The 68,878-nt window shown below is 35.9% G+C and overlaps 10 protein-coding genes across 17 annotated transcripts; 3 read left to right on the forward strand and 7 right to left on the reverse strand.

The window, feature by feature from the left end:
- Nucleotides 1-776: 776 nt before the first annotated feature.
- Nucleotides 777-5,696, reverse strand: LOC112294526 (protein CNGC15b). 3 transcript variants are annotated; one of them, XM_090243904.1, is made up of 9 exons: nt 5,204-5,692; nt 4,825-4,935; nt 3,744-4,595; nt 3,411-3,629; nt 2,950-3,275; nt 2,576-2,687; nt 2,180-2,416; nt 1,651-2,045; nt 777-1,523 (listed from the first exon to the last, which is right to left on the reverse strand). In XM_090243904.1, the coding sequence occupies exons 3-9, from the start codon at nt 4,359-4,361 to the stop codon at nt 1,232-1,234; spliced, it is 2,199 nt and encodes a 732-aa protein (XP_090100030.1). In that variant the 5' UTR covers nt 4,362-4,595; nt 4,825-4,935; nt 5,204-5,692; the 3' UTR covers nt 777-1,231. The 3 variants fall into 3 exon arrangements, with proteins under 3 accessions (XP_090100030.1, XP_090100031.1, XP_024400828.1); XM_090243905.1 differs by having other exon boundaries at nt 4,825-4,923; nt 5,204-5,620; XM_024545060.3 differs by lacking the exon at nt 4,825-4,935 and having other exon boundaries at nt 5,204-5,696.
- Nucleotides 5,697-8,258: 2,562 nt separating this feature from the next.
- LOC112294678 (protein DETOXIFICATION 16) lies at nt 8,259-11,376 on the reverse strand. Of its 2 annotated transcripts, none has more exons than XM_024545403.3 (2): nt 11,010-11,376; nt 8,259-10,633 (listed from the first exon to the last, which is right to left on the reverse strand). In XM_024545403.3, exon 2 carries the CDS (start codon nt 10,585-10,587, stop codon nt 8,986-8,988), a length of 1,602 nt encoding a protein of 533 aa, XP_024401171.1. In that variant the 5' UTR covers nt 10,588-10,633; nt 11,010-11,376; the 3' UTR covers nt 8,259-8,985. The 2 variants fall into 2 exon arrangements, with proteins under 2 accessions (XP_024401171.1, XP_024401173.1); XM_024545405.3 differs by lacking the exon at nt 11,010-11,376 and adding an exon at nt 10,779-10,944.
- Nucleotides 11,377-13,934: 2,558 nt separating this feature from the next.
- LOC112294682 (uncharacterized) lies at nt 13,935-16,849 on the forward strand. Of its 4 annotated transcripts, none has more exons than XM_024545412.3 (2): nt 13,935-14,095; nt 14,405-16,849. In XM_024545412.3, exon 2 carries the CDS (start codon nt 14,477-14,479, stop codon nt 16,085-16,087), a length of 1,611 nt encoding a protein of 536 aa, XP_024401180.1. In that variant the 5' UTR covers nt 13,935-14,095; nt 14,405-14,476; the 3' UTR covers nt 16,088-16,849. The 4 variants fall into 4 exon arrangements, with proteins under 4 accessions (XP_024401180.1, XP_024401182.1, XP_024401183.1 ...); XM_024545414.3 differs by having other exon boundaries at nt 13,937-14,095; nt 14,388-16,849; XM_024545415.3 differs by having other exon boundaries at nt 13,940-14,217.
- Nucleotides 16,850-21,505: 4,656 nt separating this feature from the next.
- Nucleotides 21,506-25,466, forward strand: LOC112294498 (uncharacterized). The gene is made up of 6 exons (XM_024544993.3): nt 21,506-22,816; nt 23,031-23,269; nt 23,461-23,756; nt 23,989-24,121; nt 24,281-24,457; nt 24,579-25,466. The coding sequence occupies exons 1-6, from the start codon at nt 22,297-22,299 to the stop codon at nt 25,413-25,415; spliced, it is 2,202 nt and encodes a 733-aa protein (XP_024400761.1). The 5' UTR covers nt 21,506-22,296; the 3' UTR covers nt 25,416-25,466.
- Nucleotides 25,467-26,191: 725 nt separating this feature from the next.
- On the reverse strand, nt 26,192-27,329 carry LOC112294499 (protein PLANT CADMIUM RESISTANCE 7). The gene is made up of 2 exons (XM_024544994.3): nt 26,705-27,329; nt 26,192-26,464 (listed from the first exon to the last, which is right to left on the reverse strand). The coding sequence occupies exons 1-2, from the start codon at nt 27,152-27,154 to the stop codon at nt 26,372-26,374; spliced, it is 543 nt and encodes a 180-aa protein (XP_024400762.1). The 5' UTR covers nt 27,155-27,329; the 3' UTR covers nt 26,192-26,371.
- Nucleotides 27,330-29,499: 2,170 nt separating this feature from the next.
- LOC112294245 (uncharacterized) lies at nt 29,500-30,548 on the reverse strand. The gene is made up of 2 exons (XM_024544520.3): nt 30,099-30,548; nt 29,500-29,763 (listed from the first exon to the last, which is right to left on the reverse strand). Exons 1-2 carry the CDS (start codon nt 30,411-30,413, stop codon nt 29,617-29,619), a joined length of 462 nt encoding a protein of 153 aa, XP_024400288.1. The 5' UTR covers nt 30,414-30,548; the 3' UTR covers nt 29,500-29,616.
- Nucleotides 30,549-34,503: 3,955 nt separating this feature from the next.
- Nucleotides 34,504-36,645, reverse strand: LOC112294242 (uncharacterized). 2 transcript variants are annotated; one of them, XM_024544516.3, is made up of 4 exons: nt 36,315-36,645; nt 35,854-36,033; nt 35,638-35,711; nt 34,504-35,425 (listed from the first exon to the last, which is right to left on the reverse strand). In XM_024544516.3, the coding sequence occupies exons 2-4, from the start codon at nt 36,028-36,030 to the stop codon at nt 35,365-35,367; spliced, it is 312 nt and encodes a 103-aa protein (XP_024400284.1). In that variant the 5' UTR covers nt 36,031-36,033; nt 36,315-36,645; the 3' UTR covers nt 34,504-35,364. The 2 variants fall into 2 exon arrangements, with proteins under 2 accessions (XP_024400284.1, XP_024400285.1); XM_024544517.3 differs by having other exon boundaries at nt 36,407-36,588.
- Nucleotides 36,646-57,052: 20,407 nt separating this feature from the next.
- Nucleotides 57,053-59,099, reverse strand: LOC112294884 (large ribosomal subunit protein eL15z). Its single transcript, XM_024545857.3, has 4 exons — nt 59,063-59,099; nt 58,567-58,733; nt 57,802-57,999; nt 57,053-57,434 (listed from the first exon to the last, which is right to left on the reverse strand). Exons 1-4 carry the CDS (start codon nt 59,064-59,066, stop codon nt 57,189-57,191), a joined length of 615 nt encoding a protein of 204 aa, XP_024401625.1. The 5' UTR covers nt 59,067-59,099; the 3' UTR covers nt 57,053-57,188.
- Nucleotides 59,100-60,220: 1,121 nt separating this feature from the next.
- LOC112294446 (large ribosomal subunit protein P1) lies at nt 60,221-61,599 on the forward strand. The gene is made up of 4 exons (XM_024544862.3): nt 60,221-60,363; nt 60,870-60,993; nt 61,157-61,239; nt 61,413-61,599. The coding sequence occupies exons 1-4, from the start codon at nt 60,295-60,297 to the stop codon at nt 61,464-61,466; spliced, it is 330 nt and encodes a 109-aa protein (XP_024400630.1). The 5' UTR covers nt 60,221-60,294; the 3' UTR covers nt 61,467-61,599.
- Nucleotides 61,600-62,683: 1,084 nt separating this feature from the next.
- LOC112294445 (glutamate decarboxylase 2) lies at nt 62,684-65,659 on the reverse strand. The gene is made up of 5 exons (XM_024544861.3): nt 65,370-65,659; nt 64,789-64,993; nt 64,356-64,556; nt 64,005-64,219; nt 62,684-63,894 (listed from the first exon to the last, which is right to left on the reverse strand). The coding sequence occupies exons 1-5, from the start codon at nt 65,465-65,467 to the stop codon at nt 63,033-63,035; spliced, it is 1,581 nt and encodes a 526-aa protein (XP_024400629.1). The 5' UTR covers nt 65,468-65,659; the 3' UTR covers nt 62,684-63,032.
- Nucleotides 65,660-68,878: the final 3,219 nt, after the last annotated feature.

Consider the following 68,878-nt stretch of genomic DNA (forward strand, 5'->3'; position numbering starts at 1 on the left):
TCAAAAAAAAATCATACTTCTGTCTTTAAAAAAATATATAATGTTTAATCTAAGATTTTTTTTAAATCACAACCACTATAATAAAGAAGAAAATAAAGTATAATTTTACAAAACATACATATGTGTGTATATATATTTTCGTATAAATAAAAAGTTAGTACTCCCCTGATACAAAAACTCAAACGGTAAAGCAAATTTAGAAATAAATGGCAAAACAATGAATATATTATAATAGACATTTTTTTCACACAAGTTTAAGAACATATCTCGTGTTTTCATGTCCAATATGTGTTCAAAAAAACCAAATGATGAAAGACCCTACCAATCATCAAGATATGACAGTGTCTGTTTAGGTACATAATTGTGGTTATTTCTAAAGGGAAACATTAAAATTTCATTTACTAGTTAGAAAGCCATACAGACGTTCATTGGTCAAATGATAGACCTTAGCAACTGTGTAAAGTATGAATACAACTGCGCGGTTTTAAGAATTGGACGAGTGAACTGCAAGTGACACCAACCTTTTGCTACATTGGCCTTGTCGGTAGAGGCACTTGACCGACAAAAACAGCCCGAGACGGTGTTCCTCGTCATTTCTGGACTTTATCCCGAACAAGGTTGTGCCAAAGATGAGGTTTTTCAGAGAGTAGTTAAGCCACATTTCCCCATGTACACTAGTCGATAACCCACGAGCCGCTGTCGGTTGCGGGAACACCAATGACCCATCTCACCGAAACAATCAAGAACTATTCTAAAGGAAGCAGAAGCTCGGCGAATCTCCAAAAGAATTGCCACGCCTCGCTTCGAGGACCGGCACTGTGGGGATGGTGATAGTAATAAAAGAAAATGGCGGGCGCCAGCCCTATACAATTTCTAGATAAGCTTTGTTCTAGTTTATACGGAGTAAGCATTCTCTCCCTGGCATTGCTATTGGTACACACAAGGCAACTCCCTTGGTCTTCTGGCCAACTAGAAACAGTGACGAGCCTTGCAGGACACAAAGAAAAACGACATCTAGACTTCAATTCCACGCATAACCGTGAGCTCAGAGAATCACAAGATTGATGAGATGAAACCTTCGCCACACACACAATCTCGGAGGCCTGATACAACTGACATTGATCGAGTGTAGCTTTTGTTCAAGGGACTAGCAGAAGAGGATCCTGTGGAGCCAGAGAGCCACGCAGAATCGGGTGCTGTAAGAACAGTGACAATACGCAAATCAAGCCGTTCAATTGTCTTGGGAAAAGTCTGGCTCCGAAGGCTTGGGGATGTTGGAGATTCGCGCAAGCTCTGCAGCGTGCATGCTTCGAAGCCGTTGCACTCCGCGCATGGCATTCTTCGCGAACCTCCCGGCGAGGATCGTCGCCCCCAGACTGATCCTGTCTGTGGGTTCCCCTTGCAGGGACAAGTATTGATCCTCCTCTTTGCGACGAAGCTCCGCCAACCGTCGCCGTTGGTATCTTCGCCACGCCGCTTGGATGAAGCAGGCTCCCCATGTACGCCAGTGATTAGAATAATACCTGAAAAAGGCACAATTGAAAGACTTACTGTCGAGTATTTAAGCAACATGTGTCAACATCGGGCAGCCACATCAATGTTAGCATGTTACGGTCAAAGGTGGTACGGTTTAGGGTGCGAAACACAAACCTGAAAGTGTGTTGCAGTTGTTTGCTGTGAAGTCGTCGGAACTGGCTGGCAATAAACTTCAAGTCATCTGAAGACAAAGAGAAAGCTTCTACCTCCTTCAATGCCTTCACGCTGGACGTGGAGGTTGGGAGATGACTTTGGGGTTTGGGATCCAAAGCCCAGGTGAGTAGCTCTTCACCACAGAAATCTCCACTAGAGAGGACTGCTTTGTTGTAAAATCCAGTTCGGCCTCCGTTCGTAGTCTCACTTTTCAGTTCACCACGAATAACGAAAAACATTTCGTTGACTGGATCGCCCTCTCGGAGGATGTGTGTGCCCTCGGTACAAAGTGCGGGCCTCAGGCGCTCGCACATAGCGTCGAGCAAACTCTCGTCCATCTGATCACAGAATGGCACCTACAACACGAGGGGAAAAGAAGCCTTCGGATTAATAACAAACAGATATCCACAGCTTCAAACGACAAGACAGTTTTTCGTATACACTCATACGAGATGGAAATCGACAACCAGAGCAACTTAATCCAACTTACATTGCGAACAAGTCGCAAACAGAGATGACGTTTGATGTCTCGACGTAAGTCAGAGGGGAGACTCTGCACAAGCGTTTCTTCGTCCACTCCCCGAGTGGCCACCCACTTGTACTGATCATAGCGACGGACCCTCTGCACTATATCATGGGGAAGATTGCGATGACGCATCCATTGCTCAGTATCTCGACGTTTCACTCGCATTTCCTCCAGCCTAAGTGTCAACGATTGCAAGTATGTCTGAAAATTCCGACACCATTTTTATAGTTACACTCTGATGCCCGAAGCTCAAAATTGGTTGAAATTGGTCCACAAAATGAAGTGAAATCTGTCCTCAAGAAGAAATAATAACATGATGAACACTCTACATGCTCCAAAAGGATAGAGAGAGGAACTCACCTGCATGTTGCCGATCAAGAAGGCAAATAGGAACAAGCCGACGATGATAATTATTATGGTAAAGATGATTTCCCCTACAAATGTACTCACGTTCAAGGTCTGGGACAACGAACTGCAAAGAAAATATCGTCCCACGCGTCACCCCATGCGTCATCCCACATGAATAATAACGTACTAACCTAGATTTTCGAATCAACACGAAGGGGTCCTTGCAAGTTTTGCTTGCTGTGAGCTAAAACTACTGACCTAGAGAAAATGGAGTGAACTAATTCAATCTTGCTAAGCAGGAGACTCTTCGAAGCATGCTGTCTGTTTGATTGGTTTCGAAATAAGCTGAGCAGGGAAAGCCAAATCAAGGAAAAGAATGAACATACCTAAGAGCTAGCAAGCCCTGCCACAAGCAGAAGAAATAGGTCTGGGAAAAAGCAAGGTCGCTTGACGAGATAGTATTGCTTATGGCATTGTTGTAGATCCCATAATTGAACGTGTCTGCACCCATAGGCACTGCAATGTAATTGCAAAATACGTTCGAATCAGTGGTGAAGTTTCCATACCAAGCATTCACTGCCGCGCCTTGCCAGGCGCAATCAAAAATTTCTCTGCGACACAAAGCCTTGTCGGGCGCATTGCGAAGGCACACATCAGTCCAACAGGTATCTTGCCGCTCCACGGATAGCAGGTACCAAGTTGCTCCTAGGATCTACAAAATTCAAGGGCCCACAGATGCCAGGGATTAGTAATGTTGCAGTGAATTCAAACATTTTTTGCCGCCGGCGACATTACATGGCAGGAAACACGCGCTGATGCATCAAGGTTCCTATGGTAAGGATTTTACGTGGCTTGCGAGCATGTACAAAATCAAGTTGAATGCCGCCCCAGCCCACGCAGTCTCCAGAAGCACGCCAGTGGAGTTGATCATTTTCGACAGAAGAGGGAAGATACGCAACATACGAGGCACGTACTGAAACACCACAATGTACCGCAAAGCATCTTTTGTATTTATGTTCAGCGAAGTAACACCATCCACGTGTGGAACCACGAGCCAAATAACAACCTGCGATAGCACCATCACACTGGTCAATGACCCACTGTCGCAAATGGTAAAACTCAGTTACGGGTGAAAATTAAAAGTGGCACATGTAAACCAGAGAAAGTACAGGAGACTGACCTGAGGAATTGGCAACACTGCAACAAAGTCGATCCAAAAATCGAATTTCAAATACCGGATGGCAATTTCCCGGGGATCGGTCACAAGTTCCCCACGTCCAAACACGCGAGTTGAGGGTCGAACAAACGCCGTTCGGAAACGGAGCACCATATGAACCACGTAGAAAAAATCTGAGATGGTTCGGAAGACAGTTACCGACGCTTGCAGGTCTCTAGATATCCTGATGCAACTATTACTGTAGTCCACCTTGGGGAGGTAAAAGAAGAGAGGATCAACGAAGATGGCCACCAAACAAGAGACAAGGAAGAACGTGTTCCATTTGTATAACGAAGGGCTTGAAGGGTCCAAGGTTTTCCACTGCAAATCTTTGGGCATGTCCTCATCATATTCCTGAGACGAGCTCTTGAACTTCAAAGACTGGCCTAGCTTGAAGAATCCCTTCGAGCTTCGCTGCCAACCTCGTCGCCCTGTCGCCACACCGGAGCTGTCAACGCTAAACGATGATCGAAGTGGCGTCTTGGGATCCGAACCCATAGATACTTGAGATTCTAATGGCCGAAACCTCACGAACTTCTTAGCCTCCCCGTTCATGGCGACTACCTTAGAGCTGCCAAGCATGAACACCCTTGCAGTGCAAAAGTTCCAGCTTGAAGCCGCGGTATCCTGGTTAAGCTGCAAAGACACTACCTCCGCTGTACTTCCATAGCATCTGACCCGTTAACCCCCATGAATCCCAGGTTGACATAGCTCTCAACCGACCAAATACGCTATTGCTCTTCCGCAACCCAGTTTTCAGGCCTCCCTAGAAGCGCATACGCCTTGAAAAGTACACGGAATGTTCAGATACAAGCTCTGCGTACACGAAACGAATAACAGGCAACAGCCTGCATCAGTCAAATATTGAATCGTTCAAAACACGGGACAGCATTGAAATCCATTCTATTCCCAGAACTGCTCCTGACACACAAGGGGGAAGATAGCAAGTCCAAAGTCTTGGATTGAACTCGGATTCACATTCCCTACTCCCAACCTAGAACGCTCACTGTAGACGACAAAAAAGTCGGCACTGGTAGTGGCATACAAAAAATCTTTAACCGAAGTCGCACGCTCGAACCGCAAACCGCAGAAAGAGGTCTAGATTCTTATAATCCCACGAGAGAAATCCATTCCAAGCTCGAAACTGTAGGGCACCCTGACAACAGCCACGAACTTAGCAAGATGTGCGCTTTCTCGTCACGCAGAGAGGTCCACAGTCCAACAAACCGAAGCACCAGACATGGAAGGGATCCGCTAATTGCACAACCATTCTAAACACCCACCACAACCAAGCGGTGAAACGAATCCCGTGGGATCCATTGCGCGCACCATCAAAGCAACGCGCAATCCCGTCGGATAAACCCCTAAGGCACAGCGCAACAGAAACCAAAAACCCAGCCGAAATCTCCCACCCACTTCATTACCTGCACTAACACCGCGACCGCAACTCCACTCCAATCCCCACTTCCCCGCCAGATCGCCGAAAAACAAGCATAACACACTCGGTGACGAATTCCCCGTCGACGCTCCTCCCATCCACCCCACCCCACTCCAAGGGGGTTCTCGATCCTCAAAAGCCTGCCTAACCCTGCTGGCTGCCTGCCTGCCTGGCTGGTCACAATCTCCGTATCCACGCGGACACTGACCTGACAAGCCGGCGGAAACAAGCGACCATCCACGACAACGATGACGACGGCGACTAGAAGAAAAGGCTGGCAACAACCACCATAGCCAGGGGGGGAGGGGTGCAGAACGGAATGAGCGTGGCTCCGAAGCTGCTCCTGCTGCTGCTGTTGATGATGATGATGGCGAGGAGGACGAAGAGGAGGAGAGGCAACGCAACGCCGCAAGGTGACGCCGAGGAGGAGGGAGGGAGGTGTAAGAGGGGGCGTGCGAAATCATTAACGGAGGAAACCAACTTGTCTCCCTCCCTCCCTCTCCCGTCGCTACCTTGCTTTGCCATGCCTGGCCGGCCCCCGGCATCCTCCCCACCCACGCGCTAAATCGGTATTTGGATGAATGAATGAAAGGATGAATGTTGTGGGGTGGTGGATGGGGTGTGGGGGTGGGGCAGTCGCGCGGCCTATTTCTGTTGTGTTGTGTGGGGGGGGGGGGAGATAGTTTCTACGACTTACATCGACTTTCATTCACGTTCATCTTATGTCTGACGTGGTTGAGTTGGTCCATGGAATGGCGCGTCCGTGCTTGAATTAATGGTACATGTTGGAATGGCCTATCACACACCAAGTGTGAATGCGTCCTCGTCGCTTGGTTGCTTGATTGGCTTTGTTTGTTTGTTCGTTTGTGTTCTTTCTGGATCTTTTTCTTTTTCTTTTTCCCTTGACTTTCGGGTGCCCACTCGGAAATGGAATATTCGTTTTACCAGCACGTTGAGATTCTTTGCTGCTGAGGTCTGGAGTGGGCTGCGGACTGGGTGGGTGCTGCTGCGAGGAAGGAGCCGAGATTCATTAGTCTACCCTTTAAAGGCCCCAATCCTGCCTTGAAAAAGTTAAAAGTGATGCAGCAGACTTGGACCACTCAGTTTCATTCATTCTCTACGAGGGGACGATGGACTTCCCGGAATGCAGCAATTTTGGTTGCTTGATAACTTTAAATATATATATATATATATATATATATATGTGTGTGTGTGTGTGTGTGTTTGTTGACAAGCTTAAATTCAGAAGAATAGTTTGTCATCTCTCATGAAGAATTGGTCTTTTCAGATAATTTGGACTTTTATATATATATATTTATAGAAAATAAATAATCAATCAGACAACAACTTGAACAAAACATTGTATACCATATATCATCTTGGTCTAAAGATAGTCTATATTTTCTCCCACTAGCACAAGAAGTAAGCTGAAGACGATAAAAATACATGAAAAATATTGTAAAAAAGCTTTGATTGTTGGTAAGGCATGCGGGATCATAATTTGCCATTAAGCCTTTAAAATTAAACTAGATAGAATCCAGTCAATCTATTGTGGCGTCTTAATAGCTGTTCAATGTATAACAGCAAATAAAACCCCCAATTTATTAACATGTATGTGCCAAATGAGTTGGATGAACAGCACACTTTCAAGACTTGCCTGTGTTCATAAATTAAATCATATCTGAATATTGGATGATGTAAATATAAGTAGCAAACAAATTATATACATACATACATATATAAATATATATAGACGTATATTACTTTTCTCGTGTAGTTATGTCAAACTTGTTGTCAAAGAAGGAATGTTCGACTTGTTATAAGCTTCAAAATGTCTATAATATTAGTCTCAATGATAACTCTTTCAAAACTTCATCATATTCTACTCATAGAACATATGTATTTAAAAGAAATAAAAGTAAGTTTTCACACAAAACAACTCCAATGATACAATTATATTTAAACAGGAGTAAAATGGAAAAGATAAATATTCACATTATCTAACTCATTAAATCGTCCAATTTAGTTTATTGAAATATATATATATATATATATATATATACAGAGAGAGAGAGAGAGACATAGATTTGGAGATAATACAACAAAGAAGTTTACCATAACTAATAGAAACCATCGTTTTTGAATGTAGCCCATAACCCAAAAACTTACACACATTAGATTAATTAACAACCTGTGTAAGGTAAGCATGATTTTTTAAAGTAGACATGAAATTTGTTTAAATGAGATACAAAAAAGTTATCAGTTATACTTCAAAATATGCTATTCATTTGTTGTTAAAATAGGCTTAGTATACTTTTAGGTGTAATAGAAACAATATTAAAAAAATAACTACATCTTTCTCTCTCTCTCGATATATATATATATATACATACATACATATTGGTTTTTGGTTTTACAATGATATATCCTGTCATTGATTTTGGGCTTTATTCAATTGTTCAAAAATAAAGTTATAAAGTGTATAAATAATCATTAACTCATTACTTTGTTAATATCACAACCATCAGCATGCATTATAAAGTCATACTCAATTTCTGTTTCAACAAAATAAAACCTTCGGCAAGTAAGTATTGTTGTCAAATGATAACAATAATAATAATAAAATAATGATTATATTAATAATAATACAAATAATAAAATATCAAGATTTTTCGAATAATTTATTTTAGCTACAAAAAAGACAAGAAAAAAAGAGCTATGAATGAGTTCAGAATTTCTATTTCTCCTTGTTTAAGATCAATTCAACAGCTAAAATATTTGTTTTTTAAAAAATTGTCAACTAAGTTTCAGATGGGCTGTATGTAAATAAACATATAAATACAGTTTACATAGTAAGAATGTAGATGGTGCGAGCATCACTTTACATGCTAATGTCAGATAAACAAAATAACTTATCATGTTTTGTACATTTATAAATAAAGGTTCTTCTTGTAACCATGAATTTAAATTAAGGCAGATTCTTTTTATTATTATTCTCTTCATCCACACCATCCATTAGAAAATAAACCAGAAGACCTCTATATCAGCAAAACCATTCTATTCATTCATAAATGTGTATACATCATTAACAGTAAAATTCCAACACTAACAATATCAGATGAAGACTTCCTCATCCGCAAGTTCCAATAGTGACTTGAATAAGTGCACACATGTATGTGTGTATGTCTATAATAAATATATCCCTATCCCCCATTTGCTACCTCATTTGTGACATTTGAAAACCTCCTCATCTTAAAACAGGTGCAAAATTTTGAAATACACTTCGGTGTAGTCGTTCAAAATTCTCGTTCAAAGTCATTGTAAGAAAATTAAACTCTAGTTCAATGAATGATACAAGACTTGAATGGCATCAACAAGAGAAAGAGAGAGAGAGCACAAGGATCATCAACTGGAATTGTGAAATAACAACAGGTGCAGCAAAACACACATTCGGAGATGCCTCCTCGGACATGTCGGTTCCAACCATGCCAGATGCTGAGCCCCTCTAAATTCAGTACACAATTGTTGCATAGCTTCCAGTGACAACTATCTCACTAAGGAATCTAGCACCGATAAAAACAACAAACAAAAAGAAAAACAACAAAAGAAGAAGCAGAAGAGAAGAAGAAGAAGAAGAAGAAACAAAGATAAAAGTTCGAAAGAAGAGGATGTTGGGCATTCCACAAAATTTCCACCTGCACATGATGTAATCGCTAGGCACCGGAATGCCGGAGTACGTGAGCAGGAGCTGCAGGAAATCATCATCAATCAGGTGGGGTCATCACCATCTCCGTCTTTGAGAAGATGCTGAGCAGAGGCTGCAACGTGTTTCAGCTTATGGTTCGATTGCACGGGAAGCGTGGCAGCAGTGGAGGAATACACTCTCAGCAGCGCATCCTCGGCCTGTTTCTGCCAATTAGTGCAGCAGGTCATGATCGAGAGAGTCAGAGTTTGGGTGATAATGCCGAGGATCATGCCGAACCAGAGACCTCGACCTTTGTAGTTGTACACAAAGGCAAGGATGATAGCCGACGGTAATCCCACAATGTAGTAAGCGCCGAGGTTGGCAGCTGCACCGAAGGCCTGCCACCCACATCCACGAGCCACTCCTGACAGCACTCCTTGGATGGAGTCCATGATGTGCATGAAAGCAAGCAATGGGACACACCGAGCTACATATTCAATAACCTCAGGCTCATTTGTGAATGCTATGCCCCACACGTTCCGTCCCGTGTACAGAATGGTTCCCATCAACAAGCCCTCGGTGACGCCCATGGTGACTGCAATCACCACCGCGCCTTTCGCAGCCTGAGGTCGCCCAGCGCCCAGCTCATTGCCCACACGGGTGCTGGCAGCAGCTCCGATGCCGAACGGAATCATGAAGAGCAGAGCCAGGCTCGTGAGACAGATAGAGAGAGTGGAGGTCTCGAGCTGTGGGTTTACTAGAAGCCCTGAAAGAAGAACAAGCCCCTCGAAGGACCAGTACTCGAGGCAGATCATGACGGCAGATGGGATGGCGAGCTTCACAAAAGTCCAGAGGTCGTTGAATGCTTCCCGAGAGAATGTCGTCCACGTTCTCTTGCAAGTGGAGGAGAATCTCACGTACAAACCCAGGAAGAGGACATTGACCCAAATCGATATTCCGGTCGCAATTGCAGCACCGCGGTATTCCAGCCCGGACTTGAAAATCAGGAAATAACACAAAGGGATGTGTAGAAGTGTAGTGGCGCCGGAGAAAAGTGCCATGGGTACCACGAGACTTTGAGTCTGGAGAAACTTCACCAATGGGTGGAGAGTCGCGATTCCGAACGCGGAGGGCAACATGTACCTCGCGTACACCCCCGCCAGCATGGAGATTTCGGTGTTTTGACCTAAGTAGATGAGCAGAGAGTCCATGTGCCACCAAACCAATGAAACTGGTATACACACCAGGTACAAGACAAACCACGCGCGCTGCATGTAAATGCCGAGCATGTGATACTGTTTAGCTCCGTATGCTTGGCCGCATAGTGTTTCGAGTGCCGAGGCCATGCCAATGATCAAGCTGTTGCCCGTCACGCCAGCGAATGAACTAGCTATCGATGCACTGGCCAGCTCCAGTTCCCCCAAATGCCCCACAAACATGACAGAAACCACAATCAACAAGTACTGCAGGAGTGCCACAAACACCATGGGCCCAGCGATACGAACTTGCTTCTGCACCTCTCCCCATATCCAATCCGGCGTGCAAGAAATGGTCTCGTCGCGTCTGCTGACGGATCTTGTGACGCCATTCGCGAAGATGAATACGTGTTGCTGTTGTTGGGTCGGCGGCTCCGTGACCTGGTTTTGTATCAACGGCTCACGCAACGGGCGATTAGGGTCGTTCATGGCTGAAAATTTTTCAGTTCAACAAACGGATCCTTCGCTGAAAAGTCTGAAACAAACAGGTAGACAAGCACGGCAACGTCAACACACCATTCGTCTCGAACCTGAGCTTGATGTACAGGTGAAGGCACCGGCAATTCATCCCAATTTGCTAAAGAACGAATTGGCGAGAACGAAGGACTCAACACACCCACCCATCTTAAGCAGCACACCAAATTAGCATCTTCCACCAAATTCAACACCACCAAAAACTTCCTCCAAGCTCGGCGAAAACGAAATGCACGTCACACAAACAAGGAAGTAAAAAGAAAGTCTAGAGTAACCGCAACGAACTTAATTATCACACACTAGAGAGAATATTGCCACACCAAAATCTCTGCCGACGAAGCATCCCATGAACTTCGAAATTACAAATAGTAACTTACGCAAAGGTTCGGTTTCAACACACGGACACACAATCTGAGCGTCTCCTTCGGCGGTGAGATCACATTGCTCCACTAACACCAGCACGGGACCAGCACACCCAAGGAAGAGCTTCTTCACATGATCTCGCTCAAACCTAACCACCGAACCAGGATGATGAAGACACAGATTCTTGACAAGAAGACAACAAAAAAAAAAAACAAAAAGGAGGGGACTTTATAGGGGGACTACTCGCAAGGCTGGGGAGCAATGCGGCGGCCCAAAGAAATTCCAGCCGCCGCCTATTTCCACCACGCAGAAGCTTGGGTCGCAAGCCAAACGGAACGCAGGCTCCGACATTGCTTATGGGGCCAGGGAAAGATCAGGCTTTCACCTCTCTTCCTTCCCCTCACGAGTCCACATTATTTCCCCGAACATGCTCCGAAAACCGCCAGTGGCATCTTCCGAATACCTCCAAAAACCCATTAAACTGCAGCCATTCAAATCTCGTCAAAATTCTGCCAACACCATCCAATTCCTCCTCCTCCTCCTCCTCCAATCCCTACATTTGTATATATATATATATATTTTTTTTTTTCTCACTGTTCTGTGTCAGATTTCAGTCGAGACCCACCTTCGTTATTGTCAAGTTTCTAATGAAATTGATTTGTATGGGCTGTGTTAGAATAGGGTGTTTGTGAGTGACACTGTGGAGATGTAGAAATAAAGTTGGTTATGATATATAATATTTTTCATGGGCATTGCTCATGGAAACGCACAAGTTTGGTTTAGATTAGGTGGCTTTAATCCTTTGAAAGGCTTCAATGCATGTGGACATTGTATTGGGGTGAATATTGTGTGTATTGAACAAACGTGCATTGCAGTTTAGACCCAAAAAATCTAAAACAAAATACCAGTTTTAAGATTTTAAGATTCTTTACTCTTACTATACACATTAATATGTGTATTTCATTTCTGAAAGAAGAAAGAAAAAAGAAAAAAGAAAAATATAAGCTGTAAGAAAAAATTGCAATGTAATAGTTTCTACATGACGTTATGAAGATTTTACACAAAACTATATTTTGCACTTAATTGTTGATTTGAGTGTATAAGATAACATTGTATTATTTGAGATAGATGCCAATAATAGTACGATGAACATGCTTTTCATAAAAATGAATTTACCGAATCATTTTCATTAATGTAAGAATTTCTCTATGTTGCTTAAAAAAAAAAAAAAATGCATGACATTGTTGAGTAAATAGCAACTTGAATAAGTGTATTTACAACTCAACAATAACTTTGACCAAGGTGTTATTTAAATTATAGAGTATTTGTTGAAAGTTTGATCAATATTCCTTATATTTCTGTTGGGTAAGGTTTGGTGTATGTGTATATTTATATATTTGTATAAATACGTGCACAACAACAAAATAATTCATACCAAAATCTAAACAAATTATGTTTGAATGTAATGATAAACCACTGATTTACATTAAGGCTATATACCACATTTTTAATTTTTATTCAATTCAACCTCTTTCTATTGTTCTTTACATTTTCAATGTTATTATTGTTGTTAAATTCTTCCTGAAATACCTCTTCTTGTTTGAAAACACACTTAGAATTGTTCTTGAAGTCCTTGTTTCATATGACAAATTTATTCAACTTCTTTACCTTGTTTGTAATTTCTATTCTAGTTAACAACTTTTTAATTTTGGATCCTCTTATCTTCATTCTTAATTCAATTTATTTTTTATTAATACAATATTTGACACTTGCCCATGTCAATTTTTACAAAATACAATATTATAATACAAAGTCACTTTGACATTCCAAAGTAGGAGACAAAACTTTCAAATGTTCATTGAATATTAATTTTATTTTGTCTTGGCACACCAATGCATGCAACTTTTTATGGATCTAAAGAAGAAAAAATGGAAGAATGAGTGTTATCCAAAATGGCTCAAAGCACATTGTCAAGTATTGGTGGATAGATTTGGCAATTGACAACAAATCCTTTAAACATGAGTTTTAGTATATATATATATATATATATATATATAGATATTGTAAATGATATCATAGGGTTTTACAAATTCTTACTTTTGTATTATAGAACATCAATGATTCTTCATTTGATTTTTGCTTCATTGCTTTGTTTTTGTTTTGCTTTATGTTATTTTTTTATTTTTATTTTATTTTTACTATTTTTTCAATTTCTAGAGTATAATTTGAAAAAAGTAATTGCTGCTAGTATTTCATCAAGAAATTAGAAAAATGATGAAAAAAAATAATACAAAAAATTATCAATGAATATTATTTTTCAGATATTTTATTTTTACTTTTTTATGGCATTGTTTGAATATTTGATTTATAAATTTATAATTTCACTTAAAATTACTTTTATGCTACTAAATTCAAGTGCAGACTTCATTTTTATCAAGGTTAAAAATAGATCCATGACAATACATTAAATGCGGAATTCATTGATAATATAAAGTCACTCTAACTTAACTGACGTTGCTTACATCTTTTGCAGCACAACCCCATTTGGAAGAATAAAAAACTCCAAAAAGTTAGCATAAAATTAAAGTAAAAAGTAAGTAAAAATAATTTATAAACATGCACACGCATATGCTACAAAAGAGGGACGAAATATTTCGTCCCTCTTTCAAAAAGGGAAAATATAAACAGAACATGAGAGATAAAAGTTAAAGTTTAGAATGCATTTAAAGTTAATGGAAGAGAGGAAATAGGATGAGAAAGGGATGAGAAAGGATGAGAAAATGGATGAGAGATGGGATGAGAAAGGAATGAGGGAGGAGGGACTGGGAAGGAACGAGGAAGACAACTAGAGAGGGACGAGAGAGGGACGAAAGAGGGACGAAATATTTTCGTCGTCATTGCCGCGACGCGTTCGTCCAGCGGCAGCGCCATCGCCATGGCTATGGCGAGAAGCAGCGAAGCGAGGAGAGGGTGGTGGTGGTGTTGCCCTGAGTAGCGCCAGGCCTCCTCGCCATGAATGCCCTGCTTACACGCCGTCGCTTGGGTCTCGCGGGCGGGACAACGCCTCGGAGTCTGTCGCCTACCGCCCTTCCTGCTTCCAGTGAGCAGCGCCGCAACCGCCTTTTCTCTTCCCTCTTTTGAGTTTGCTGGGAGAATTGCATGACGTGGGAATTGACGAGTGGTCGTTTCGAGGATTGTGTCGTGAATTCTGTCTGTGACATGGTAATGGGTTTGCAGTCTTTTTTGGTGTCCATTCAGTATTTGCGTTTCAGGAATTTTGGGTAGTTTGTTCGTTTTAGGGTTTGGGTTTTGTGGGTTTGTATGATATTTGAGGCCCTTTTTTTTCTTTTTTCTTTTTTCTTCTTTGCTCATCGGGACATTTCCGTGACCAGTTCTCTTCGGGGTGCAGATTAATGTCGGCACCTCTGTTGGAGGTTTAGGAAGGAGTATGGCTTGAACGAGAGACTGAACTAGGGTAACCATGGCGCTGAGCTCAGGCTCACAGATTGTTCTTCCATATTCTCAATCCTCTTCTGGCATCCCATGGGGATGTTTCCTTCCGAGGCATCACGCTCGTCATTCTCAGGCCATTCGGAAGCTGCAATTGCTGCCGGACTTGATTCTGCACGCCTCTTCATGTAGCGTTCGTAGAGGTGGCAAGCAAAGAGCGCTGTCGAAATCAATTAGAGGCAAGAGTGCGGAGAACTCTGCACAGTATGAAGACACTAGAATTGATACTGAAGCCGGGCAAAGCTGGAATTATGCTGCAACTAGGACATATCGAAAAGCCATGGCTTCCTTGAGGGTGACCGGGAACGCCCTCCCGCTGCAAGTGAATGCAGCCTTGGCGGCCGATGGGGGCAGGACTGCTGTGCAAGAGCTGAAGCAGGGTAAAGCTATGCTGGTGATAGAGGCCTACAATCCAGGTCAACTCTCCGAGGGCAGTACAGTCTCCACGAAGTTACAAGCGCCCACACTAGCAGTAATTGAGAGAGCCAAGTTGATGGCGGAGAAGGACGCGCAGTTCTTACGAGGTGGGCGGGCGTTTGCCGTCGCGTTCCAAACTGTGAGACTGTTGAAGCTGTCAAAATTCGAGCTCTGTTTCTACCAACCCGGGACCATGAAAGCCACAGATGGTTATGGGGGAGAAATAGCGGCGTTTTTGGAGGTGTCAGATGCGAGTTGTCTCTCGGAGATAGCGAAGGGTGTTTGTTCATATGCACTGGCCTGTGTTAAGGATAATGCCGAGCAAAGAGCGAAAGTTGAGGGATTTGGTTCGATTCCGTTCCTGAAACGATCTGAGGGGATTAAAACCACTGTTAAAAATTCAACCGTGCAGATCTCCTCTTTCACAGAAGCTGAGGTGTCGGCCCATGTGGAAAGGATAGTTCAAGACAAGAAGTTGGTGGGAACAAGTGTGGGGTTGCGGCGGCATCGATCATGGTGGAATAGACCGCTCGCTACTGAAGCTGTTGTAAAGAGTGGCTTGGACGCCCAACTCGTAGATGAGTTTTTGCCAGCTCACAAACTGCAGTTAAATCTACCTTCCAACAAATTTGAAGCTGTGGGCTTGCAAAAGACGAGCGATACTGTGTGTTCAATTAACCTGACGCACGCGCAGATGATGGATTTGGCAGATGTGTTGGACTTATATAGCGGAGATCCATACACTGGCTCAGGGGAGAGCGTCTCAATGAGCTTAGACATTCCACGACGCTCTTGGGCTAAGGTGGTGCAAACAGTAGCGGTTGGAGCTTTGGCGACTGCAATAGGAGGGGCTTTGCTTGCTGGGTTCTTGTCTTCTAGAAGGGCACGACTCGGTCAAATGGACGCACCTATAGAGTCCATATTTGATATGGCTTTCTCGCAGAAATTGCGGGAAATTGGGAGATCGGATATCGTCGATGAGCAAATGGATTCTGTCAATCAGCAATCCGAAGTTAAAGCTGATCATACTGAAGCCATTGTTAAGGAGACGACTGAAGGTGCTGGCCTTGATGAACAATCTGAACCTGTTATCGAGCAACCTGCTGCCGAACAGGTTTACAAGCCTCCTACGAGAGTGCAATTCAGGACGCGCACCCAGTTCTAAAACGGAGACGAAGGGGAGGGACGAATTACGCCCAACAGGAAAGAATCTAATTCTCATTTCTCAGTCACAACTTCAGCGTTGCAGTCTGTGGTCCATAAATCCTTGATGGTGCTTGAAACAAGTGTGCTTTAATTGTCTACAATGACTGCGCTGCTGTAGCAGGTTCAATTACTCCCTGAAGCATACATCTTACTCCTGTTGGAATGGTGATGCTCTTGAATTCCAGCCCAAGCCAATCAAATTCATCCCTAAAAAACTATCATCACGTTAAGTTTTCCATCCGATTTGAGTCTATTAGGTGAAATCTTAGCATACGAAGCATTTGGTCGGCTGCACAGTTCTCGTTCTAGGGACCAACCAAGACAGTTCTGCGATTCTATGGTATGTGATAGCTGGAAAGTGAATTGTTTCATCCCTCTTCGCTGCAAGTGTTTGGAAATTGAATTTCAAACGGTCTCGTCGCTTTTGTAGTCTATTGTAACGTATCATCCCCATGTTTAGGTTTATGTCAGCTTGCAATTCCCGAGTCAGAACACATTGATCTCAACATCAGGTCCGGCTCTAACAGTAGGTGGATTTCTTTATAACCAGCTGAGCCTGTCTATGTCACGGTGGCGTGTTTGCCGGTGTGACCCCTATTCACGAGATGACTGTGAAGTATCTGGTTTTGTAAGTGGATAGCCTACCAACAAGCTCTCGAAGCATTTTGTGGTTCCTGACTCTACAAACTATGAGAAATTAATCCGATTTTTTTAGAAATCAGTGAAGAATTCCCGTATTCCGTATGTTCAATAACGGTTCACATGGACTCTGGAAGGCTGATGGACTTGTAACGTGGATTGACGTCGTTTCCTGATGGCAAATTTCATAAATCCAAATTAGTTAGGAGGGATTTTGCTAGGGGTTGTGACGAAATTCAGTCCAGACAATGATGAATGAGATGTATCTTTTAGAATGAATTTTCCTATTGTTGGTGTGAAACAATATATTCTCATGTGTAAATTACCATAAAGAGTTTTTGAATGCCTACAAACTGAGAGTTTGGGATTGACATGGAAGTTGAATCAATAAAAGTAGAAACCAAAACCGAAGACATCTGAAGAACAAATGTTGAACGAAGTGTTGGATTCTGGAGAACTTGGAATGATACATAAGCGTAGCTTGGGAATAGGTCTTGCTCCCACATGCTCTTCATCGCCCACAGCCTACCAAAATTCATTTGTGTGATCATGCAGTTCTAAAATCTCCATGTGCGAAATTCCTTAAAAGCACTGAATCCATGACTACCAACCAATGACTTATTTGATATATGCTGACTTAGAATGATCATAATTGAGTAGTGAAATTTAAATCATTTTTTCAACCATGTATTGAAAAAATAAGTAATAACAGCAATCAACAAATGATTTAGAAAAGAAAAGAAAAGGATAAAAGTAAACAAACCTCAACACACGCTATCAATTACAAATAACTTTATATGCTTATGCATTTTATGTATGTATCTTCATACAAATACATCATACATACAGAAATATATAGTTATATTCATGTTTTCAAAATAAAATCTTTAAATGATTTTTTTTTACAAAATTGACTATTCAATTCTCAAAAAATATTTATTATTATATGTGTTCAGAAGTTCACACAATTTTTTAAAAATGTCTTTGATGCTATTTACATATAAACACCTAACTCTTTTGGCCCAGAGAAGATGAAGTTGGATATTTACATGTTCAAGATTTAATACCCATTTGAGATTTGAGAAAAAATACAAAAAAACATGATGTTTGGTTGTAGGAATAGCAATAGAAGCAATAGGAGGAATTACATATATATATATATATATATATATATATATATTTAAAATGAAATAAATAGAACTGGAAATAATACTTGAAAAATAATAGCGTTTTTAAATTTTAGAACTTGGTGACAGGATGAAAACAACATATGTTAGTAAATACCATCACTTAGATTATGGTCTATTTTTCTGAAAAAAAAAAGTCCTAAATCTTTATTAAATTTTTTATTTAAAAAAAACTAAAGAATCAAATGACATTATTTTTTTCCAAAATAATTATACATTGGAAAAGAAATGACAAAAAATGAAAAGGGTACACGAATGATGACATAATTTAAATGATAAGAACAAAATGTGTGCAATATACATCCAAGTGGTAATGCCACTTAGGTTGGTTCTTGCTAATTGACTTGGATAGTTTTTAGGAGCCCTATAAGTAAGTGCTCCAAATCTTGTTCTAAAATTGCTTGTGTAAATTTAAGCAAATTTAGTATCTAAAGAAATGCAATTTTATACATGTCATGAGGATAAGGATTCATTTGTTTGAAATGATAAATCTTTGTGAAATTGGTGGATTGTAATGAAAAGTATTTTTTGGTGGTTGAAAAAATTACACAAAATACTTAAATAAATAGGAAAGTGGATAGAAATGGATAAGCATAGAAATAGAATGTATATGGATCTTTCATTTGTGGAGTATTATCTACATACCTATAAGTTGGGAAAAATTCTAATTATTGGATCATTTGGAAAAGTTAAATTAACAAAATATATTCCAATAGACTACAAAGTGGCCATCAAAATCATTAATTGGTGAAGGTGAAGTTGATGGACATAGAAGAAAAAGATTAGTATTTGACTTTATTTGCTTGGATCTAATTTTAAAAGTTTCCGATATAATCGTATTTATTTGAAAAAAATATATATAAATTTTCTTATTCTTTTAATAGATGTACTTATTAAAATTATTTGAATACTAAAAGATGACATTCTTAAAGTTTTTACTTAATTGTAAAATTTATACATTATTTCTAAAGACCGAATAATTGACCAAACATATTTTATTTTATTTTTTTCTTATTTAAGGTAGCATTTTGTTATTCTCCTTCTTAATACAATATCATAGGCTAAATAAGTATGCATCTTGTACAATCTTAGACTAATTTATTTTTAAATAAATAATTTATAGATTCTATATTGTAGATATATTGGATGTAGTTTTTTTACTTTTATCTAGTATTTTTTATGATATAAAAATAAAAATAAAACTATAATTTTAATCATTTGTATATATATATATATATATATATATATATATATCAAAGTCATAAATTTTTTTTATTATGGTATGAAAATTTGTTATTTAGTATTTCAAAAATAAATTAATATTTGTTCATGCAAATTTTAACAATAAATAAATTAGACAACCTTAGAATTTTTTTTTTATTATTATTCTTTTAATTTAAACTAGTTTCATTCAATTTTATTAATCTAATAACGTCAACTTAAATTTTTTTTAAAAAAATTGGACACTTGTTAATAAAAAAAAAATTATAATGCAAGCAACCATTGCATTTTATTTGATCTCAGACAATTATTAATTATCATTAAAAGGATATATATAAATATTTTTGTGTTTAATAAAATGAGGTTTATTGGAATAATAGAGAAGAATTTGTTTGCTTGCTTTTACATGTTTTGAACTTGGATTTTAGTTTTTTGTATATGTTTTTTTTCATATTCTATACATTTTTGTTTTTCTTTCTTATGCTCTTTTATAACTAATGTTTATTTGAAAAAATAGTATGATAATTATATAAAGTAATTATTAAACAAAAAAAAAATTATCTTCCATGACTTTAATATTATCAAATAGATGCATATCAAGTTTCTTTAAGATACTTGAGAATTTTAATGCACATCCCTAATAAGGATTGCAAAGGTCATTCTTTGTTATGTTTATATACAAACCTGTTATTGATAAAACAATAAGTAATATATATTTAAACAATCTCTTTTACCATGTCTATATTTATATTTTCTAATTTCCTTAGTTTCAAGGAATTTTTGATGTGAATAATTAATAAACTATCTAGAAATCTTATTTAGAATTTTCCTTGGTTTTGTTTCAAGAAACAAAACATTCTCCAATGATTTTCAAAGTTGTTTAGAATATTCATAGTAAAATATGTATTGGTCTTTTGCAAACTACAATTATATTTCAAAGTAATAATGTTCAATGTTTATGTGGCTCACATGGAATTCGACATCAATTAGAAGAAACACAAGGCACATAACTTGAAATGTGGATAGATTATACTAAATTAAATCTTGTTATCATTGGTAACATTGTAGAGAATAATGTTTTAAAATTCAAATTGTAGATACATCTTTGATTTACACTATAGTTAAATAAACAATATTACTTAATTTTTTATATGATCAAAGTTGAAGTTATCAAGAAGAGTTAAATCCATGTATTTACCAAATTTTTTGTACAATTTAACATTATTTTTTCATTATTATTTTTAGGTATTCAAGATTTTTAAAACTCTAAACATAAAAGAAATCCGCAAAGAAGACAATACATTGTATTAAATATATTTAAACACATTCTCCAAAATGATCATGTTAATTCCTATTTAACGAGTAGAAAGTCAAATTGGTTTAGTTCTCCTAAAACTACATTGAGTTAGTGTCATAATGCAAAAATGTGATGACTGCCAAATTGTGACACAATACAAACTTTGAATAAACGGCGATTCATTCGTTGAAGGTTTAGGAAACACCAACAAATGTTCACCTATGGATTTGCAATAAGAATTAGAACCGTTACGAAGTTATATGCGTTGTTCTATTTCTTGTATGAGCTTCAACAAGTGGTGCAATACAGACACAGAATCGGCGCGGTCACAGCCGATGACAAAATGTAGTGTAAACTTTGTTAAGAAAGAAGCCAGTTAGTTGCCTTCGAGTAGGTTGCAATACCAGAATTTGCACATCCTCAGAAACGGCATCGCAGCAACAACACAACTCACTTCTTCTGAATCCCCTTCGATTGTGTCTTCACAAATTATTTTGGCATAGCCGAGGGAGGATGGCACCGAATTGAGTCATGCTAAGGGTGGTGACAAGGGATGCAAGTAGCCCTCTTTGCGACATCAAATGACTTCTCATCACATGGGTTGTGAGGAGACCATCACAAACGAGCAAAACGAGCTCACATTTCTGTAGTAAAGTTGAGGCCTCGTCCAGAAGTCACGATTCAAGTCCACAATGCATGAATGTGGAAGCTGACCAAACCTACCACGAATTCCTACTCGGACTAGCTAGAGCAGTAAAAAATAAATGAAGAAAAATGAAAAGAGAACGGCTGCCGGATCCGCTCCACCTGCCCGAACAGCAATGAATCTCGATGTTGGCCGGCCATGGCCATGGCCATAGCCAGTCCCCACGCGGCACGCCCCACGCTGCCAAAGCGTGGACGCTCCGGCGACAAATCCCTCGCGACGTCGTGGGTGTCGATCGCTCCACACACCAGCGCACATATCCTTGCTCACCCAACTCCACGTCCGCGTATGGTGGCAGCGACTGGCGCTAGAAACCCACCTCCGCTGACGAGGCAGCCTTGCCGCAGCTTCCGCCACCAATCCCAGTTCCGCAGGCACCTGGACGGGCTGCGCTTCGTTGGGTAGGCTGAAGTCCTTCCGCTCAGTGATTGGGGAGAACCATGGATCGAGAATCTGCTAAGATGTGGTGAAATGCTTGTTTCCAGAGGCTGGTTTTCATCCTAGCGAGGCGCAGGAAAGCTGGGTTACCTTCTCTCCGCGTGTTATCGCTACACTGCCCCAGTCCGTTTTTGACAGAGACCCGTCGTGAATGAGACTCCTGTGCGCTCTTTTCGCGATTCTCCTCGCCTGTATCACCTTCGGTCGTATTTAATTCCCTATTGGCACCATTCCGCGAGAGCCCAACGGATTTTTTCTGGAACGTATGCACTTGGAATTCAACCGAATCATTTCGAGGACGAATAAACCCACTACAGTTGAGAGGGCTAGGGTTGTACATTTGTTCAAAGACGGCAATCATTCGTAGCCATGTGTTGGGATCCGTGAGAATGTGCCGGAATGTTTTGGAGGATTGCAGTGAAGAGAAGATAAGAACGGCGAATTCATGCAGCGACTAATTTGACAAGGCGAAGGCTATTGTACTCGAATCGCGGTAATGCGGGAAGTGAGATGAGGTTATGGACTGGTCGGAGGCGAGTGGAGAAAATCTCTGAGGGTTTAGAGGTGAAGCTTCAATGAAGCGAGGGATTTGGGTTTCTGCTTGCGTTTCAGCTGAAGGAGGCAGAGAGGCACTGACTTAAGATAGGCGGGGAATTACGAAGGGACAGAGGTGAGAGGCAATGGTGGCGAGTAGAGAGGATACCAACGGTGTCTCACTGCATGCACCATTGCTGGGGGATTATGGGGAGGAGAACGAAAATGCGCGTCCAAATCGGGCACGCTATGAGGTTGTGGTGGCAGTTGGTGACGAACCGCAGGATGGGTTTGAGAGATCGGTCTCTGGACGGACCGAGAGGGAGAATGCGGAGGGTGGAGGTGAGCAACCGGAGGTGAATTACGACACTCCAGCGCTTGCAAATCAGAGCGGGAATACGTTTCAGCAAATTCACGACCAGAATAGGATTCGATTCAGGGATCGCTCGAGAAGAGGTTTGCCTATGACACGATCAGAACGCAGAGGCCACTCTGTCCGCAACCCCATACATAAGAAGTCATTTGTGGCCCGGGCGGCATACAGCGCCAAGACCGACACTCTGAATTTCTTGTACTATGTTATGATAGGGCTATACATGTGGCCGAAATGGAGCTGGGATGCTATGAAAGCTAATACTAATCTCACCGTTCTATCTATTAAACAAGGTGCACATTCTTATTTTGAAAGTTCAAATACTTAATGTCACAGCCGTTTTCCCGGAAATCCACAAGTTGGCAAGCAATGTGATGTTTGGCGCCGGTACATGTCCTTCTGTGTTGAGCTTCTGCAACCCTACAAACTGGTTGCTGTGTGATCTCTTAGCACTGGTCCTTGCACCTTTGAGTCATTAATGTGGGAAGTAATGTGGTTCGTTTGCAGGAGCATGTGCTGGTTTGGCTTCTGTGCTATGCGTGCTTCATTTTCCGCAGCCTTACACACAACTCTCATCAATCGCTTTGTGGGCCGTCATCACTACCGACCTTCTGTACGAGAGTAATATTGGACTTTCTATCAGTAAAGGATTCAATCGCGTGCTGGGTACTTTGGCTGCTGGCTTCTTAGGGTTTGGGCTTAATCAATTGGGTCCAGAACTTGGACCAGTATATCCTTACTATGTGGTAAACGGTTGAACTTTGTGGTCATCAATTGAACTTCGTAGTCATGATTTGTTCAAAGTGCTTTCTGTGGTGTTTTTCCAGTACCAAGGCACATTCCAATCGAGGAGCAGTTGTTGGCCTTGAAGATGCTTAAATGTCAGGGTTGAATTTTTGTTTCAAAAATCTAAAGTTAGTTGTACGTGGATGTACAGGTCTTTTGTGTTACGGTAGGAGGTGCCGTTTTCAAATTTTTGAAAGGGACACCACCCTTGAAAGACCGATGGGATTACGCTTTCACTGTAGCAACCATGGCGTTCCACATTTTTATAATCACTGCGTATTTAGATCCAGAAAGATGGACATTGCCAATGCTTAGATTTTCCATGATCTTGCTGGGGTTTTCGATTGCAACACTTGTCAACATAGCTTTCCGGCCGGTCTATGCTGGAGATTCGCTGCACAAGCTTGTGGCGAAAAACTTTGAGACAGCCGCCTCTGTCTTCGAAAGGTAAGGCTTCTGTACCATCAGTACTACTTTTTCAAACATGTTATCGTGGTTACTGACTCTCCATAGCAATGAGTATTAATGCGGTTTGTACGGTGATAATTTAATTCATCCTTTATTAATGAAGAAAACAATCGTCATGTCTGTCATTATGTTCTGCCAGCAAGTCTTGAAGACTGGTCAGAGAACAAGCGAGTCTTAGGATAATTCAGAAGGTGTTGGATCTTATTTACAGATGCGTTCAGGAATATATCAAAGTAACGATGCTCGATCATGTCCCGGACATTCTGAGTGGGCGCTCTGAGGATGACAAAATTCACCAAAGCTACCATGAGATAGTGATGTCAGATTCGGACATTGACAAATTGGTGAGTTGAGTTGGATTTTTCAGTCAACTTTTATGGATTCAAGCACGTTGCTGATTGGAATTCAAAAATAATGAGTTAAACTTCAATATTAGTTTCTTTGGTAACGATCAACCAACAATCTTGAGCAGGAGGCTGATGTCATTTGTGGTTTGGCCTCAGTTGGGCGCAGTACTCTGGGAACCATCGCATGGGAAGTTTTTCAAGGATTATCCGTGGCATATGTATGACGACATTACAGACTACCTTCGTTACACTCTGTACGATGTCATAGCTCTTGATTCGTGTCTTCGGGCAAATATTCAAGCACCCAAACAACTCCGAGATCTTTTTGCCCCGGTATATTATCATGTTTTCCGTCGCTATTGGCCGTACGTCTTTTGTATTCCGTCTTGCTTTCTCACCTTTTTGTAGAATTTTTATTCTTTTAGGCTTCGCTGAAAATAGAACTGTGGTACAGGAGATGGCGACGATTGCGACCGAGTGTGCAACTGTGCTACGTACCTTGGGGAATAGCATGAAAAACATGAAAAAGTTCCCATCAGAAGACATCATGAAACGAGCTGAGGAGGCAGCTATTGCGCTTCAATATAAGGTTTATTTGAATACAAACATGCTTCTCGGCAACACAAATTCTGAGTCTCCTATATACCCTCGGTCGATTTCCTCTGAAGTTTCAAGGTCTTTTACAACCAATGGTCAGGAATCTGAAAACTGGAAAGAATCAAATTACACTGGGGATGACAACATTACGAGTCAAGTTCCGGGAGGTGAGCTGTTCACCAATGAGTCGTCAAGAACTGTTAGCCCTGCAATCAACACAGCCCCTTCTGAAGGGAATCAAAACAGTCGTGGAAATTCCGAACAGAAAGACACTTCAATGGTTGGTTCTCCCGGATTGAGTGGCTCTCCTGGATGGAGTGGCTCACCACAAGGAGGTATCTTGCTAGGTAGATCTGGACCTGTAAAGAAACTGGATACCCTGACTGAGGGCGTCCAATCTGTTGATGTTTCGGTTCCTAATAGCGGAACTCCAGGCTCAACCTTGGAGCAGCCCTCTGAAACGCAGGCCGGGATGACCACCCCACGCAAGCGAACACTTGCATGGCAGGCCACATTCTCGCACCGTAAGTACAGCTTAGGCTCACATTGGGAGGGCACACTGGAGAGAATCTCGGCTCTTTCCTTGGTAAAGTTTGCTTCTCTGCTAATAGAAGTAGTTTCAAAGATGAGATATGTAGTGGATTGTGTTGAAGACCTTGCTGAACAGGCTAAATTTGAACCATGTTCAAGCTGAGAGTTGAGATATGCCCAAAATTACATTAAACTTGGTTTTTATCCTTCTAAACCCTTCCAACATAGATTCAAGTCTATTTTTGTGAAGGTAAGTTTCAAACTCAAATTTGTGACTCCAACATACCTCTAGTATCTCTTAGGGTCATTTGCGGTTTTTGCATTTCCAGTTCAAGTGAACTGCAATGTTTAACTACGTTCATCTACAATAACTGTTTCTTCCTGAGAGAGTGCTTCATAGCAGGCCCTTGTTCTACTAGCCTCAGTATCTGTGGATACTCATGATTGTCGATTCCTCATGCTAATCCACCTGGTCTAGATAGACGTGTTGCATTTTCTATGCTAATTGGTTCTTGCCAAACCAATTATGACGTACTTTCCTATGTAATTAATGAGAGTTTTACGTTCTTGTGCATTAGAGTGATAGACGGCTACTTACAAAAGCATTTTCAGTCGAAAGGTCAACTGCTGAATGTACTGAAGCTTTTTCACCTAGAGAAATTACAATCAGCAACATCCATAACATGCACACATTTCCATATAGACCTTGCATCTAAGTAAACCACGCTTCGAAATCTTCACATAACTCTAACTCCATAACAAGCAAGGTGTACCGCATAATATTAATAAAACCGAATCTCCCAAGTCTCTGTTGTACGAGTTATTCATACTTACACTTCCAAATCTTTGTGGTACTATTTGCCGTGCGATCACAAACAAATATGACTGATGCATTACTCACTGCCCAGTCAAACGAGGAATGCGTAGTACACAATTGAGTACGGTCCAACAAGATAGACTTGCAAGGTCAATATCAATTCATTATCAACTTAACATTCATCATGTACCATTGCGAAATATGCTACAGAAATCCTTGCTTCTCTCTCTCTCTCTCTCTCTCTCTCTCTCTCTGTATATATATATATATATATATATATGTGTGTGTGTGTGTGTGCAACATTACCGCGAGAATGATTGAACAGGAGGAGGCAGCATCACGCCACCAGCGTAAGACCTATTGACAACCTCTCTATTCTTGATCTCTCGAGTCTCCTGCATGGATGGAGACCCACAAATCACCAAAGAGTAATCCAAACAGAAAACCACTAATCCGAAGCCATGTCAAATACGGATAATCATGCCCTGCTGCTAATGCAAATACTCTAGAGCATTATTCTACCTCAACAATTTGAAAAGCAGTAACGTGAAAAAGGATCGTGCAACAAGCATCACAACTCGAAACAAAGAGAAGCTCACAATCAAATCAAGTGACAGTGAAGAAGCTAAATGTACCTGGCAGATGGCGCAGAACCAGCAGAAGTAGTGAATGAACCAATCTGGCAACGGCCGGCTGGGCAAATTATACTTGTGCCTCAGCTTTTTGCGGTACGAGTACGAGTACACACAGCCAAAGGACGTTAACTGCTGAATCACGTACCAGACAACCGCTGCCGTAATACACGAGGTATTCCCTTCGTCTAGATGCTCTGCGACTCGCCCAAACGCAAGGCAAGGGCAGAACATAGTGAACACGCAATTGGGGACATCTTCCAAGCATCCGCACAATCCTGTCGTCCAGTCAGTGTCCGTCGGCACTGGGCCCTGAATGTAATTTCCATAATAATCGATGGAGGGCGGCGGCTCAGACCGAACGACGGGGTACCCGTGATGCTCAACGGTCCCGTATGATTGCTGCTCGCCTCCGACGAGAGGCTGGGTCGATTCTCCCGAGGTAGCCCCCATTTTCAGAAAATTCAATAAACCCACTAACTCTACTACGCAAAAACTCCCTCCAACACTCAAATCCCCTACACACACCGCTACTCGAGGGATCCAATATCGCGGAACCCCACAAAGCAAAAAGCACCGAAACGCGAACCCACAATCTTCAACAACTCCGTGTTATGTGGAACACGAAGAAAACACGAGAAGTTTTCCGAATATCCACTAACAACGAATACAGGTCGTCGGTGTCGCGCTCGCCGACCCTTCAGGAGGCCCGATTATTGAGGTGGAAAGCCGATACAGGTGTCCAATTGATGGTTTGCTGCGCAGAATCGACGTAACTGACAAGCAATTGCCACAGCTCCACAATGTCTTCAAAGCGCGCTGCTGACGGTCACAGAAAAGAAAGTGTGGGAAATTGAAGACCGGGTGTGAGCATCGGACGCCACACATTGCGCCGCTCGACGAATTTCCGCCTTAGTGCGACGCACGTCGACAAGACACACAAAAGCCTCCGAAAAAGCATCCAAAAAGGCATCCGAAAAAGTATTCGAAAAAAGCTTCAGAAAGGTTGTGGCATTGATGAGCACTTTTCAACCTTAAACAATCGTCTATTCTGATTTATAAAGAACTTTGATTGTTATTGAAGGTTGAAACCATGTGTACTATTGTAATAGACATGTTTGAAGTTTTTTTTTAAAAGGAACATGTTTGTGCAACTATGAATTTAAAGGTTTGATGGATATGATGGATATGGTGCTCATAATTTTAGTGATTATAATAGTGTTGTTGCATGACGTGTTTTTTTCTTCTCCCCCCCCTTTTTTTTTCTTTGTTTTGTGTGTGAGTAATTTTTAATTGTGTGCAAGTGCACATTAATTTTTTTTACTTTCATTGCTAATCACAAACTATAAAACATGGTCTCTTATGTTGATAAATTTGTTTGTTTGGTGCTTTTAGGTGAAGTTTTAACCTTCTTAGTCACAATAACTTTCATAATTACATTTTTTTTGATTTCATGAGTTGTATTTTTTAGAAGATTTTAGGAACATTATTAAATTGAATATAATGCTTAAGTTGTGGAGCAAATTTAGTATTTTCTTTTGAAACAATATAATGAATGCTTTTTTATTTTAAAATAGCTATTTTAATTTTAAAAATGAGATATGTATATATATTTATACTATATGTAATCATTAATATAGTTATAATTATATTTTTATTTCATTATTTTAATTATTTTTTAAATATATACATATATTTAAATATTTAAATTTCATATATTGTTGTACACTTCTCATTTGATAAACTATGTACATGAATGGCCAGCAAAGACCTTGGTTGTGAAGATTGTAATACAACATAGCCTGTGTACCTATGTTTTTAGAATGCTTAAAGAAGGAAATTAAATATATGTGGACATGATGGCAAGAGATTATGATTCACTATGTGGGTTGCAACATACATATACAAAAGCTCTTAAAAGTCTCAAATAGTTTTAAGAACTAAACTATCATAGAATTTATTGTAACGGAGGAATTTAAAAATTTATCAACATACATGGATATGTATTGGCTTGTTTCATGTACATGGATAGATAGTGCACCTTACCATAAAAATTATGTTATGGTTGTCATAGTTACAATCAAACTTTTCCAAATATGGATGATTAAATGTCACAATTATCACAATTATTCTAACATAATTCAAATCAATTGTACCATTATATCCATGGATACTTAACATACAAGTAATATTTAACAAGTATAGTTTTATTGTTCTATCTCTCTTTAGAGCATTTTGTCACAAATATTCTCCATACATCATTCAAATGATTTTCTTCTTGTTTGGTTGTCTCCACTCCCTAGGGCTTTCAATGTCTAGTATCATCTGAATACTACATAATGACTGCTCTCTAATGCCTCGAATCATAGAAATTTTTTAACATTAAATTTGGTACAAAAGATATATATATATATATATATATATATCTATCTGTTCAAATGTACCGAATAAGACAGAAAATTGGAGTCCATCTGAATGGATGAAAGCCTAATGCTGGGCAACGTGGGATGTCAAGAAAAAAAAGGGAAACATTCATCGACGCGTGAGCACCAACGGGACGAACCTCGACAACTCCGCCCGTATCAGAAAACGCCGAGTGAGCTTAAGAGGTGTGTGTGCTTTGTGTGCAATGCTTCGCACGAGGAAGCATGGGATCCAGATGTGCAAAGAGGATGCCACATTGTATGCATTTCGACTTGCCTCAAACAAAACTGTGGTGGCTAAAGGAGAAGAACAGGAAGAAACGAGACCTTCGACGCAGAATGGAGTTCTAGACATGCAAACAGAAAGCTCCGAAGTTTGACCCCACCAGTGTGAATCATTTCAAAATCACAGTTTGTCACCTACATTTTGTCTGGTAAGTGTGTTTTTAAAAATTAAAAATTAAAAAAAAAATCTTTTTTGCCACAGAGGTATCACTCTCTAGCGCGCCTCTCAAGCTCCCCGGCCCAAGTGTTGAACAGGTGTTGATAGATTTGAGTGAGCATCTCCCTGTCAAATTGAGTGCTTGTGAAACGGAATGGCCATTTGATGCGAGTCTTTCCTTCGCTCTCCGCGGTTAACTGGAAAGAGTTCACCACAAATATCGCCCATTGTTTGTGATCAACGACTTACCAATCATCTCGGAAAGATCTTCGGTAGAAAACTCAAATTCACTACTAGAGCTTCAACGTTACGCTTTTCAGATTGCTAATGCTAGTATCCGCTCAGTACTGGCTAAGCGCAATTACATTGTGAAACTAGTTTGCGGTTCAATATCAGTGTGGTCAGGTCATTCACCCACTGTTCGACCTGAAGCTATTCAACATATCCTGCTTTATCTAAGGAGAAAGAATTGATCCACACTGACTCGCAGAAGATGAATTCGACATCACAGCATTCAAATGGATGCACTGACCTGGATGTATGCTTCTTGACCTGGCTGCACAATCTCGTCGGTTTCGACAAGCTTGTAGGTCACCTTGTGCTCTCCAGCATCTACGCTCACAAGCTCCTCAACCACAAAATTCTGGCCGCCTTTCTGGTTCGTGTAGAGGAGCTTGCGTTGGCACCCCGGGAGCCCTTTCTCCCCCTTCACATGCTCGATCTTGTCGATGTGCTGGCTTGGGAACCCCAAGAAGTCGCCGGCGATCGCCCAGGATTTTTCAACAGGCGCGTCGATCACCTTTTCCACTGCTTCGTTCCACGGTGTGAAGAGTGCAACTCCTGCCATTATCACTACACAACAGTCCTCTCAAGCCGATCGAGCAGTGAATATGGTGACAACTGGGTCACACAATACACTTGAAAGATGGGCATAATTCATCTGCGGTGCCTCTTTAAACCCGATGGTGGTTGAGGAAGCTGCGATGCGATAATGAGAATTCATATTAAATTCATTAGGGATCTAACCCCTAATTGCTGGATCGAACAGGTGGATTTGGGCTAATCTTGTCATTCAGCTATGATTTTATGATGCTAAAAAACGGAGGTCTATTCTATTCGGAAGCACATAGTCGAGACTGGAACAGTTGTTTGTGTGTTTTTTTTAGGGAGTTGATCGAGTATCTTGAGACATTGCTTCATGCCAAGACTACTCCTGCCAAAAGTCAAGGTTGCAATCTGCTCCATGAAAACCGCCAGTGTGATTAGTACTAAAGTGGTTAGCAACAGAGCTGTGCACACACGTCAGACTGTAGTCGACGGAATCATGTTCACTGATGCTCAATGGCTCTCCGCCATAAAACTTAATGCATCACTGTCTGCTGCATCGATGCCCTTATCTTCAGTTCTGATTGCCAAATAAATAAACAAATAAGAGAAAATATCTTATATAACCCTGAAATATTTTGAAATATCAAGAATGATTATATATTCTTGATAATAGCAAATATATTTTCACTTTTGTAATAATTGCAAATCTATCCTTGAACTTTGATAAGGTATAATTTTATTGCCATATTAGGTGAATCTTGGGTCCAAATCGTATATCGTGCACAAATTGGGCTCCCACGAATTGGATCTTGCCATTGCCTCTATCACCATGTCCTCTTTGTTATGTATGCCTTAGTTTGTCAATAACATCAACACTTAGTTACTTAGACCATCAAGTCCTAATTCAAGGTGTTCTTAGAGAAAGGAGATCAGTCTCTTTAGTTCCTTGCATGTGTTGCACACGTTCTAGTAGGTCCATTTCTCTAGCCACTTTGCAACTTTAAGTCAAGACCATGGAAGCCATGTAGTTCTAATTGGGCTATTGTACAAAATCGACTCAAATCAATACCAACAACAAAAAAAATAAATAAATAAAATAATCTCAGTTGGATTATTGGATGGTTTAGGATCAAAATTCAACTTCCCCGAAAATTGTTTCTAGTGCTTTTGTATTGATTAGCATTATAACCATTTGAAATAACATTAAAGATTCCACAAATATATCAATAACCTCTATCATTAGGATGTCGTGTACATATTGTAAGGAAATCTTTATGGTATCAATTGCCCACTCATTATTGACCAAGTCTAATTTGTATGTATTGTGCAAGCAATGACATTACTAGATCATCAAAAGAAATAGAAAAACTAAAAATAAATAGTTGGACTTAGTGAGACAATCATGGAAAATTTTCTAAAATTCTCTTTTTTTCTTTTCTTTTCTTTTACCTCTCTAAACATGCATAAGTAGTTTTGTAATGATAATCAATGAATTCTCTACATGGAATCTGAAGAATCTAACACAAATGTCCTAGAAACTTGTTTTTTTGATCACAAAGCAATTATTGAAGAAATTAAAATGTAGTTGTATGGACACCGCATCAATAATTTGGATTGTGTACTTCAAAAGTATTGTAACTATGTTTTTTGAGGGCTGTGAAGGTCAACAAACGTTTTTGTGAAGGTGTGTAGAAGAACATTGCTCATAAAGACCAAAAACATTGTTGAGAGCATGTTGAGCTCATGACTAGAAGAAGAGTGTCACCAAACTTCAAAAAACAATGTTCTAATCCATTTATCTACAAGGATGGCATCAACACTCATATCCTTGCACCAACACTGTATAATCATAGTTTTGTAACTCCAAACATCTTTATATATACATATATATATATATATATATATATATTTTGTTTTTTTCTCTATCACAACTCTCTACAAAAAAAATTCCATTATACTCACTTGAACATTTAAAAAAGATGTAAAGAAATCTTGCACCACAATTCCCTTTCTAAATCAAATGAACTTCCAACCATGCAAAAGCTTTGCAAAAATTTGCAAAAGTTTTAAGTGGAGTGAGGTAGAAAATGGAGGTTGACATTCCTCATAGGTGGTGGAGTATTAATGCCACCAACAAAGCCAAGTGTATGTAATGAAGGGGACATGATAGCAATAGCTAGCACAACAGAGATAGTGGCATGGTCCAATTTATGGGGACTTGACTTGTGCAAAAAAATTCCATACTAAAATGAGAATGGCATGCAGTTTGGGCTCTAGATTCACCAGGTTTAGGGTTTAGGGTTTAGGCTCAAACCCTAAACCCTAAACCCTAAACCTCATACCTTACCAACCTCAAGGATGGATTTACAATTATCACAAAAGCAAGGGGTATATTTGTTATTATCGAGAATACAGGAGTATTCTTGATATTTCAGGGATATACATGAAATTTTCCGTGCAAATAATAAAAAAGCAGATGGCAACTAGCAGATGGCTATTGTGATGTTCTCAATCTGACAATTATTTATTTATAGACATGATGACTGTAACTGACAATCTATTTATATATAGACGTGATGACTGTAAGGTTGAGATGTTTATGAAGATATCGCCAAAAGTAAGTGTTCTTAATCCAAAGGTTACTTGTGGCATCATTGTGATGCCTTGTTTTGTTGCGGCAAACGATCACGGTAGATTTTTTAAATGATTAGCATAGTTGAGGTTGCTCTGGAACAGGCTGATGTGGACTCCACAACACCATATTATTTTTCTCTCTGTTTGAACAGCTTTGAATTTTCCTATGTGATGTGCACGTTAGCTGCAAATTGGCCAATGCGGTACTGGAAATTTGTGTGAAAGAACTTTTATAATGTACGCACATGATGCGATCGATGAAATTGTGAAACGAGCCAGTTTGTAAACTTTTTTTGAATTGTCGAATCTACGGTCTAGAAGCCAACAGTTTATGGAGTTCTCCACAACCACCACAAATTTGTACTACAATGATACTTATATATCCTGCACTGTTCCAGTAGAGCGACTCTAATCGTTCTAAACAGTATGTCACAGATCGTGAGGAAGCTGAGTGTTTGAACCACCTCGCTTTTGTGGGTGGGAAGGATGAATACGCTTTAGTGGTCTGTCGCTTACTCCTTGGAATCTAGTTTACCTCTCCGTTCGTTAAAGTGCTTACTGGTGCCTTCTCCACAGGAGATCCCCCACGCTTGATGTCGCGATGTCAATCCATCTCCTCGTCTCCGATCACTTCACAACCAGGATCCATGTCTCTTGTGCTGCAGTTTATGGCAAAATCTCAAGGGGACGCATTCGTTGAAGTGTCTACTCCACTCGGACTAAAAACGCGGACGAGTTGAAAATTGCTGGCTAAAAGAAGTTGCAGCTGGATTTGCATTATCGCCCATTATCGAGCTCAAATTTCCATTTGACACAGCCACGGAAATCCCAATGGTTGGACACGGCATAGGGCATGCACCATTCAGAGGGTTCTTGCAAAGAGATCCTCTTCAGGAAATTAGGGAAATTCAAGACCCTGCGAAGCTCTGCTTCGAATGCCGCACGATACAGCAGGACCTCATCTGCGAGGACGACCGCATTGCCAATGAAAATAATGGCGTTACTGATCTTCATGATAGCATACTCTATCAGGAGTCCTGCTTGAATGTAATCTATGCAGATTTGTGATGGAAATCCGAGGTTCGCTTGCCATGGTGAAATTCTAGTGATTTGTGTTGTGAAGAATTTTCACCGAGCGTCAGCAAGTGTTGTTGCACTTCGTGCTGTTGGTGAGTCAGGCATTGTGCAGCCAGCTTCAATGCTCTCTATTATTACTCTCTTCTACTAGTTCAGCTTTTCTAGGGCCCTCTGAATTCCAGGTCTAGAAATTCAGATGCGCAATGACCTAGAGTTATACAAAGTGGCTAGAAGCTGTCTGGTTATGATCGTGGTTGAGGTCCCTAACACTAAGTTTTAACATACTGCGTCAGTAACTCCGAGGAATATGGCGACAATTTCCAGCAGATGGATCTGCAAAGACTGAAAACTTTGTAATTGTGGAGACCCGCGCATTGAAACGCGCAGGGCTGTTAAACTTTCATCCATTCTTAATTTTTATTCGTGATCGTGAAGCAACTCACGGCATTAATTACGGTAAATCCCATCTTGACCGTTACGAATTTGCATGCATCAAGTAACCAGGTTAAGTTTTGTGTCCTTTACTCCATCTTGATCCTGATTATCAAATCCTCCCCGGACACTTCCAGAATTCTAAGTAGATGATGTTCAGTAGATGATGCTCTTCATGTAATTGGGATTGGCGACAGGCTGGCTGAAGTAGTCCATGTTGCGAAAATCCGCAAGATAGGACTGGCTGGGCCTGTAATCGCTAGAATAGTAGGCTTTGGGCTGAAAATGCGTCTCATGGGAATGATAACCAGGGTAGCCTCCTCCCCCATAGCCTCGAAGGGGTGGAAAGCCTCCGAAATCCCACTCTTGCTGCTGGAAAACCATTGGTGGGTGCTCCATTCTCTGGCTGTTGTATTTGTGATTGTTGCCGCCACCGCCACTGCCACCACCATTACACTTCACCTTTACTTCTCCATCTCCACTTTTCTTATCCTTATGAGCAATTTCACCTCCAACTCCTCCTCGACCATTCAGCCGATTGTTGTTGTTGTATTTAGGAGCATTATTACAGCTCTGTCCTCCCCTAAAGTTTTGTTGGTTGCTGCTGATTCCACTGCCACCGCTAGCTTCCCCTTTTTTCTTCTCACCTCCTCCATTGTTATTGTTATTGCTCATGTTGCTGCTGCCATCGCTCCCTGCCCTCTGCTTCTGACAATATTTTTTTTCCATATTTGGAGCCTCCAGCCCACTCTTTCTTCGCTTCCTGAGCCCAGAAGCACGCCTTCTTGTCAACGTTCCTCTTAAACTTCTTCAGCAATATCAAAGGATCAAATTTTCCAACCACACTGACTTTGCTGACGCCCCGGTCGATGATCATTGACTGCACACCTGCATGCGTCATTTCAACACATCCTCTGGTGAGCACAAAAATAATAATAATAATAATAATAATAATAATTCAAGCAGGAGCAACTTCAACACACCTAATCCTGCAAAGACGTATTGCATGGGTGAACAATGTAAATGTCGATTTATTCTCTGTAGCAACAATGGTCGAAATGAGACTTTCAAGGCGTCCAAATGGAGAGATATAGTTTTACCAAAGAGATACCGAGATTCCTCCAGGATCTTCTCCACATTTAAAGCAGCACATCTTCACATTGTAGTCATGTTTCTGCAGCAGATAGATCAGTGATTCTTCAGTAAATTAGTGGTTATCCTCTGACAGAATTTGAATCAACTATCCTCACAGCCATCACAGAACTTGACAAACGAAAAGAGGTTAATAAGATCTGGATGCTTGTGTGAATACTTGCCTGCACTGCGGGTCCTCCAGTCTTGTAGTTATCGTTGTTGGCGTTGTTCTGCTCGTTGTCATTGTCCGCACTGCCAATGCCTTCACCCTTCTTGCCCAGCTTACCCTCTCCTTGAATCCCATTCTCATTCTTGTTCACGTTCATCACCAAAACATATGGCGATGTGTATGTGTTCATGACCTGAGCAGAGCAATTCCAAATGTTGACAAAACTTCAGCAGCCTAACCCTCATATTCTCGTTGGTTCTCTCATGACTTTTCCCTTTCCCCCTTCTTTATCACCAAAACATATGGCGATGACTTCCTCTAGACCTAAGATATATGGTACGGGCTTATGCAAAATGGTTCATGTCATAACCACAAGCTTAGAATCTCGCAAAAGCTCAACGTCCGTCCCAGCACCCAAATGCATGCATGCGCCAAAAACCAGCACTCAAACTCGACAATATTTACTCAGCTCACCACAGTCCACCCATACTCAGAAATACAACTACAGAATCGAGTCAAAGTTGATTAACACGACTCATTCATGTTCGCCATCCTGATAAACGCACCACCTCTCCATCCACACGTGAAGCTGGAAGTCGTGAAGAGAACAGCGTCTTATATTCAACAAGCCTGCAAATCTCAGTCTGATGATCAATCGTTCAGAACACCGCCACCATTCAGACCGAACTCACAGTTCAGCTTGCAACAAATCCATGATGTCCTCGAACACCAACAATGACTCAATTGTAGAATCAAAATTGGCTCCATAGCTGAGTTTAAAGAGAAGAGGTTATGGGAACTTCGAAGCAATAACTGTGGCTGGCAGCAAAGATGATGTCTGTTTATGAAAGATAACTGGCAAGCTACCCAAGAATGGGTCGCCTTTGATAAAGACAAATGCCCAGCTCTGCAACTGAAAGACGGAGTCTACAATCCATACGCCACTTGGTAAAGTAGATTATTATTGAGAGATCATTTCTATTATGAGACAGGAGCAGCAAATAATTAAAGCCTGTGCATGCACTTTGCCGGCGATTAAACAAAGACTGATAAATCATGCGCTCAGTCGAGAAATGAATCTGATGAAAGCTAAATAGATGAAACTAGGAGTTGTTCATACATAGTTTGTTACATGCATGAGTTACTACAAGCACACAAGGGCAACAAGTAGAATGTGTTGCAAAGCACACTCAAGTAATTTGCAATTTCATTTGATGAAGTGACACTTCATACATTTATTTAATTTAATCAAGGTAAATATAAGAAGTATTTTAACTAATCCTAAAATTAGATTGAGGGGAAGTCTCTCCCAATGTCCACATGGAGCAAGTGGATGGACAAAGAGCAAATTAACTTCTACTTACATTATAGTATAGCTCAAGTGAGAAGTAACGTGTTTGCAACTTAAGTGCAAAGGTGGCATGAGGAAGCAATGTTATCACAAGAAAATAAGTATAGATTGGATATTACCAATACTTTCTTTCAATCTACATTCATCATTTGTTTTGTAATGGCATTCTATTATTTTACTTTGAGCAAGGCAATCGAGCAATTTTATTATATGGTTGACAAGTTAACTTTGATTAGTTGTTGCATTTATTTGTTTATTTATTTTTATTTTATTTTTTCAATTTATTTTTATAATAAGAAAATTTATTGATACTTGATTGTATTCAATTTCAAGTTTTTTTTTTTTTTTTTTAAAAAAATTTGACTCGTCATAGTAATGCTTTAAAGTGTATGCAATTCTTTATTAAGCTTTATCTTATATTGGTTAAAGTTGTGTAAAATGTAGAGTAAAAGAAAGAATAGACTTGATTATTCTTCAATTGAGGGTATGACCTCCTAAGTGGTGCAATCAAATGAATTACTTAAGGATGAGATTCCTACTATTGTAGATTCTCAAAGATTTTATGCTATACATTGAGAGTATAAAGTAGGAATTTATGTCATGGTCAGAATGTAGGAAATAAGTTCAACGTTAGAGAGGAGAAGAATTTAAGAAGTTTAGGAATCACAAAAAAGTAGAGGAATATCTTCAATTATACTAGCTAACATTATATTCTATTTTTTGTTTTTATATATTGTATTAGTAGTACTTTTAATCTAGCCAATTTTCTATTTTCAATAAATTCTACTAAATCTAAAGTCTTTGTGAAAATGTTGGCTTATTGTGAATGTATAGAGGTGTATCTTACTTCAATTATCTTGTCTTGATGTTAGTTTCTAATATAGTGGAGGTCCAATTCTATATGTTTTATCCTTTGATATATGAGTGAATTGCAAACTAGCTTTATATTGCTTATATTATTAGATATTAATAGTGAGGGATTCTTGTCATTTAAGCAAAATTCCTTGAGTAGTTTGCAAAAGTAAGTAATGTTGTAGGTGGCTTCTAATAGAAGACAATTTTGTCAAAAGAAATGTGATTATTGATTAGAACTTAGTCAATCATGTTATTGGAACTGATCTTAATTTATAGAATATGCTTAATATAGATTTACAAGAGTGAACATCTCATGCTTAGTATGTATTGGCAAAAGTAATGAATCCTCTCTTGTCATTAGAGGAGTAGAAGATTCCATGATCTATGATATCCTTGAGGTATTGTATTATCTTTTTTTGCTACAATCAAGTGAATAAATTATGGATTGTTTATATACCTTGATATTCTGTCCACTACAAACTTAATATCTCAATAATTTATAGTTGCATAGAACAACTCCCTAACAAGATTTGAATATAGTTTGTGGTTGATTATAAATGTTGCAGTTTCTTTTTATAGTTTAGATTTTTAATTCATTAGTACTAAAGAGGATTTACGATGGATCAATTCAAATCTATCTAATAAGGTTTGAATGCATCATCTTTATTGGAAGTATATTCTTTCAATTATATATTTCAATTCAATCCTTAAGTAAAGTTTTGCATCTCTTAAATTAGTCATCTTAATGGTACTCATAAATTTGTCTTTGAATTGTTGAATGTGAGGTGCATTATCTCTTTTGATAGTAATGTTGTCTACATCATATAATAATATAGTATAATTTTTATGTTAAAAAATAAAATACATATTTGGATCTTTATTATTTTTTTAAAGTTTCTAATCTTCTGGATAGGTATAAATTTGTCCATATTAGGCTCTAAAAGTTTGATGCAATCCATACATAGCTTATTTTAGCTTACAAAACTTATCTTTAATTCTTCTTTCTTTAAATCCTAAATATAATATCACATAAATTTCTTCCTCTAATTTTCTATTAAAAAATATTATTTTTATATCTAGATATTATAGATTTCAATTTTCTTTGACTACTAATGTGATGACACCTTTAATTGTTGACCATCCAATTATAAGTATAGAGGTTTAAAAAATAAAAAATCTTTCTTTTGTTTATATCTACAAGCTATATTTTTAGCTTTTAATTTCTTAGCTTTGCTACTAGATTCTAAATTAGTTTTAAAAATTCACTTTATTGATATTAAAGTCTTACCTTATGGTAAATCAACAATAACCTAGGTACTATTTTTTTGTAATGATTCTACTTCTTGTCCTGTCACTTCTTACTATCCAATATGTTGAATTGCTTCTTTATAGTTTCTAGGTTTATAATTAGTTTCTATTGTAAGCATTTAGCTATCTTTAAATTTAGTATCAATTATTTTATTTCAAACTAAATACCTTCTTTGACCTTTATATTTTGTGGTTGTTTGTTGAAGAGTGCACATAGGTATATCTTTTGAGGTAAGCTTGATTAAACTATTTATTGGTGTTAAATATAAAAAAAAATCTATATTTTCTTCTTTCGCATATATAGTATACTCAGCCATAGGAGGTTATTCATCTCTTTGTTGATTTGTTATACCACTTGTGTCTTTTAATATTAAATCATTATGCAAGAACAAGTCTTCTTTATCTTTTAGATTTGTATTAGTCTTGATATGATCAAAACCTACTAAAGTTTTGTCAAATACTATGTCTTTGGTAATGCAAATCTTGCTATGTGTATGATCAAATATTCTATAGGTTTTTGTATATCCTAAGAATATGATATGTATTAGGTTTTATACATATTCTTATGATATCTACTTTATTCATCATTATATCTTAAGAATATGCATATGATTATTTTTCTTTTTAACTTTGAACTACTTTATTTTTGTATGTGCAATCCAAAAATCCTTAAGTGATCTACATGTAATTTGGTCTTGTTGAATAACTATTTTAGAGTAATATCTTGATTAGCTCTAGTAGGACTAAAGTTGATTAAGTAGTTAGCACAATATATAGCTTCATTGAATAAGAAGAAGAGAATTTTAAGAAATAAAGAATTTTAATTTCGTGTTATCTCAAAACAATGATAAGATGAAATAATAATAATAGCAATAATAATAATAATAACACTTTTATATACTCTGTGTTGAAATAAATATAATGAACTAAAAATTAAGATAAATTTTATTAATTTTTTTTAAAAAAAATTTAATATTAATTTTAACACTAATAAATTAAATTAAGTGATTATTTTACAAAGTATTAAAAAATAACATGATTTATTTGAAAAAAGAAGTGTAATTAATTCATATATAAAATTATTTTAAAATAAATATAATAATATAAAAATACTACTATAGAAAGTTAATATATAATAAAATAGTATTATAGTAAATCCTTAGAAAAATATTTTAAAAAATATGCTTTTGGTCTTAAAATAAATAGCTTAATTAAATTTAAAAAATCAAAAATATTTTAATAAAATAAGGTTGAATATAAAAAAATTACATGATTTGGTGCTAAAATATTATTTCTATAATTTCAAAGATGACTTAAAGATTATTTCAAAAGATCTTAAGATTGGTGTTATATTGCTTAGATAATTAGCCATATAATTAAATTCTAAAAACCTATAATAATTAAAGATATTCATAATATACTTTTAATTTGAAAATTTATGAAAAATATAATTTAACTTTATATTTTAAGATATTAGAAATCTAAAAAATATATATAAAAAAAAACTTAAAAGATATAGAATTTGGATTTACTTGTTTTAAGTATCTTAGATTTAATAGCCTTTAATAATTCAAGCATCTATAATATAAATTTGACTTTGGCTCTTTATCATAAATCTAATATAATTTTAAAAAAATTATATAATATAACATTTAAAGTTTCTAAAATAAATTAAAATAAAAATTCTGTAATATAGATTTTTAAGTCATATATCAGTAGTAGTCATTGTTGGTTTTTATCCAAGGTTTACAAAGCTTCAATCTATTATCCATTGACTTTACAACATTTTTTTAGGAAGTAATTTTGCTCCAATCCTACCTTAAAAAAAAATAGTATTAAAAAAATCCTAAGTTAAAAAGAAAGATGAAAATAAAATCTTCAAGACTCTTTTTGATTACAATTTTATCCTACTGATATATTTTATCCAAATTTTGTATTCTTTCTATTAATTATTTTAAATACCTTTTATTTATATTTTATCTAGTATTTTTTTATCAAATATAATCTAAAATTAGTTTTTTTATTGCATCTAATATTGCTACTAATTTAGAAATTATTCTAAAAATTAATTATTAATTCTTTCTATAACCTTCAGATTTAAAGTCTTGTTTTCTTCCTTTAAACCAAGTTTACACAAATCTAAAAATCGTCTTCATCATATAAATTTAACACATCAAGTATATTGTATATTTCTAATCATTTCAATTTCTTCTTTATTACTATTAATTTCTTTCATTTATTCTATTTTTTTCTTTAAAAAAAATCTATCTTTGCATATTTATTTTTATATATAATTATTTTTTTTACTTAAGTTCTTACTTTAATTATTAGATGAGTTGTATTCTAAGCTATATGTAATTTTTAGGACTTATAATAATTAACATAGAATAACAACTTTGTTTGTAATATGATGACTTGCAAGAAACTCATTAAATGTATTTTTTTAAATTCACAACATGAATTTGAAGTAAAATGAAATTCTAAAAAATAATTATTATTAATTAATAATAATTATTAAATTTATTATAATATAATTATTATTAAATAAATAAATAAAATATTTATTTATTTACCAAGCTATTGTATATATAAAATAAGTGGAAAATACAACCTTATATATATATAGTGTAGATGTGAAATAATTAAAGATGTTTTTAAATAAATTACTCAAGAACTTTGGTGCATTAAATTCATGATTTTGAATATATTTTTGAAACCATCTTGTAAAAAAATATTTGATTAATATAAGTAATTATATATCTAAATTTATTTATTTTCCTTGTTTTTATAAAGTATTTCAATTGTAGCTAAAAATCTTGTGTTTGCCCAAAATGAATCTTTCTCATAACAAAGCTTTCATATTAGTTTCCTAATTGTAATAAACTTTGACTAGAAGCTTTTTAAATTGCATGTTATGTATAGAAGCATCGATAGATTTAGTTTGCAATTAAAAATCTTTTTAGATGTTTTTTGAAGAAAATATTATTTATATGACATATCTCTGTTTTTTTCTATTTAATTCTATTTATTAAAGTAAAATAATTTCTTATAAACATCTTAAATATAAAAATATAATATATCTATTTCTTAAAAAAATATAAGATTATAAAAAAGTATAAATTATAAGGTCTTCAAATAAATTTTGCAATTATATTAAACTTGAGCTCTATATTATAACAAACATAGTCAAAGATGTGAGATTATTTAATCTATATGTAAATTATATAAAATTAGATTATTGATAAAAATATAATGTGATCAAAGATATAAGCTTTTTTAATCTTTTAAGAAAAGATTTTTAACTTAAATATTAGAAAACTGTTAGATATAATATTAAATTCAAATACATAATAAATTTATTAAAGTCAAAGATATAATTTTTTTACTTTATTTAGTAATGATATTAAGCTATATTACTAAAGATATATAAAATATTATCAAAGGTATAGAATTATTTATTTTATAAGAAAATAATGTTAAAATTAAAATATATCAAGTGTAATTAAATATGTATCAATAAAATCACATATAAAATATAGTCAAAGATGTAAGATTATTTAATTTATTTTTTTAATAAGATTTGATTAGAGCATCAATATATTTTAAGTGTAGTTAAAGATATAAGGTTGCCTAGTTCATTTGGAAGTGATGTCAACCTCAAGCATTCTAATATTATAAGTATAGTCAAAGATGTAAGATTTCCTAGTTCATTTGGCAATAATGTCAAACTTGATCATTGTGATATTTTAAATGTAGTCAAAGATATAAGGTTGCCTAATTCATTTGGCATTTATATCAAGCTTGAGCATCAAGATATATCAAGTGTAGTCAAAGTTGTAAGGTTGTCTAGTTCATTTGGCAATAATATCAAGTTTGAGTATCTAAATATTTTAAAAGTAGTTCAAGATGTAAGATTACCTAGCTCATTTGGCAATATTGTCAAGCTTGAGCATCCAAATATATCAAGTGTAGTCAAAGATGTAAAATAGTTTAGTTCATTTGGCAATGATGTCAAGCTTGAATACTCAGATATCAAGTATAGTCAAAGATGAAAGATTGGCTAATTTATTTAGCAATGATGTCAAGCTTGAGCACCAAGATATAATAAATGTAATCAAAGATGTAAGGTTGCTTAGTTTATTTAGTAATAATATCAAACTTAAATACCTAAATATTTTAAAAGTAGTTAAAGATGTAACATTACATAGTTCATTTGGCAATATTATGAAGCTTGAGCATCCAAATATATCAAGTGTAGTCAAAGATGTAAGATTTACTAATTCATTTAGCAATAATGTCAACCTTGAGCAATAAGATATAATAAGTGTAGTTAAAGATGTAAAGTTTCTTAGTTCATTTGGCAATGATGTCAATCTAAAATATTCATATATATATTTAATTACTTTAAAGTAATAATTCTTTCTAGAAATTTTGGTAATACTCTCAAATTGAATTATCTTTTAATATTGAGATTTGTCAATGATAACATACTTTGCATTTTTTTGGTAATGTAAATAAGTTTGTACATCCTTATATGTCAGGATCTAATAATGTAGTAATTTTGTAAATAGACTTTGAAAACTTTTTTGAGAAATCATTATTTTTTAATTAGAAGACATTTAAATTTTTAAATTTTTTTGAATTTATTTTCTTTAGAACTTATTTTATTTTTTCTAATATTTTTTTTGTAATTGTATTGAATTTGATATATTCAATAAAAGACATTTTAATTTATAATATTTTTTCATCATTGTAATTAAAGTACTAAATGGCTCATTAAAATCACCAAATATTTTTGTATCAATGTCACAGCTCAAAAATTGAATAAAAGCAAAAAAAAAAAAAAAAAAAAAAAAAAAAAAAAAAACCTTTAATTATTTTAAGTATACTATTATTTTACTACTACAAATTAATCCTTCTAACTATTTAATAATATCATATAAATAAACAAATATTTTAGAATTATTATATTTTTAAAAGATTAGATATATGAAAACTATTTTTTTAAATCATCATCTTGTAGTCACTATTATTTCCATCTCTATCTAAACCTCTTGGACTTTTTAACCTTTGTAAAGCTTGCTTCCAATATCTCAACCTTTTTTGTCCCTTTAAAAATACACCTATCACTTTTAAACTCAAAGCTAAGGTATTATAAGCTTTTACAATTTTTGTACCTACTTCAATAAATTCATTATCCAACTTTTCTTGATGTCTCTATAAATAGTTGTTAAAAAACTCTAAAATAGAATCTTCATCAAGTTCTTTAATATAATTTTTATAAATCATCATAGAACATTATTCCATTAATTTCTAACTTCAAATTATCACAATCAATGTACTACTATTACTAGTACATAAAACATCTTTGAGCATAAATTCATTTTGACTATGATCCTTCATATAATCAAGGACCAAAATAACCTTATTTTTAATGAAGAATAATTTTAATATTTTTTGTGCTTTATTTAGATCTTTTTATTTTCTTTTAACTTTAAGTTGTTTTAATATGTTGCAAGAAATTAAATAGTTATTGCCACAATTTTGAAAATTTTTAACAAAGCATGAAGTATTATATATGTGCTTTATATCAAAATATGGCTTGTGCTATTGTGGACTTGCCTATTTCATCCATACTAATAAGACATATTACCTTCTCTTTTTTCAAGCATAGTTGTCTTATTTGGAATAAACATGATTATTTACCTAATAATTTTTTTTAAACATATTAACCTATATATAAATAAAATAATAAAATTAAGTGACTACAAAATTATATAAGTTTTATTCTAATTTAATATGAAGCAAAAAATTAAATACATTCTAATAATTAACCATCATTATGGCATATTTGATTTGTATATAAATTATATTGAAATAATAAAATTAATTTTATACTTGCTATGTATTAAGTATTTAAAAGAGTCTTATCATTAGTGATTTATAGTAAGTTTTTTTTGGATGTATGTTCTAGTTTATATTGTTCCAAATTCCACCAAAAGACAATAGTTTAACTGAATATTCTCCAATTAGAATCTTCTTCTTTAATATGATGAGTCTTTCACAAATATTTGTAAAATTTGGATATTATGAAGAATTCAAATTTTAATACTCTTAGATGAGCTTGTTCAATTCATCAAAATTTGAAGAAAGATTTGATCTTTTATCTTTTTGTATTTTCTTCAATATCTCTTTTATAGATATAATACCATCAAATTGATCATTTTTTAAAAGAATCATAGAATACGCCATTGCAAATGAAAAAACATTTGCTTCAAAAGAACTCATCTTTGTTCTTTCAAATATATTTTTTAATGCCTCTAGAGCCATATATTGTATACTACCATAAGCATGATTATTTTCACTAACTTTTGGATGTCTTCCAGCATTCATCTTAGACATGCCAAAATCTATTAATTTTATTTTAGCATATTGAATTATATTATTTAATATTTTATCCTTGAAAATATTGATTAATATATTATGAAGCTTTAAATTTAAATATGCAATTTTCATGTCATGCAAGTAATCTATACCTTTTGTAATTTGGCAAATAATATTAACATTAAATTTAAATGATATTGATATTTTTTTATTTAATATATCATCCAAACTTATTTGAATCAATTCCATTTCCAAATATAATTTTTTATTTGCATCATGTTCTTTGAGTGTTTTTTTTCTTTCATTATGTTTTAAATTTATAACAAAGAAATATTTGATTATGTTGGAATGACTTAGACTAGCTAGAATACTTATTTTTCTGATAAAATAATTTATTATAAGCAACATTCAACTTTTTAGTTGCACTCAAAAACTGTAAATTTGTAAACTTCTCTAAAACCTCTATTTTTTTAACTCCTACATGATTTGTAAAGGTTTTTTATCTATTGAAAGTTCTATTGTGTCTAATTTTTTATCTTTTATACATTAAAAATCCTTCAATCTCTGCATTAAATAATTTTAAAATCCAAAGAATTCAAAGTTATCATCTCCAATTGCATAATTTAACTTGTAACATAAATTATTTTCATCACCTTTCAATTCATCAAAGGTAACAATATCAATGAAAGCAAATAAGAAACTTTCAAATTTCCTTTGAGTTTTGCTTCAAAAGTATATTAATTTCTATATTATAGCAATATTTTAATTCATCAAGCAATTCTTAAAAAATCTCTTTATTCATCATTTAGAAGATAGCTACTTGGCACCAATTACTTTTTCTTTAATTCTTTATTAAGAAGCCAATTTTCTTTATTGTAAGAAATAAAACACAAATATAAGTCTGTACATTATAAAACATAAATATAAAACATAAATATAAGTCTGTTCAAATCATTGTTACTATGAATTATTAAATATTAAAATATATCTATAAAAAGTTTCTTGCAAATACTTATATATTGATTTTTAATTAATATATCTTTTTTTTAACATATTTTTTTATCTCTCTAACATGGATTTTATATTATCTAAAAAATATCTATATTAATCTATTATTTCTTTGTAAAAGATCCAATCTCTTCAATATGATTATCATATTGGTTTCAAAATCTTAAAAATACTTATATTTGAAAATCCTCCAAAAACCTCCAAATCATAAACAAATACTTGGTAAATAATCCCACAAGATTTATTATATTATAATATATTATTAGGTACAATTATTCAAATGTTTTTCTACAATTAAACAATTAATATGATACATTAGCTTTATTTCATATCTTTATTATTTATTATTACAAATTTGAATGAACACAAACAAAAATTTCTTTTATTGCATTTGCAATATTATAATTTATTTACAATCAACATTCCAAACAATGAATTAAGACTTTAATCATAATTTAGATAAATTATATTTTTCAAAACACTCACGAAGTAGTATTTACAATCTTGATCTACTACATTCTCTTAAAATTTCTTATTATGCTATCTATTTTCAAGGACATGAACTTCAAAGAATTAAATTATCATTACATTCTTATATCACTCAAGAAGACTAAAAAATCACTCAAAGATGATATAATATTAAACTAGAATAGCTATTGCCAAAGAAAAGAAGACTAGAAAGTCTTGAAACATGACCAAGGACTAGAAAGGTATTGATAAGAGTGAAAAAGACTTCACTCTTGCTTCTAACTATACTCTTAATTAAAAGCTATATTATATTGTCTTAAATGACCTCCAAAACATGTTGACTTTGCAATACATATATCTTAACTTACAAGACAAGTTTTCTATATGTTTGCGACATAATTAGCTTGTTTTACAAGATATCAACATGTGATTAATTTGTTGACCAAATTTCTAATCTATCAATTAACTATAAATAAATGTAAATTCAAAGTAGTATACATGAAGCTTCTAGAAAGCATTTCTAGAAAATATTATAAAATAAATTTATTTTTATCTATTTTTATTTAATCATATAGATAAATATTACAATAAGTATGTATATCCATGATATTATCTTCTCTTCTAAGAATGAATTCTACAAGGATTGGTCATCATATGTTGAAGAAATTTAAGATACAGCAAATAATATTTGTCATATACTTTGATCTTTATTCTCTTCAAAGATGATTGATATGTCCTCTCAATAATTGATAATGTCCCATATTAGGATAGAAAGACCACCTTATTATTTGATTATTGTATAGGCCTTTGTAACTCCCTTCAAATAAAATATTTGGAACATTGTGAAGAGTTGTTCATACTTTTAATAAAATCACCAAACATTAGAAGTCTCTTCTAAGGTTGTGATACCAAATACATTGTATCTTACCATCTATTCAAAGAAAGACATGTTTTTGAGAATCTTCATCTCCATTATATCATCTTAAAGGTTGTCACAATCACAATATCTCATTTGGCAAATCAAGAAGTAATAGCTCTTGAGTTGAATGTACTGGTTGTCAATTTCATTAGCATCACAAACAAACAAAAGTTATAAACAAGAGTAGAAGGTAGAATGCTATCTTCCTTGGATCTTGTTTCTTTATAACAAAGATTTACTATCTTTTATGTTGATTTTGATGGATGTTACCAATAAAAAGCATCAAATTTCTTTTTTTTATTTGCAAGATTCTTTGTTGGCTTCCATTTGCATTCAGTAATATCATATTTGTTGTCATATTACATGAAGCCTTCTTTGAGAATGCACCGAGTACCTAGCTATAGAAGATAGAAGGAGTATTGCAATAAGAAGATTTTAATTTTAATATAATTCTAAATGATTCTAATTAAATCTTTAAAATTCTAATTAAGCTTTAATCAATCTAAAGAACTTCAAAAAAATTACAAAAGAAGTATGAAAAAATTCTAAAGAAATTTAAAAGAAGTATTAAAATAAATTTAAAATATATCTTAAATAAATTCCAACCAAATCTCACTTTAATAATAATTAAAATTCTAATATTATTTACTTAAATCCTAAGTCAAATCCTAACTAAATCGTAAACAAACACCTAAATTCTAACCAATTTCTAAATCTTAAATCAAATCCTAATTAAATTAACCTAATCCTGGAGTAGTTTAGAACCTCAATATCTATCAATCATATTGTTGATCTTGCTATACACCTTTCAACAATTAAGTTAAAAATAAGAATACAAAATTTGAAGAAAATCAAAATTACCAAATAGAAGACCAATCCTAAATTCCGCTTGGGTGTTGGCTAATCTCCCACTCTAATCTGAATGTTGAACTTCCAATGCTAATATTTCCTTCTTAAATTATTGAATTTCCTCTAAAATATACTTAAATTATGAAAAATCAAGTCTAGTCTGTATACAAAAAAATTCACTTCAATCCAATAGATAAATTGTTAAAGATCTTAAAAATACTCATTGGCTTTCAAATTCCAATTTCTAAGACCTCAACCTATAAAAACCTTCACATACTTTGATCTAACCATTCAATTGACTTCAAAATCTTTATACACACTAACAACTAAAATATCAACACACGGCTCAAAATTCATCCATACACACATTAGAGAACTCAATAGACCCTCATTTTTGTAAACATAATTTTAATTTTTAAAATCTAATCCAACCAAGAACATCACTAACTTTAAAAATATCCCAAAAATTTAATATTAATTTGATTTATATAAGATCAATGCTCAAAAATCTTTTTGTTAGTTTTCTTTCAAATCTTGCTCTTTGATCTAACAAAGAAGCCTAGACTTGCTGTAGGTACATTGTTTTGTGCCTCAAGGTCTGATTTTGACAAAGGTTGACAACTAGTCTTCTCCGGGTATCAATATTTGGTAATTTGAGATAATTTTTGCTTGAACCTATTGATAATTATCTTTTAAACATGTCCATATCAATTAATTATTTCATTTATTTTGATTTGAGGCATTTATGCTCCTACAAAGCAAAATAAAGTTCATTTTTTTAAAAGACAATATTAAAACTAAATTTTTTATTACTTTCCTATTATTTATCCTTATTTTTCTTCCATATCTTTCTACTATGAACTTTTGTAATAACATCCATGTTTTTATTTTTTACCATATATTTGTATTATTATATGACATTACATCAATGAATAAGATATTTTAATCTATTTTGATTTTGCCTTGATTCTAAGACTTCTTCCACCTCAAATTCTTGATTATTATCCACTTTTATAAGAAGAGGTGGTATTTGTCTACTTCTCAAGATATTCACTATCTTATATGTCTCAAAAAGAGATATATAAAATATAGCATGGATTTTCATAGATTCTTGTAGATGTAATCAATAAGTAACATAATTGATTTGTTCACAAATAGAAAAAGATCTAAGTCTACAATAGTCCAACTTCTTACAAAGACAAGTAGTCTTGATATTATAACAAAGTAGCCATATATTATCTTTTATAACAAATTATGGTTATTTATTGCAATATGCATCTACATTGATTTTTTTTTAAAGCTTCTTTTAACTATAGTTCATTATTGCATGTAGCTCTAATAAAAAAAATTTCAATTCTATTGCTATAGAATTATTAACTTTTGAAAAGTCAAAAGTATCAAATCATAGATGATAATTATAATTAGAAAAAAATTGATTAAATAGAAGAACGTATCAAATTATTATACACAAATTCTACCAATGGTAAAAGAATTGTCCTATCATCTTGATGATAATTGATGGTACACTTCAAATACTGCTCCAAAACTTGATTTATTCATTCTATTTTTCCATCAATTTTACAATAAAAAGCCAAAGAGAGCTTCATAACCACCTTTAAAATCTTGATACAAATAGAATCTCTTTATTTAATATAATATCTTTGGACAATCTATAATAGCAATAGATGTTATTAAGAAGAAAGCTTAGCTATTTTTTACTTGGGATGTATTTTATAAATGGTTAAAAATGTGCCATCTTAATAAAAAAAAATCTACTATCACAAATATAAAACCATACAAACTTGAGATTAGAAGATTTGTAATAAAATCTATAGAAGTAAAAAACCACAGTTGTTTTTGAATATGTAATAGCTAAAAAAGTCTATAAGGTCAATGCCAAAGAATTTTTGATCTTGAAAAAATTACACATGATTATAAAAAGTCTTTGACTGCCTTCTATATTTGAAGCCACAAAAAATATTTCAATATTAGTTCCAAAATCTTATTATATCTAAAATATTTGGCTAATAAAAAGTCATAACAAGCTTCAAGAATATGTAATTGTTCTTTTCTTTTTAGAATATATAATTATCTCTTAAAATAAAATAGATTTTTTTTTGAATTCAAACTTAGAAGTATCATGAAACTTAGAAGAATTATTTTTTATATCATGAATGAGAGGATCACATGACATATTTGATTGAATTTGCTTGACAAAAGTTGAATTAATAGTAAATGTTGATTTTATTGCTCAAAGATGAAAATGCTCCAATTTTAAAAGGATTGTTTTTTGTTGATTAAAATTTGTATCTCTTTCTTTTGGTATAAGATAAAAATATTTAGAAAAAATGTCTAACAATTTATTTATTTTTTTTGATAAATAATCTTAATGAAGATATGCTTTAATGGAATTGGCAACAATTCAAAACATGTATTGACATGAAGTACTTAAGGTTCTTAGAATCTATATATATAGTAACTATATTAGAAGCACTTTTTAAATAACGATGCTATTCTTGAAATAAATCCATGATTGTAAGAAGCTCTTTATCATGGATCTCATAATTAATTTTAGTAACTAAAAAAAATCTCAAATAAAAAGCTTTCGAATGGAGCTTGTCATTTGATCCTATTTTTGACAAAACAAAATTTATAACAAAGTCTAATTCATCTGTTTTTATAAAATTAAAAAAAAAAAAAAAAAAAAAAAATGCCTTTGAAAAGTCTATACAATATACAATTGGTGTAGAAATAAATGTTGTCTTGAAGGTTTTTAAAGATGCTTCAGCTTCTTTGCTCTACTCAAGATTGTCTTTACTTATCAAGTATCTAAGAGGAGCCACAACTTGAAAAAAGTTCTTGATGAAGATCCAATAATAATTAAAAAAATCGAAAAAATATTTCACATCTCCAACTATTTTTGGGATCTTCCAATCTATGATAGTTTCGACTTTCTTAAGATCCATTATAAGACCATTTTTTTGAATGATATATCCTAGGAAATCAACTTAAATAGTGTGAAATGCACAATTTTCTATCTTAGCATATAATCTTGCATCTCTTAGTTTTTGTTACACATAATGAACATGAACCTCATATTCTTCTATATGCTTAGAGTAGATGAAGATGTTGTCTAAATAACAAATGAAAACATTATCAAGAAATTCATGAAAGACATCATTCATTAAATATTGAAAAGTAATTGGCATATTCATGAATCAAAAAGGTATAATATTATATTTGAAATGTTCATACTTGGTTCCATATATAGTTTATTATTATTTTTTTTTAATACGTACCAAATTATATGCTCTTTATAGATCTATTTTTTCATAGATCTTTGTTTAATTCAATTAACCAAAAATTCCTCAAATAAAAGATAAATAATACCTATTATTGATGGTAATCTTGTTGAGCCTTTGATAGTCAATAAACATCTGCAAAGATCCTTATTTTTTCTTCACAAATAAGATAGGAGCCTCAATTGGAGATTTATAATTATGTTTGAAGTTCTTAGCCAAATTTTCATCAATGTATTTGTTGAATGTAGCTAACTCGTTTTATGATAGACTATAGATTAGTTCAAATGGTAGTTGAGCTCTTTCTTAAAAATCAATGGAATAATCATAAAGACAACGCTTTAGAAGAATATCTATATTTTTTTTCAAAAACATCTTAATAATCTTGATATTGACTTAGAATATTACTTAAAATCTTTTCTTCATCAACAATAGATATGGCATATATAACAATAGTTGATCCTTCTTTTGCAGCATGCATGAAAGTTCTTTTACCTACCTATAATAATTTTGATGTATCAATCTTATAGGTTTTTACTTGCCTCATAGAATCTTGAACTAAACTATGGAAAAAATCAAGATTGTGAGAAATCTAATCTATGTGAGGATTATATCTTTTTAATCACAATAATCCTAAAATAATTAGATTTAAAAGAGATTTAATCATATTAATTATTACTAAAATATTATAACCACTAATTGCTACTTTTACAAGAATAATTTCATGTATAACATCTTTAGAAGATAATGAATGACCATCTATAATTTCTACATGTACATGTTTGATTTCCTTAATTAAGGATATAGATTGTTTTTTAATAAAGTCTTTGTCTATAAAATAGGTAAAGGCTCTTAAATCCAACAAGGCTCAAATTTTATGATTTTTTGGTCCTAAAAAAACTTCTATTATAAAACAAACTGAGAGATTAGAGAAGAAAATAAGACCTTTACTATGAATTGTGTAAGATTCAAACCACACAGTTCTTATTGGAGCTAAAGAAACTCGTTTTTTAACACATTGTCCTCTTTGGCAACCATGCTCCTGATTTTATCATTATGTTGCTTCTTTGAATAATGATGAGTAGTTTTCTTGGATTCTCTACAATATAGGCATAAACCTTCTTCTTGACAATTGATTTTTTCTTGCTCAATAAGAGATTTAAAATGTACAATATGAATTTGCATTGGTTTTAGCCTTCATGAATAAGTTTTTAAAAACTTAAGAGCTGCCATCATTACTTGACTTGTTCCTTTCTAATCAAATCTTTGTTTTTGATGTCTTTCAAATAATCAATTATTGCATGCAATGGCTTAAACAATAAATTGTTCTAAAGATATTACTTTCGACATTGTCAATAATAAATCTTTGATGTTGTCCTTCAATCTATATCAAAATTGATTGATAAGGACTTTAACATTTCAATCCATGTTGCAAGCAAGGTTTTGGAATTCAATAGCTCATATGGTAGTTGACTATGGCTCTTATCATAAAGATAAAGGCTTGATCTTTGCTACTTTTTTTTTATCACTTTCTTCAAATGTGGCCATAAATACTTCTATGAATGAATTTAAATCATAAACGAGACATGAATCATTATCCATCAAAGGTGCAAAGTAAAAGAGAGTACTTCCAAATAGAAATGCACTTATGAATTCAACTTAAGTAAATCCATTATGATATTAGAAAGATTAAATCCTTAGATAGAACTTGACTTATTGCAAAAATTCTTGAAAATTTAATCTTATTCCATTAAATTTCTTGAGCATACTAATCATTATTATCGTATACTTGTAGAAGCAAAATTTATTGAATTTGGTTGTGAGGTCAATATACTCGCTTTTTTCAATTGCGCGATTTCTTGACATAGACTTTGAACGTCTTTCATAGGCATAGGATTAGTATTTCCTTGGTTGGCACTCATAATATGTGAAATTTTTATCTTTGGAGTATTGACAAGTTTATAAAGATCTACAATAGTTGCAAATCTATTCTAACTTCCACTAAGTATAGCATTTATAATTTTTCTTTCCATTTCAAACAACTTAAAAAATCTACAAGTCAAATTAGAGGAGGATAATCTGCAACCTCTAATATCAAATAAAAAACTTCATAAAGAAAGAAAATTTTCTTTTTATAAATAAAAAAAATAATATTAAAAAATTAAATAATTTGATTAAAGATAGATAATTCACAACCTTCAAAATTCAATAATAGAAGTAGGATAATTTTATCACTTTTAAAATAAGATAAGAATAATGAGTTAAGTTTCTTGTCAAATTATTAAGGATATGAATCTCAAAAAACTAAAATGTCAATACACTCTTATGTGACTTGAAAAGACTAAAAAAATCACTCAAAGATGATATAATATTAAACTAGATTGGCTATTGTCAAAGACAAGAAGACTAAAAAGTTTTGAAACAAGACTAAAGACTAAAAAGGCATTGATAAGAGTGAAGAAGACTTCACTCTTACTTCTATATATACTCTTAATTAGGAGTTACATTACAATGTCTTAAATAACCTCCAAAACATGTTGACTTTGCAAGACACATATCTTAATTTATAAGGCAAGTTTTTTATATGTACACTACATAGTTATCTTATTTCGCAAACTATTAATATGTGATTAACTTGTTGATCAAATTTCTAACCTATCAATTAACTGCAAATACATGTAAAGTCAAAATAGAGTCTATGAAGCTTCTAGAATGCTTTTTTGAAAAATATTATGAAATAAATCTACTTTTATCTATTGTTACCTACTTTTACCTACTTTTATTTAATCATATGGGTAAATATTAGAATAAATATGTATGTCCATGACATCTATCTTTTATTTCATGCAATATCTCCTAAGTCCAGAAATCAATCATATATTTACATAACTAAATAACTAACATGGATTCATAATCTTTGAGATTATATTCACAAAGTTAATATTCAATACAATCACAAAAAAAATAATATTATCTAAAAATTGTTACAACATAATATTACACACATCAAAATCAAATCAATATTCTTGCCTATATTAATCTATACAACAATAATCCAACAAACTTTTTTATTTTTTACAGAAGTTTTATAATAATAATATTTTTTTCTTTGAGCATCATCAAATCCATCACAAACTTAATTACAAAACAATTAAACATCATAATAAAATATAAAATTACATTAATAGAAATAATTAAACATACTGATAAATTCATATAATTTTTTTATTTAATCTTATTTTTTAAATAAAATTTTCATGCATAATCTCAAAATTAAAAAAATCAACCATGATATTGGAAAGCTTAATAAATGAATTAAATAAATTACAATAACACATACAACATTATTACAACCACAAAAATTAATATGTTAGCAAAAAATTAATATTCCATTATGATGTGCTACATACCAGAATCAAATATTTACCCCCTTCAACAACTCATAGAATAGCAATACAACACACTACTTTTTTCCACAAACTATTTTCTAAAAAACATATTTTTTCTATAATTATAAATCATATAAAATGCCCCAATTTCTTGTTGCAAAACTCCTTGGCATCCTCATAATTCTACAATCCTACAAACATTTGCAATGCATTAAAACTCTTCACAAATTTATTTTACTTAAATTAATCCTAAATGTGGCAAGAAACAGATAACTCCGATGCATAAAAGATCAGCACTCAAGTGAAACACTTACATATCATGTTCATGTCTTCCAAAATTGTGCTGATTTTCAAGACCCCACACCTAGTAACTCCCCCCCCCCACAAGTGACAAACCTTTACCACAAAGCTACAAAAAAAAAGTCCCTATCAAGAAATCCTTGTGCACTCAATTCCACTTCGTGATGCATGCCACAAAACTGCACACCAATCAAGTGCATGCACACCCCACCATAATCTAACCTCCAACCACCACTCAAATTTCACATGTTGTGTCCTCACACACCAACCACCGCAAAGTGCACGTTTGTCAATTGCAATTCTGCACTCCACTCACACGGGCATTCTACTGACACACTTCTTGCCCTATGACTTAATGGGTAGCTCCAAACATAAGGCTTCTATTTGGCCGAGAAGGGAATTCGGGGAATTCGGGAACAGAGCACGGGACGGTGGAAGTGTTTAAGCGAGGGTGGACATGGCCGGGGTTTACAGAAACTAGATAAACAGTGACGCCGTCCTAGAGTTTTTACACCCTGCTGGCCTTTGGAGGATTCAACCGCTCCCGACAGTTGGGTCCCTTGACAACTATGCGACGAATTTGTTCAAATCCTCCTCCCCGCTCCTGCCTCCCCGCTCCTGCCTCGCCTCTACTTCCGTGCCCTTCCTTCAGCTAATTCGGCTGATTCAGAAGGCTAACTCAGAACTCTTAAGGCGACGGCAGACGACAGCTCGACACGGCACAAAAGCCGACGTTGACGACAACGACGAAAGAAAAGGAAAGCAAGCGTCGAAAGCGTAGGCATGAGAGAGAAACGTCAAAGCGAATCCTGCTGCGGGAGCGACCCACGTGAGGTGCTGTTGCGATGGCGTCGGGTAATCACGGGCAAGGAGATCAGCGGTGCAGCGGTGCATGAAAGCAAGAGGGAAGCAGAAGCCAGGACGAGACGAGATGAGCAACGGGAAGTGGAGGAGTGCCGGCTGCAGAGCATCCACGACGACGAGGAGGACTGGAGGAGGAAGACGATGACGAGATCTTAGATGGACCAGGAGGAGGATAAGGATGACGATGACAAAGTGAATAAATACAGGGAACAATGATGTGAAAAGCAACCGAGTGAGACTCACCACAAGCGATGGTAGGCCCACATTTTGACGAGTGCTTGAATAAAATAACAACAGCTATCCGTGAGGTTAACATGTAAAATAGCAACAGCGTTGCCGGAACATCTAAGAGCTCTAACGGTAGCGCTTGAGAGAGAGTGTGTTGTTCCGCTTCCATGTAGCACGAATTGAAGGGCGAGCCTTGGTGTATAAATGACCTCTACCGCGGAGACCACGGTACTTTTTGCCAGCAGAAGTCAGACCACGCAACTCACGGTGCTTGTGGACGGGGTTCACAATCCAGTTGATCCTTGGGTCCTTGCGAATAACTGCATGTTGAGGGTCAACTAGGATAATCTCAAAGTACTTGTAGGTTGAGTCCTGCACAAGCAACCTTCCTGATTCAATTCCACGGTACTGGAGTGCAATACCCGAAACAATGATAAAGCCCTACAACAAATTAAGTGAAATCGCTGGCAGTAAGGGGAGTAAATGGACTATTGAAAGATCTCGTCACAAAATCTCTAAAATAGCACCAGACTGCAACTCAGTAACTTCAACAGGAATCTCTTCACAGTGGCCGAATAAAAAGATCACAGTGTCAGATACAGAACAAAAGTGCTGCAAAAGACCATAAAATCCATATCACACAAAAATAGAACCTTAAACCCTAAACCCTTAACCGAAATGAGTAGCCAGTGCTCAGAATGGGCGGAACCCATGTAAGAGCCAAGATGTTTCAACACACCTGGTTGATCCAGTAAGAGTTGAGAACCCTGAGGCCTCCAAGCTTTCTTCCTGCCCGCTCCTCCGCAACAGAACGCAAGTTGCGCTGGAACTTGAGCTGCGTAATACCTTGGTTCTTGGGCTTTCCATACACAATACCCTTGGCAACTGGCCTCTTCCTGCCTCCACGGCGCACGCGGACGCGATACACAACATAGCCCTAAAATAAGGCCATAAATCATAATGTTAAAAGCTTCGAAGCGGATAACCCACAAATCCTTTCTGAATCAATCCACAATAACTATACTGAACGCCACGTGCAAATAGAAACACCTGACATTCACTTCAACAGAAAAGCTAGAAAATTCTCGATACAGCAATCGGAGTTTGAGGTGAATCCTAAACAGTAGAGTACTAAGCTCATGTTTGCCGAAAAATAACTGAATAGATCTTCAATGTACAAGTACATCGAGGGCGCGTGTAAGTGCATTGAAGACGCGGTACAAAATATAGCTTGTATGATTCACGTAGAGTAGAATGAAAACTCTGAACAAGTGAATTACACCTGCCGAGGGAATGGTTGATGCCTGTAACTGGACTAGAACATGTACATAATCAAACTACCATTGAACCATGATCAAAAATCACGGAATGCAGCTAAATTCAGCAATTATTACTTGACTAATCCCCTCCAACTTTTTAAAATTTAAATATCTCCTGTGAAATGGAAGAACCTACAAGTTCCACAAATCTGGTACAACAGTTACATATGGATCCATGAAAGCACCTGCTTGGCCTTGTAACCCAGACGGCGGGCCTTGTCAGGACGAGAAGGGCGAGTGACGCGGACGATTCCTGGGAGCTGCCTGTACTCCCAGCATCGCACACGCAATAGGAATCGCAGCACATCAGACTGCTTCTTCCTCCATAGCTCTTCAATGTACTTGTACGCGCCTGCAGAACAAGATCATTTGACATAAACATGCATGTAACCACCGTTTCCCAAAACCCTAAATGTCATTCCAATCAACAATCAAAAACACTACCAACAACCGTCACTCCGCCTCGCGTTCGCACGATCACCAATAACACGAAATACACTACCAATCAGCAATACCCGTTGGAAATATCGCAAGCTCCGCCCTAAACCTCAATTGCCGAACCCTGAAAATACACCATTGACCAACAACAAAGCATCGAAGACATGGGAATTATTCATGAAAATCGAAACAGATTGTCAGCGTTCAAGACAACGAATTGCAAGAGGGCAAAATAGCTCGAACCCATGTTGAGGGATGGCGCCAACGCGCAGGGGCAATCGCGCAAACAGAGCAGCAATTCAGCAGAGCACTTGGATCAAAGAGCACAGAGCCGCCTTCGTCAGAAACAAACCCTAATCTCAGTCTATGTATTAGATGTGTACATGAAAAAAATCTATGATATTTTAATATTGATGGTGCATTGTCTTTCCTGCCCTTGGCTCTCGATTTGCTTTAGGCACTAGACAATGCAGATTATCGTTCTAATTGGGTCCAAAATGGTGTGTGAATTTGCATAGCCCACAAAAAGCCACATTTGATTTCTAACTTCACTGGATTTAAATTTCCTGTTTTTTTTTAAAAATATATATATAAAATAAAATAAATCCTATATACATTAGTTAATAGATTGTGTTCTTTTGAATTTTCTTTAAATCAAAATGTTATGTTTACTATAACATTCATATTTTGTCAAATATCAGACATAATCTTTTGTTGGTAGAATTTTGGATTTTAAAGATTCCAGCATGATAAATGTAGGAAGACGATTCTACAAGAATATAAGAACATAAAATCTCTAAAAGTATGATTTTGCAATAAAGATTAAAGAATGATAAACACCTGTAAAATAGATACTACTAGATATTTACTATATGTGCTTATTGCCTATACTACTTGCAGACCCCAAGTTTTGTTTGAATTAATCATATACTTGTATAATTTATCTGATTCTAAAGTTCAATATACAAATGTTCCCAAAAGATAAGAAAATCTTTGTTGAATGCAATGAAAGTAAAATTCAAAACTATGTGACAAATATTGAAATTAGGTTAAGGGGTGGGTTTGGAAGTGAAGGCATCTAAATCAATTCCTTTAACTTACTAAACGTAATTACATTCAATGTATTTTTGTAATCGTGAGTTAACAAAGCAAAAATACCATATTCAAGCAGAACTTTCAGAATTTAGGGCACGATGTCACGCTAACGGTCGCGAGCTCCCGCGAGATCCCGCGAGTTGCCGCAAGTTGTGGCTAGTAAGGCGAACTAGAGACTCTGTGTGAGGCCTTCTTCTGACCGTGGATGTAATCAATGATCCAACGGTTTGAGTTCGGGTTAGGGTTTGGTGCGGAGGAGGGTTTGAATAGGGTGATGCACACCCGTTTGTCCTCCTCTTTGCGCGTGCTCTCCGTCGCCTCTCCTGTGCGAGCTCGCGTTGTAAGCTTCGGCGTTTTAGTTCCGCAATCTCTCATTCAAAATGTCGGTCAGCGAGCTTGCCTGCACCTACGCTTGCCTCATCTTGCACGATGACGGCATTGCTATCACTGTAAGTTTCTCTATCCTCGTTACTCCCCCTTTTGTTTTTTTTTGTTTTTTTTCCAATTAGGGTTTTTCGTTTTTTGTGCTTGAAAATTGTCTATATGGGGTTTCCGTAGTGAGAATACTGATCGAATGGCGAATCCCGTAGGAGCGTCTACGCTTGTGCTGTAGAATCACGGTGATGAAATTTGCAATATAATTGCGTTAAACTTCAGCTGTCGTTCTTGGAACGTGATTACGAGATTGACATGCCGATTGTTTTGTATAAATGCCTTTGACTGGGAATCTGCGATGGATTGTTATTTGTACTAGTCTCTTGTTTCTACTCCTGTTATGTGTACATACCGCAACATTTATTTTTAATTATTTTTTAATTATTTTAAGGTTGGGGCTGGTTGGTAATTCCTAAATATTATGTCCGCGTTTTGAAGTGTTCGGAAGTCATTCGAAGTTGCTTAGCTTTACTTTCCGAGTTTAGTCTTTTGATCACTACTTCTGTATCACCTTTGTTAGGCCGATAAGATTGCGGCTTTGGTGAAGGCTGCCAATGTTCAAGTTGAGGGATACTGGCCTGGGCTTTTTGCCAAGCTTTGCGAGAAGAGGAGTGTTGACGACCTCATTACCAATGTTGGAGGTGGTAAGTGTTCTGATCTTCATGCTACCCGTCTTTACCATCTGGATCGAACTGTAATTAACATGAATTATTTATTAGTGGAGTATACTGTGATCCTGGTATGGTGAAGAATTCACCTGGCTTCTTGTTTCGTCACTAAAACACACTATCCTTGACAACATAATAGGTGGTGGTGGTGCTGTTGCCGTGAGCGCTGCACCTGCTGCTTCTGCTGCAGCTGAGGCTGCTCCCAAAGAGGAGGAGAAGAAGGTACATTCATTGCTAGCTGATTTGACCATAACAGCCCAAAAATCTTACTGAATCTTCTTCATGACAAGCAATTAATTCGAATATTTTGTCGTGGTTGCTAGAATGAGTTTATTCTTTTACATGCTGAATTCGGTGTGTAGCAACTAACTTTTCTTTTTTGTCGAAAAATGAAGGAGGAGCCGAAGGAGGAGAGTGATGACGATATGGGTTTCAGCCTGTTCGATTAGATTTTCTTTATCGGATATGAGAAGCTCTGGTTATGCTACAATCCGGAACTTGTGTGTTACACTTTTTTTGTCGGAGCGCTGTATTTCCTGAGGATGAATACAATGTGTCCTTGTCAAGAACCCCTTTTTTAAATTTTGCACTGGAGTCGATTGATTATTGTTGGACGTGTTTACCGTGCTACCACTCATTGAAGACCAAGTCTTTACTTTCCAATAGTGCTCTTAGGTCCGCAATGTTTCACCACCACATTCTCCAGGAACGTTTTACTAAATTACATTTCTTCCTTTTAAATAATGAGGCTCATTTTCGATTGGTTGATCTTTTCTTCGATGTGTGTCTCCACGATATTATTGCTACGAACTCAAACAACCACGCAGCAGTGAAAATATGCACTATCCCCAATTTAAGAAGGAACCGCCTTAGATTTAAGCACAACACCCTCTGCGCGTTCACCTACGTTGTCACACTACTTATACCCATTGTGACGCAGAGACAGGGCTGGCGGAATCTACATCTGCAGATGCCGAAAAGTCTGCAAGTCACAGGAATGCATAATACAGCTACTACTTTTCTTCTACATGGGTAGAAGCAAAGGTCGATTGAATGGATTTCCTACTGAGACACTGACGCAACCATCCTAGACCAATCGAGGAAAAGGGATGGGATTGGTTTGAAGTCTTGCGATTTGGACTTATGGGTATGTTTCGAAAAGATAAACAATTTTGTCGCTTGTAGCGATCTGAATGATCTAAAGGAGACGTGCTTGTTTGGACACTGTTACTGTAAGAGGTTTTGGTTGTCAAAGTCACTGTCCACTTAAGTTGTACACTTCGATGTACTACAATTTTGTCCCCCGAATCTTTTAAGAAAGCATTGTAATTATTTAGAATTAAGACAACTTCAAATGCTCCTTTCAACGTTCATATCGTCTGGATTTTACAAGTCCTTGGTTTGGACGCAAGACCATTATTACCAGTAAGTGTCTACGATTTGTCTTGTAAAATAACTTCACTTCGAGAGATTCCTGCACTTTTGTTTGTTTGCTTGTTTGCTTTGTTACCTTATTTCGTACCCTTTTTCTCCATTGTTACCTGAAAATAAATAAAACAAAAACATAAAAAAAACATAAAAAACATAAAAACAAACGGAGAGACAGTATATGCAAATAAGAGAGGAAAATCGAACAATGAGTCATGACATTGTTAAGAGATTGTCGTGGGTAAACTAGAACTGCAATTATAAGTGACATGAGAACAAAAAGTGGGCATATCTCAAACTATATTTTTCTAAATGTGCATCAATACAGCCGCATGGGAAACAATGCTCTACACTGTGAAGTATGTCAGAAAGGGGCTTGATTTGCAATGAGCTTCCCTTCGCAATATGATTGTGTGCAAATATCTGAGTACTTATTGATATGTATATTGGTTTCTCTCTTCCGCGGCACTTGATCGTTCAAAGCTAATTGACAGCTCCTGAGCGAAAGAAGGAAGCTAGAGTTGCAAAATATCTGCACCATAGGCTCCCATCATCGATTCTCAGCGCACAAACGATTGCAGAATTGTTTAACAAACGCCGTTGGCCTTGGGGGAAGCATGTTTCTTGCCATGGCCCCCTCTGCTGCGGCTGTGGTGGTGGCCGTTGTGCTTCTTCTTGCATGCAACGTGTTCGAGGATCACGGTGTTGAATGCTTGCGTGGCTTTCACTGCGTCGGGCGTTGTTGGCATCTCCAGGTGCTGCTCTTTGTTCTCTTCCACGACCGCCGCGGTCACAGCCTCGATGAGCTTGGAAGGGCGGGCGTCAAAGTAGGCCAGCACGCGCTTGATGTCGGTCAAGAGACGGTCTGACAAAGATCTGCTAAAATCTTCCCGCACGACGACGCGGAGAAGCGTGACGTGTTGCGCGTCGGCCGCCATCGTGTACGCCGGCACGGTCCAGCCGTAGTGGCGAAGCTGGTGTGAGATCTCATACTCGTTGTGATCGGAGTTGTCCAAAAGGGAGAATGCCACCACGGGGACGCCGACTTCCTTCGACAAGATCTTGAATCGACCAGTGCTCTCAATCGCCTTTGTAAGTATCTTGGCGTTCATGGCGCAGTTCGCCATAATGTTCTTGTATCCTTCGAATCCCAGACGGATGAGCTGATAGTACTGAGCGATGACTTGACTCGCTCCTTTGGAGAAATTCAACGTGAATGTAGGCTGGTCTGCGCCGAGATAATTGACATGAAACACAAGCTCTTCGGGCAAATCCTCCTTGCTCCTCCACACGACCCAGCCAATGCCAGCGTACACTAGACCATACTTGTGCCCGCTCACGTTGATACTCTTCACAAGTGGGAGTCGGAAGTCCCACACAATGTCGGGATAAAGGAAAGGAGCTATGAAGCCTCCACTTGCGGCATCGACGTGAATAGGAACGTGCAACCTGTTCCATTGTCAAACACCATCGATCTTAGTGCTTTGTGACCTGTAGAGGTCGCATATCATGCATCGTCATTGGAAATAAATCTTAGGGGTTCAAGAGGAGCTTTTTACCCTTTCTCCCGGTTCTTCTCCTCCAGCAGATCATTCAGCAGCTGCACGTCTTCGAACTCGCCATTGTATGTGGATCCGAGGATAGCACACACACAAATCGTGTTCTCGTCAACGAGCTCCACTGCTTTGTAGGGATCCATGACGTAATAGTCTTCTTTGAGCTTCACCTCGCGTAGCTCCACTTCGAAATATCTTGCAAACTTCTCCCAGCAGACCTGCACAAACCCTTACGGTTGAGATGGTTAGCGAACTTCTGCCACTTTGCGGAGGATTGACTTCGCCTAGATCGTCGCAAACTGAGGACAATTAGTTAAAGTCCAGGAGACAGTAATCATTTCGCAGCAATCGTACCTGAACATTGGCACCCGTGACCAGATTGGGCTTGTCCCAAGGCTTTCCAGCTGCTTTCCGCTCGTTCTGCCATTTCCTCTTGAATGCGAGACCAGCAAGCATGATTGCTTCTGAGGATCCCACTGTACCAGCTCCGATAGCTTGTTCACCTTCCTCAATAGGTGCATTGAACAAACGAGCCACCATGTTCACGCATCGGTCCTACACGAAAACCATTGTCACTAGTATCAGTCTCGAGGTATCACAGGGTAAACAACAATCCAACTGGTGCAGATCCAAATTACGCCAACGGCGCTTTCTGGCCTTCTTAAAATGCCGCACTTCGAACCAAATTTCGCAAGCACTAAATACACTCTTGGGGTGCAATGCAAGCATAACGACGATCAACAGATGCTCAAAGTCCACGTTACCGAGGATGTCTAAAGGCTCGCACCTGAAGCTCGGTGGTAATTGGGTACTCGTCCATGTCAATGTAGTTCTTGTTGAGCGCAGACATAATGAGCTTATCACACTCAGGCTCCATCCATGTCGTCACGAAGGACGCCAAATTCAAGCGAGGGTTGCCATCCAACATGAGCTCGTCGCTGATGATCTGGTACGCGGCATCCTTGGGTGTTGCCCGCTCGGGAATGGTGAACCTGGATTGAAAAGAACAGTGATAGTTAGCACAATACCGCCAAATGTATCCAACATAGCCCCAAACGAACAAAAGCTTGCAATGTAAGCCTCTCCTCTCCACGATCTGCGAGAGTTGGTGAACTGATGTGAAAGAACTAATCCATGTCGAACCCAGTCTCTACCAAACGATCGGACTGATCAACTGATTCCGCAAATCAAGACATGCGTGTGATATCTCCTGTTTTTCTGAAAAATTGTACGAGGAGAATAGTTTGGGTGTTCAAGGCGATCTAGAGGACTGCGGCCTATCTTTCTGAACCCCTTCCGTCGTGTGATTCTCAAAACATTCAAGCGATCGATGTTAAGAAGAGGGAAAACAAATTTTTGCAAACTCACTTGGGAAGCTCGCACTGGACATATCTGGAAGCAAACATGGAGTCAATGGTGTTGTGACCCCGCGTCTCCTTCATGCTCTTGCACGTAGTGAGCGCCATCTTTGTGCTACTGGATGCTTCCCAACCCTCCCTTTCCTAACTGCACTGCCTACCAATCCACGATGCGACTGAAGAATAGTGATGCTGCAGAGTTTACACCCAGAGTAGCTAGGACACAAATACTTCCACGAGACGGCACACTGCGCTGAGAGGTCACCCTATTAAAGGTGGGGAAACGGAGAGATGGACTTGGGGAACTGTTTGAAGGCAAAGAAACTGCGCAGTCTACTTAAATACCAGCCCTCGCACGAAATAGATTTTTGTACAGGGCGGTTTTTTTTCCCAATTGACGCGGCGCAGTACTGCTCTAACTCCCATCAGACAAACCCCCCGTTAATTCGGGAAATAACTTTGTCTCATCAGCGTGATGTTGCAGTTTCGCCAACCTAGTAAATGGGGATCAAGTGCTTTTCACTACTGAAGTTAGTGTGTGGAAAATACACGACCCACGTTCAAGGAAACTCGTCACTCGTACCCCCAAAATTGTAAGGGATTGGTCATTTCAGAAACATTTTGCGGTGACCATGACGTAGGAAATGTTTAATGTTGTCCTATGTATTCGTTTGTCAACTCGGAGTCTCAGCCCAAGCCATTATTGCTTTCAAAGCTGCAAAACACTGAACTATCAGACAATTTAAGAAAAGAAAAGAAAAGACAAAAAAAAAACTTGGATAACTTTACCCATTCGATCCAATTAAGAGGTATACAGTATAACACGGAATGCAGATTCTAAAAACAAAATTAGATTGGGTGAAAATCGGGTAATCCGGGTTGCCGCAGAGGAAGGACCCAGATCAGGGATGAGAGAGGAAACTACTATCGAGTCAGCAACAACTTGCAAGGTACTTCCGGCTGCTGCTGCATCTCCAGGGGAGGTGGGGGTTGTGTGCAGTCACACTGTGCTGCACAGGCTACAAGAGGTGAGCAGGTGCGCGATCTTCCAAGTCTGGCTCGTCATAATCATGGTGAACGGAGGGTGGCGATGGAGCAGTCGTCACGGTCAGGAGAGTGACCAAGAAATGCAGGAATACAGGAAAATTCGAGCGCATCCTGGAACCGACCTGGGAGGAGCCTCATTTCTTTCGCTTCCGCTTCCGACTGGGTTGGAGGCGACGCCGCGCTCCCCCGATCTGCAACGACGAGGACGACGATGACGATTTAGATGAAGCTTCGAGTTGCCGCGTGAAACCAGATTTCCACCATGGCCTCCATTACACTACACCACACCATCCCACCACAGCGAGCTCTCGACGCTTGAGAAACTCTCACTCGTATCGACTGCTCTCCTTTTACCGACTAAGCGCTTTACGGCTAGTAAGTAAGGAGTAGTGAGCCCATGCTCAACTCATGTTTTTGATAGTCATTTCTCTTTAAACATCCACATATTACCATATTATTCATTTGTATTTTAGGAACAAATGCAATGATATCTATTAGATGCAAAGTAAATTTTCTTTACTTAATTTTGTTGAACTTTTTTTGAGTTCTATATAGGTATTGATATAGTTTGATTTGTTTGAGATGACCTTTTAGCCAAATTTAGTTGTCTAAACTAATTTTTTAATTACATAAAGTGTTGAGGGCAGTATTAGTACCACTTTATATTGTGATGTGTGTCATTGTGTAAAAATTGTTTTTATATTGTGATTTAGTGATAATCAATATTTTTCATAGATTAATAGTACAATATCATTGTCTTGTATAGCCCAATCTTCAAGCTTATTACGTTGTAAATTTGTAACCTTCACAAAGAACATTGTTTATATATCAACTAAAATCAAAAATCCAAATTGCATAATTTTTTTAAGCTAATAGCAATATCATGTCTCTAATTAGAACATTGGCACACTAAGATTACTATGACATGTATTTTTTGTGACCATTGGCTCTCTTAAATAGAATCCTTATAGAAGAGAGGTTAATATAATCTATTGTATTTTGAAAAAGTAAAGATAAGTTTTGGGGCGATTAACTTAACAAACACTACTCTCAATACTTATTTTGCATTAAAAATTGTAGCAATTACTTTTACTAGCTCATTTATTTATAATTTTGGAAATAAACTTATATTTCACAATATATTATAATCACAATACAAATTATGTAAAAATTTAATTATATTTGTCTTTAAATTTTTACTTATATTAATTATTTTCTTCAAATTAAAATTTATTCTATTAACTTTGTCTTATCTACTTTGTATAATATTTAGAATTAAAATTTTAAAAATTAAAGTGATAAATTAACTCAATGCACAATTTAAAATCCAAAATCCAAAATTACCAATGCAAACATAAGAAATTATTTTAAAAAATGCCACAAAGATAAGACAAGGGATTTGGCACTAGATCAAGAATATAAGTAAGATTTAGAGCCACCTAAAAAGCAAAAGAGAGTCTTAATTTAATTAGGATCTATAGAAAAAGTTAGAGCAAGTTTGATAGGCTTTGCCATGATATCACTTTAGAATGTAACATAGTTTTAAATCTATTTGAATATATAGTAAATCAAATTGATTATTAATTGAGTTATCTAATTTGGTTTGACTTTTGCATTTGTACACTCAAAATATGTTGATGATAGATTATATAAAAGTAATATAATATATACATATGTTTATTTATCTATCTATCTTTGTTGATTATGTAGTTATTTTTTTCTTGATGAAAATAAAATATTTAAACATGATAGATTTATTTGTAACATATACTTAATTTTTGGTAAGAAAATATAATCTTATTCATGCATTTATTTTATCTTGAAAGACTATATTCTTTTTGCATATAAATTAAATTTAAATATTATTTTATATAATTAGCAAGGATTGAATTAGGAGATATTTTTTGTATATATTAAAAAATTTGAGTAATTTTATTGCAATATTATGTGTATATATATATATGTATATATATATATATATATATATATATACACATATATACGCAAGTGGTTGAATAACACATATAATATTTAAATTTCAATATGTAATAGAATCTTTTATACAATAGAATTATCTATTTATTTCTTGATTTTAAGAAAACTAAATAGATCATTTTTTAATAATATTTAGGAATGAATAATAATTAAAGTATTATATAATTAAATTTATACATTTAAATACACTTAATTCTAAAAAAATATTTACAATAAGAAAACACTTACATATGAGCTTTCTTTTAGTTTTGGATTATAAGATGTGGTTTTCTTTTAATTTACCTATACCTTAAAGCTAACCAAAGTATCTATGTTGTTTAAGCTTCCTATAAAATAAAAAAATCCAAAATTTTAGTTTTAAAATAAAAAAAAAACTTTATAGAGTAATTAAATTCTTGCACTATAAATATAAAAATTAAAAAATTAAAATTGAGAAATTAGTATTTTATTTTTTTATTTTGTAGAATTTTTTATAAT

The sequence above is a fragment of the Physcomitrium patens genome, chromosome 17, assembly GCF_059467195.1.
Source record: "Physcomitrium patens ecotype Gransden chromosome 17, ASM5946719v1, whole genome shotgun sequence".
Classification (NCBI taxonomy): domain Eukaryota; kingdom Viridiplantae; phylum Streptophyta; class Bryopsida; order Funariales; family Funariaceae; genus Physcomitrium; species Physcomitrium patens.

Bases quoted from the DNA above. Each gene is read 5' to 3' on its own strand.
- LOC112294526 (XM_024545060.3), bottom strand. From the start codon at position 4,361: ATGCTTGGCAGCTCTAAGGTAGTCGCCATGAACGGGGAGGCTAAGAAG. The intron at 3,630-3,743 runs GTCAGTCTCCTG...GTGCTATCGCAG, and splicing joins CAGTGTTGCCAATTCCTCAG to GTTGTTATTTGGCTCGTGGT. The intron at 2,046-2,179 runs GTAAGTTGGATT...CTCGTGTTGTAG, and splicing joins GTTTGCGACTTGTTCGCAAT to GTGCCATTCTGTGATCAGAT.
- LOC112294678 (XM_024545403.3), bottom strand. From the start codon at position 10,587: ATGAACGACCCTAATCGCCCGTTGCGTGAGCCGTTGATACAAAACCAG.
- LOC112294682 (XM_024545412.3), top strand. From the start codon at position 14,477: ATGGCGCTGAGCTCAGGCTCACAGATTGTTCTTCCATATTCTCAATCC.
- LOC112294498 (XM_024544993.3), top strand. From the start codon at position 22,297: ATGGTGGCGAGTAGAGAGGATACCAACGGTGTCTCACTGCATGCACCA. The intron at 23,270-23,460 runs GTAAACGGTTGA...GTGGATGTACAG, and splicing joins CAGTATATCCTTACTATGTG to GTCTTTTGTGTTACGGTAGG. The intron at 24,122-24,280 runs GTGAGTTGAGTT...GTTTGGCCTCAG, and splicing joins ATTCGGACATTGACAAATTG to TTGGGCGCAGTACTCTGGGA.
- LOC112294499 (XM_024544994.3), bottom strand. From the start codon at position 27,154: ATGGGGGCTACCTCGGGAGAATCGACCCAGCCTCTCGTCGGAGGCGAG. The intron at 26,465-26,704 runs GTACATTTAGCT...CCATCCATGCAG, and splicing joins GGTTCTGCGCCATCTGCCAG to GAGACTCGAGAGATCAAGAA.
- LOC112294245 (XM_024544520.3), bottom strand. From the start codon at position 30,413: ATGGCAGGAGTTGCACTCTTCACACCGTGGAACGAAGCAGTGGAAAAG. The intron at 29,764-30,098 runs GTCAGTGCATCC...AACTCTTTCCAG, and splicing joins GTCAAGAAGCATACATCCAG to TTAACCGCGGAGAGCGAAGG.
- LOC112294242 (XM_024544516.3), bottom strand. From the start codon at position 36,030: ATGAACACATACACATCGCCATATGTTTTGGTGATGAACGTGAACAAG. The intron at 35,712-35,853 runs GCAAGTATTCAC...TATCTGCTGCAG, and splicing joins CTGGAGGACCCGCAGTGCAG to AAACATGACTACAATGTGAA. The intron at 35,426-35,637 runs GTAAAACTATAT...TGACGCATGCAG, and splicing joins GGAATCTCGGTATCTCTTTG to GTGTGCAGTCAATGATCATC.
- LOC112294884 (XM_024545857.3), bottom strand. The intron at 58,000-58,566 runs GTGCTTTCATGG...GCCTTATTTTAG, and splicing joins TGGGTTACAAGGCCAAGCAG to GGCTATGTTGTGTATCGCGT. The intron at 57,435-57,801 runs GTGTGTTGAAAC...TTGCTTGTGCAG, and splicing joins ACTCTTACTGGATCAACCAG to GACTCAACCTACAAGTACTT.
- LOC112294446 (XM_024544862.3), top strand. From the start codon at position 60,295: ATGTCGGTCAGCGAGCTTGCCTGCACCTACGCTTGCCTCATCTTGCAC. The intron at 60,994-61,156 runs GTAAGTGTTCTG...ACAACATAATAG, and splicing joins CATTACCAATGTTGGAGGTG to GTGGTGGTGGTGCTGTTGCC. The intron at 61,240-61,412 runs GTACATTCATTG...CGAAAAATGAAG, and splicing joins CCAAAGAGGAGGAGAAGAAG to GAGGAGCCGAAGGAGGAGAG.
- LOC112294445 (XM_024544861.3), bottom strand. From the start codon at position 65,467: ATGGCGCTCACTACGTGCAAGAGCATGAAGGAGACGCGGGGTCACAAC. The intron at 64,994-65,369 runs GTGAGTTTGCAA...TTTTCAATCCAG, and splicing joins GTCCAGTGCGAGCTTCCCAA to GTTCACCATTCCCGAGCGGG. The intron at 64,557-64,788 runs GTGCGAGCCTTT...GTTTTCGTGTAG, and splicing joins CAATTACCACCGAGCTTCAG to GACCGATGCGTGAACATGGT.